Raw genomic sequence first — 72089 nt, forward strand, 5'->3', positions numbered from 1 at the left:
ATGGGATATGTTGGATGGAGGATTCCTCAAACTTCGACATTAATTCCTTGACTTTAGCACCGATTATTTGTGAGACGGCCAATTAGGAATCGCTTCAAATAACTACTTTTTATGTGCCGACCTCCCTGTCCAATTGCAAACCAGTAGTGCATGCTTCATACTCAGCTTGGTTGTTTGAGGTGGCAAAGGTAAATGTCAATGAGTGTTCAATAGTGAAGTCGTGACCATTATCTAGCAAGACTCCAACCCCACTTCCTTTAGGATTGGATGACCCATCTACATAAATTGTCCATGTTTTCCCTGAGCTGTCTAGCTGGGTGGTTAATTCGACAATAAAGTCTGAGAGAACTTGACTTTTGATGGCCGTTCTGGGAACGTATCGGATGTCAAATTGGGACAATTCATTGGACCAGGAAATCATACGGCCAGCTAGTTCCAGTTTGTGTAGGACATGTTGAATAGGTTGGTTAGTTTTGACCATTATCGGATGAGACTGAAAGTATTGTCGCAATCGCATATCCGCCACTAGGAGGGCGTAAGCTACCTTCTATAACTTCTAAGCTTTGTGCCTTGTAATGTCTTTCCTGTAAAATATACTAGGTTTTGGTCCTCATCATTTTCGTGGATTAGAGTAGCTGCCAAGATATCTTCCATTACGGCGAGCTAAAGGAACAATGTTTCGCCGGGCTCCGACTTTGTTTGGACCAGGGGAGTAGCCAGGTATTGTTTGAAAACTTGAAATGCTCTTCCACAGTTATCTAACCATTCAAACTTTTTGCTCTTCTTGAGTAACTAGAAGAGTGGCAACGAATGTTTGCTGATTGGGGGAAGAAAACGAGATAAAGTAGTCAGTCGTCCATTCAGTTGTTGAACCTCCTTTACTGAGCGAGGGTTCCTCATATCTATGACGACCCGACATTTTATAGGTTTTGCCTCTATTACTCAGTCGGTGAGCAAGAAGTCGAGGAATTATTCAGCTTCTACACCAAAGGTACATTTTCTAGGGTTGAGTCACATGTTATATTTGTGTAGTCACCCGGATATGCTTTCAAGAATTGAGACATCGATCTTCCGTGGCTACTCAAATTATTTTAAAATCAATTTTTGGTAGCCCGTCAACCAAATTATTTTTAGATAATTTATCTAGATGCTTTACATGAATATGAGTGACGTACCTATGCCAAAGCCAGATGTCATCCTCTTTAGATATAAAACATTTTAAAAATAGAGTAGTGACATCCTCGAGATTAACCATATAGATATTATTTATATGATATCCAACAAACTTAATGTTATTAGATATATTGTCACGAATTATACAACACTCGGAATCAAAAGATACACTGTTACCTTTATCGCATAGTTGGCTGATACTCAAGAGATTGTGTTCCATTCCTTCAACATATAGCAGATTCTCGATCACTGCCTGATTTGATTTGCCAATCGTTATGGTGCCAAGTATCCTCCCTTTGTTGTTGTCTCCATACATGAAAACCCCTTTTTCTTTCAAGGATAGATCTTTTTGATCTATCACCCGTCATATGTCTCGAGCATCCACTATCAAGATACCAATGTTTCCCATGTGCTCGTAGACACACTTGCAAAACATAGATCACTTGCCTTTTTCAGGTACCCAAGTTATGTTGGGTCCTTTTCTGCTAGTAACTAGGGAGTCATCTCCCTTTTTCAGCCATACATACACGCAACTAGGTATACCATATTTTCTAATGTAACAAGAGTAGGAAGTGTGGCCATGTGTGCCACAATAAAAGCATGTAGGAACCTTTTTATTATTAGGCCGATTAATAGGTCTCCTATATGGTCTTCTCCTACACATAGGGGGAATATATCCTAGTCTGATATGGTCACCAACATTTCTGGTTTGGCTAAGCATAGTGTCTAACATGTTTTGACTCTCTGTGAGTTTTGTGAGTTTTTCATTAAGTCTCAAATTATCATTTTTCAAAGTCTCGCAAGAATCACAGACAGTTGATTGGCAGAAATCATCATTAGAGAAATTGCATGCATTACAAGAATAGATCGGATCTAATGTTTCATTTTCTAGTTTTAGTTCATCTAAGTCTTTCTGTAATGAAACATTTTTTTGTTCATTTAGAAGGATTACTTTTTTTCTATCAGAACTAAACCTCGATAATTTCTTTAATTCATCATGCAATTCGACATAAGCATTATACAAATCTCCATAAGGAGGTGAATCATCAGATGAAGTAGATGAGTTGTCAGAATATACCTCATTGTTTACCTTTTTTGAATTTGAGCAACAAGCATCATCTGTTCTGGTCATTAAGCATAGCTTGGTTGTCTCCTCTTCATCTGAGGTGCTCGATGTCGTGTCATCCTCTAGTACGTCCCATACTATATAGGTTTTCTTTGACTTGAAGTCCCAAGGAGTGCTCTTATTTGAATCAACCTTCTTGAGGTAAGTAGGACATTGGAACCTCATGTGTCCTGGCTTACCACACTCGCGGCAAGTGAAACACTCTTTGTAACCCTTGCCTTTTTTGGTTGACTCGCACGCTTCTTTCTTCGGGAAACGTTTGAAGCCTCTTCTCTTTAGGAATTTCCCGAATTTGCGTACAAGAAGGCTCAAAGTTTCATCATCCATATCTGAATCAGACTCGTCTTCTTCTCTCTCTTTTCTAGATTGAGACGTTGTTGCTTTGAGATATGTACTTTTATTTTTGCGATCTGATTCTTCGTGCATAGTCAGGCATCCAAGCTCCATCTCGTGCTCTTGAAGCTTTCCAAATAATGTCGTCAAAGGCATGAAGTCAGGATCCTTGGATTCCATCATAGGATAAGGCCAATGTCGTCAAGACATCGTAAAACTTTGTTAGTAAGTTCTCCTTTGGTAAAATATTTACCTAGAGCAACTAAATAGTTAACTATATGAGTGAATCGTTTTTGCATGTCACTGATAGATTCACTTGGTAACATATGAAACAACTCATACTCGTGTGTCAGGGTATTCAGCTTGGCACGCTTGACTTTGCTAGTGCTTTCTTGAGTCACTTGTAAAGTGTCCCACATTTCTTTCGCATTTTGGCACTGCGAAACCTGAAAGAACTTATCATAGGATAGGGCCGATGTGATGATTTTTTTAGCATGTAGGTTATATTGAACCTTTTTATGTTCATCATCGGTCGATAGACTTTTCGGTTTCTCTTTCGGTTCATCGTTCACTAAATGTTATGGAACGAAGGGCCCGTTGACTACGGATTCCCAAATATCCGAGGCGATGGCCTCTATAAAGATTTTCATGCGGAATTTCCAGTAGGCATATCCTTCGCCACTGAATACGGGAGGGTGGTTAATGGATGCGCCATCACCGCCAAAGAAGTTGATGGAGCCCATTTATTTTCCCTTAAGGATCACGCGTATATGGTTGAGCTAGCACGACGTACTAGCTCTGATACCACGTTTTAGGTATCACTGATGAAATACACCTAGAAGGGGGGTTGAATAGGTGTCGCGGTTCCAAATACTGCTATTCGCACCAAAGCCCCATTCTGGATAATCACCCAGTTAATCGATTAAAGGACTACCTTAATCGATTATACATAAATGATACAACATATATATTTGAACAGAAATGATCTTTATATGGCAGAGTTACTATATTCAAATTATCAGCTAAAATAGACAATTAAAAACAACTTAAAACAGTAAAGAGTTAAGGGTAAGAAACTACCTACAACAAGATTTTTATAATGGATCGTTTTGCGGTCTACTGCAAAACTATACCTAGTCCTCCCTTTCCGATCTTGGGAGAGTTTCTTCACTAAAACTGAAGCCAATGTATATTACATACACACTTTCAATTACAAGACCTTAAACGCCACCTTCTTGAATTCTCAGAACCCCTACCTTGGTTTGACCACACTTATCGCCTAGGAAAACCTTTCCTACGATCCAGCCCCAACCAAGAGTATGTTCTAAACTCAAGACCTCCAAGTCTTGGTGAAGACCCTCTGTATCTTGTTGGTGGTACGACACCAAGAGACGACTTTCCTTCTTACAAAAATACAACAAAAACAGACTAATGTGAAGCCCAAAATAGCTCAAATATTACAATTAAGAACAAGCTATAAACCCTATACAAATATCACAAATTATTATGAATATGTATAAGATTAGAATCATGAAGAACATGTATTTTCTACCCTAAGAAATCTCTAAAAGAAATTAAAGAATCATGCAAGATAAGATAGAATGATGAACACATGTAATCACATGCAATGGATGACATTTTAATCCCTAAGCATGATACTATCTCTCACTATTCTCAGATCCAATTCTCTCTGCCTATATGACATACAATGAGCACGAAAATATGCAACTTAGCAATTCTAAAAATGAATGTATGAAACATGGTATAAAAACACAGTTTATATAGAAAAGTTGTTTTATGCCCAGTTAATCGATTAAGTGCCCTTTTAATCGATTAATGGGATGTTTAGAATAACTGAATTGTGTTTTTCAGTTATCTGTTGAAACTGATTAAAACTGTTTTCACGTTAATCGATTAAAGCCTTACTTATTCGATTAACTAGCATATTTTCAGTTAAGATATTAGAAGGTAAACTACCTATATGTTATGCTTATCAACTATACATGTTTTACCATTATGTTATACCAAAAATGCACAAATAACGTGTATGATTAATGCATGAACATATAATAAACTAGATAGCATGTCTCATGTAAATGATATGATAGTTTTTAGAACTTGTGAGATTTACATCTAGGTTTACCTAACCTAGACTCAATAATTAAGACACATATCAAAGACTCTAGTTTAGACATGAAGCTCTTGAATCTTTGGCATGTTGATTTGTTGAGTTATCTTTAAGCTTTCACTAAATCCTTTGTCTTCATCAAAACATAAGCAAACTAAGTACTATCTTGACACTTTGCACTTGGACAGAGACCACTACTTCATGCCGATTCAACGTTGGTCGGCCAAGAATTGAATTGTAAGCAAACCTACAATCAATGACTAGGAACATAGCCTGTATTGTGTGTGTCAAAGTTTGTTCGCTGATTGTCAGCCAAACATCCACGTATCCACACAGAGTAATTCCCTGACCAATGAAGCCTACCAATTGGACATTGTATGGTAATAGGTCGTGGCGACTATGCTCCATTTTTTCAAACAAATCTTGAAACATGATATTTGTTGAACTGCCCTGGTCGATGAATAGTCTTTCAACTTTCTTGTTATTAATCTTAGCTATAATGTCCAGGGGGTCTTCGTGACCTCTCATGACGCCAACGTAATCATGGTCGTCAAATGATATGTTGGGTGCAAACCTATTTTTTTCTTGTTGGCTGGTATTTTTCTGGTGTTAGCATGCATTATTTATCGGACATATTTATTTTGGGCCACCCTCGACGTGTCCCATGCGGCAAAGCCTCCAGAAATGGTATTAATATAAATCGGGCACCTCTATCGTTGGTTGTTGGATCGGTACGTGTCTACCTTGTCCATATTTAGAGGGTGTTCTCGTTGATTACATGGAGGGGAGCGCCTCCTAGAGGGGCTGGGTCGACATGGTGGCGAATTTCGTCCTTGCCAAGTTACCCTAGTGATGAAATGTTGCAAATGACCAACTTATATACAATCCTCCATTTTGTCATGGAGCTGGGGTACAGTCTCAGTTATGTGTCCAAATAGACAGTGGAAGTCATAGTATTTAGACTAGTCCTGGGTCCCTGCTTCCCTGCCTAGATTAGATTTGGGGAGTTAGACGAGATGGGTGGCCATGACTTCTTGCAAGATTTGGGAACAACTGGCGTTAAGGGGAATTTAGGTAGTGTATTTTTGTTTTTTGGGTGGTCGAGTTGGTTCATCTTTGGAATGTTCATGGAATTCTGGTCTGTTGGCTTCCCGTGGGGGTGATGATAGATTGTATGGTCAGGGATAGGTCGAGCGAGATGGGGTTCTTCCAAGTTAATGAATCGTTGGGCCTTTGATTGGAGATCCTCCATTGTAAGGTCGGAATATTTGGCTAATTCTTGCCTAAAGAGACCATCATGTAGTCATGTAACCAAGATGTGCACCGCCACATCGAGACTTAAGGTGTGAACTTTCATGGCTTATGTATTAAACCGATCTAAGTAGGCCCAGAGGATTTCGTGTTGCCCTTGTCGAATACCGGACAAGGCATATGATGATCTTGGTTGTTCCTTGCTGGTCGTAAACCGAACATTAAATCTGTTGGCCAAAATTGTCCATCGGTTTATGGTGTTTCTTGGTAACCGGGTGAACTACTATAGGGCAACGCGTTTTAGAGTGAAGGGAAATGCTCGACACTTAACATTGTCGGTTATCCCATGAAAGAGTATAGTTGGCTCAAAGGCTTCCAAATGGTCCCGTGGGTCGGATGTGCCATTATATTGGTTAGTGTTGCTTGGGCGGGTCAAGTGTTTGGGTAAGGGTGAGGACATAATTGTCACGGTAAAGGGGTGTGTGGCCCCCCGAGGCATTATAGTCGGATGGATGGTTTGTGTGTGTAATTTTGGTATTCTTGGGGGTTGTGGGTATGGGTTGAGATTCTTCAGCGGAGTCGGCGTATTGCTCCTCGACAATTGGCTACAGGGCCTGTTGCTAGATTCGGGCTTCTGTTGACTGAGATAATCTAGGAGTTGAGCTTGTTGTTGGATGATTTGGCCTTGAGTTTGGATCATGTGGAGGAGTTGTTGGATAGTGGGTAGTTCTTGGACAGGGTTGTGAGGTTAGCTTTGGTTAACTTGTTGAGATGGTTGTATTTGTGTTAGAGGATCGATGGATGGAGTGTGGTGGTTAGGAGGCATATTGGTGGTAACTAGTTCTGCTTGGCTGATGGGTTGTGCTTGATTTCGAGTGGTCACCATGGTGTAGGTAAGCCATAGACGACGCCAATGTTCTTTTCTGTAGATCGGCTATGGCCGGAGTTGGATTCCGGTTGAGTAGCTCGCTTCTAGAGGCTGAATGGGATGAGGCTTGGTCCCGTTGGTGGAGATAAATGAAAAGGTTATTCGACGCTCAAGTCAATATGATTTTAAGGAGAGTTAATGGAGAATTAATGAGGGTAGATGGAAGTAAATGCTAGTAATGAATGTGAGAGTTAAGATGCTTATGAGTGTAAGTGGATATTTATGATGCATGAGAATATGGGATAGATGAATATTTCCTGTAAGGGGATATCCCCTATTTATAGTAAATTTTACGGTGACGTGTTACCCATCCAATGGTTGATGGTGACTTCGCAGTGTGTATCATAGGGGCGTAGCAGGTCTATCCTTGCTGCATGGTAGGTTTTTGATCATGTTTGTCAGAGGGGGCAGGTTGGAGTTTCTAGACAGCATGGTAGAACCCAATCGGGGGAGCATTTAATGGTGTCTCAGGAAATAATGGTACTTTCACGTGAGGTGATGCAAGCCTCCAAGTTGGACATGTTTGACCCTGGGAGATAGATATTTCCTTTCAGGAGGCGTGGAAGAGCCCAATTGGGGGACGCATTAAATGAGGTGTCAATGGTATTTATTAGGCTTATGCAAGGATGACACAAGAGGCTGGTTCACGCCTATTCGCACCTGTTTTGGTCAGGTGGGTCCCATCCTGGTCGGGTTATGTACCCGGTTTGACTAAGATGGAACATAAGGCAGACATGACTATATGACAAAGACATGCATGAGTATATGACAAAGGAAAGGGTGGATGTGTAAAATGAAGACAATGGAACAAAATTATACATGCAGGGCTTGGGAAACCCATCAAATTCCAATGGATGAAAGCATCTCATGGATTTATGTATATGTAGGGTTTGAATGTAAGGATTGAATTCATTTGCCTTTGAAACCCTAACCTCAAGATGCCTTACATATTCATTTTCCCTAGCTACTGAAGATGCCTTGCACATTCATTTGCCTTACTGAAGATGTCTTACACATTGAAGACCACTTAACTTGAATAACATAGCTCTAAGACTCGTTATTACCATGAACGAGTACTTTTAAAAAAATCCAAACCTTAAGTGATAGGACCTCTACAACGATTGCCTGGAAAAGTGTTGTTACATATCCAGTGTGAACTGCTTGTTTTCATGAACACATCAACTATATTGTTGAATACAATCTAATTGACAACATTTTCTAAACTTTGCGCTGTTAAACTGAACTCATTCAAGCCAACGCATAACACAATATTCAATTTAACAATGTTTTCCTAAATATATGTTGTTAATGGATTTAAATTAACAACGTTTTATTATATTTGTGTTGTTAAATTAAAATATTATATTAAAAGTTAAAATACAACATGAAAATAAGTTAATTAACGTGAAGTTGCCAAAATGCAACATGAAAATAAATTATTTTAACATGAAGTTGCGCATTATATGTTTTTAATATGTTAACTAACATAGTTCCCAAAATACAATGTTAATTTAATTTGTGTTTATTAATATGGAAGTGCAAAAATATTAAACATTAAGTTTTGTTAATTTTTTATTATGTTTATTAAGTTTTGATAATTTGTTTAATTTTTTTATTAATATGGAACTGCAAAAATATTAAACATTAACAACCATTCAACTAAATAACAAAAAAATAGAAATTAACATCCAAAATAATTATTCATTCTTCATTCAAAGTGCCAAAACACATTAATTGTTGCGTGACGTGACAACGAACTAAATGATTTGGTAGATAACAATGAACTAAATGATTTGGTAGATGACAATGAACTAAATGATTTGCTAGATGACAATGAACTAAATGTTTTGGTAGATGACAATGAACTAAATGATTTGTAGATTAATTCTTCATCTCACACAAATCTTGTATAACAATCACTTTCCCTTTGATATATGGATACTTTTGCCAAATCAAAAGATGTTAAAGACCTCCTTGACGAAATTCTAATAATGAACTAAATGATTTGGTAGATGACAATGAACTAAATGAGTTACAGATTAATTCTCCATCTCACGTAAATCTTGTATAACAGTCACTTTCATTCCGATATTTGGGTTAATTTGCCTAATCAAAAGATGTTAAAGACCTCATTGACATGATTTTGATATAGGATTCCTGATAGTACAACTTTAGCACTTTTAACACTTAGAGTTGTTGAGATCTATTGTTTACCTTTTTTTCTATTCCTTTCAACAAAACTTCTCTTTTATCTTTTTTACTTGTATTTCTCTTTTTTTGTTACTTTGTATTTTCTTCCTCCTATCTTCTTCTCCTTGGATGTCATGACTAATTATAAAAGGAGACAATGACGAAGACAAAAAAATATACAAAGTAATATATAGAAATACATACATTTTACTGATAAATTAGAACATGAAGTGAACCATACCATTTATAGATTCAAATGGAAAGAGAGTCGTTATTGTCGTCCATGGAAGATGTGAAACCAATTAATTTTTCGATGAAAACAAAGAATTTTCATAGAAACGGAGAGACGCATAAGCACTCAACCATTAATTTTTCTCATATGTAAAATGTCGAATACAAGCAACAGCGCAAACTTAAGAAAGAGCTGTTAATATGTCATCTTCAACATCTCTTATTTAATGTTGAATATATGTACATTAATAATGCTTCCTATAAAATATGTTGTTAAACAGAACTCATTCAAGGTAGCGTTAATGTCACTAATATTCAATAGTGCTTTTTCCACAATTCGTTGTTAATGTTTTCAAATTGACAACGCTTGATTTAATGTGTGTTGTTGATGTTCTTCCGCTTCATATTTAACAGTGTCGTTCAAGAAAGTGTTGTTGAATGACCATTATTAATTACGATATATGGCGTAGTGATTAAATAATTCCTACATAAGTAATAAATATCTAAATTTTAATCATTTCAAATATCTATTTCAGATCTGATGCAGAGCGGGCATTAGTTTCTATTGCTTCATCTATCTCGCAAACAATTAAATTTTAACTATTTCAAATATATATTTGAGATTTGATACGATGCGGACATTAGTTTCCGCTGCTTCATCTATCTCGAAAACGATTAAATTTTGACCATTTAAAAAACTCTTTAAGATTTAATATGATGCGGACATTTGTTATTGTTGCTTCATCTATTTTAATGAGAATAATATTTCAATTACTATTTAAAAAATCTCTTTAAGATTTGATGCGGTGCAGACATTAGTTTATGCTGTTTCATCTATCTTAGAGAGAATAATATTTCAATTATAACTTTCTAGACCCTGTTCCTGATGTGATTTCAATTATAAATATTCAGACCCAGAGCTTTATGTAAATTCTTGAGTTCTGACAGTACCCGACCTGCGTTTTCGAATTTAATTTTGATTGTCTCGAATTCCATATGTATCCATTTGTTTTCCTTTCTAAAGTTGCATTGCGACCATTGTCTCGCCATAACAAAATTAATGTTCAATTCTTTACTGATTACTTAGTATTATAACACTCAACCATCGGTTTACTTGTTGTCCAATATGCAACAAGTAAAAATGGACAACTGTGAACATTCAATTTTATCTATCTCATATATACAAAAACTAAAAATACAAAAAATTTGAGAAAACCCAAAACAATGATAAAAGGTTTAAATGAGCATCCTAGTTATTTTGGAAGGAAAATTGGTAAAAGTTTTTTGTAGTGTTTTCTCTTTGCAATAACAGTGTGTTCTCACTCAAAATAGATGTGTGTAATATATTGTAGAAAAAATTGAACGACCTTCATTCTAATATAATTGTAGGGTGCTGTTTTTTTTATTTTCTTTAATAAAAATAGTTGTAACACCGAAAGCTTAGAAGATATATACTATATATGTTATGCTAAGGACTAATCAAATTCTATGCTCAGTTTCACATTTGGATATTTAAATAGTATATAATGCTGTAATGAATGGATTAAATTTTCAACAGCTTCTTCACCTTCTTTTAAATATAAAACGCTTCTTCGTCACTTAAATATGAATAAAGAATGCAATTTGATATGCCTTGGGGAGTTTTTTTTCCTTTTAATTAACTTAACTCCAAGTCATACGGGGGAGATGGGTGGTAGTGGCTCAAGATATTCCATAGACTTTCTTAGTAGAGAAATACATACACGAGTTGCCAAAAGCTAGGGGAAGGACTAATTAAGAAAAACATCTATGAAGAATTCCACCGTAAGGACATACAATGAACAAAATTCTCAAAGGAAGATTGCTCCTTATAGTTCTCCTTTTGTAGTTTTCACAAGTATACTAAATGATGATGAAGCTTCTATACCCACTTATGTGAGATCTTGCTGTATGTAGAAAATCTTGGGCTTGTACTTCTGAAAGCCATTTCATCTGAAACCTTTGGAGGGAAGATCTTTTAGGACTTTCCTTTTCAACATAAAAACATTGACATGTTTAAAATCTCTTTCTCAGAGGTATGGAACTTAATCATTAACTACTCATATTTTATGTTGCATCTACTCAATGAGAAGAACACTATATGAATGGATATTGATCAAAGAAATGATTACGCTCAATTCAAAGTAAATCTATTTACCTTTAAATTTTACTATTTCAATTGTAGGGGATGGAGTATCTCCTGGTGTGAGGAGATAATTTCTCTTCTTACACCAATTAGGCAATGACACATGATTATTTTTTACCTATTTTAAAAATAAATCAAAAAATAAAAAATAAAATAATACAAGTGTCTATTAATGAATGTGTGTGAGGAGATAAGTTCTCTCCTCACATCAGGACCTACATTATTCTCTTCAATTGTATTTGTCATCCTAACAAAATTTTAAATCTAGATGTTTGTTTAGTATACAACAGTGTTAGTGAAGCTTGATATATATATTGTTGTATGTTGGCCACAAATATTTAATCCTTATTGCAATATAATTTGTTTGACGAAGAGATGAAGTTAGCATAAATAAACCCAAAATTTGAACATCATGAATTGTTCCCAACCCTTGGTCTTTACAAATTCCATTCATGGGTAAATCCTTTTTTCCCATTTTTATTTATCTTATTAGTATGTTCCTTACAATTTTATAATAAACAAATACTACTTTTTACAATAATAGTTAAATTAAATAATTCCTACATAAGTAATTATAATATCTAAATTTTAATCATTTCAAATATAAATTTGAGATTTGATGCGGTGCAAGCATTAGTTTCTGCTACATTATCTATTTCGCAAACGATTAAATTTTAACTATTTCAAATATCTATTTGAGATTTGATGCAATGTAGATATTAGTTTCTCTACTTCATTTATCTTAAAGACAATAAATTTTTACTATTTCAAATATCTATTTGAGATTTGATGCGGTGCGGACATTAGTTCTGTTGCTTCATCTATCTCAAAACGATTAAATTTTGACAATTTAAAAAACTAAGATTTAATGCGATGTGGACATTAGTTTCTGCTGCTTCATCTATCTTAATGAGAATAATATTTCAATTACTATTTATAAAATCTCTTTAACATTTGATGTGGTGCAGACATTAGTTTCTACTACTTCATCTATCTTGGAGAAAATAACATTTCAATTACCTTTAAAAAATCTATTTGAGATTTGATGCAGTACGGACATTAGTTTATGATGCTTCATCTATCTTGGAGAGAATAATATTTCAATTACTTTTAAAAATCTATTTAAGATATGGTGCGGTGCAGACATTAGTTTCTAATGTTTCACCTATCTTGAAGACGATAATATTCAAATTATACATCGACCAACCTATTTTCAAACTCGAACTATGTAGTCTTGATTTCCCTATTGCGCCTAGGGATACATATGAGCAAGATGAACTCTTGTCAGACATAGAGACAAAAATAAAAATATTTTGTTTTAGTAATTGAATTTTAAATAAATAATTTTTAAGGGTATAAAAGTTCATGTAATTAGAGAGAGTATCATTTCAGTATGGGCGGACAAAATGTTAATACCTTCCTCGATCTGTAATCGACTCCCGAGCTCAGAATCTTTGTTTAAAGACTAAATTATCCAAATTGGACATAATAGAGTTTTCTACGTTTTAACCGCAAAAAACATAGTGGCGACTCCAAATCAAATGAGAGAGGTAGAAATCAAGTTCATATCTTTCTAAGTCACATAGTCGGTCTTCCAATGGAAAATCGGGTCACGACCACTAGTGACTCTACTAGGGACACCCATAAGAGAGTCAAACCTAGAACTGCTAACTATATGGACTTAAATACCCAATTTTTGTTGTTGTTGTTTTATTGTTATATGCTTTATTTTCATCTTTAATTTATTAACTATAAATTGTCATCTTAATTATTTTTGCATCTTTGAGGGGTGACAATTTATTTTCAATAAAAAGGCTTGCACGCTTCCTCACACACCGGGATAGCACACTCAAGTAAACACACATATGACTCATACCCGGGTATTAGAGATTAAGTTTGATATAGAAGGGACATCCACTTTTTCTGGTGTTAGATTCAATCTCACTGGTATAGGCATGATGGACCACCCAAATTGTTATCAGGTATTGTGAGTTAGACGCTTGAGGGGCCATACTTCTCTTGTTTCTAACCTAAGATATTTTGGGTTTCCTTTCTTCCAAGATTGGATGCGATCTGGTGACCTAGAAGTAGAGATGGAAAAACGGGTCGCCCAACCCATTTTGCTCATGCCCGCAAATGCCTGCAAAATTTAAGCGGGCACGGGCATGCCCGCATTGTCTTAACGGACAAAAGTTGCATGCCTTGCCGGTTTCAAAATAGGCTAACGGCTATGTGGGTGGCTCGCGAGCATTAATAAATAAATAAAAATAAAAAAATTCATAGAATAAAGTAAAAATAATTTAATAAAGTGATTGAAGAGATTTTTTTTTAAAATACTTTGATGTTTTATATGAAGTTGAACAAATCATATCACATCACAATTTTATTATGCATTAAATCACATTATATCATAATTTTTTGATTTTTTCTTATTTTCCCCTCTTATGTAATGCCCTCGTGCCGCCTGCATTGCCCAATAGAAATATCAGCGGGCATGGCGAGCAAACGGCCAAGGCTAAATGGGCTAATGTTCAAAATTTGTATGCCATGCCTGCAAAATTTTGCGGGCTATGCGGGTGGGCCTGCGGGCTTTTCCTGTTTTGACATCTCTACCTAAAAGTCTAAAGCTCTTATCAGGTCCACTTTAATCAAGACCTAGTCTCCCGCCATAGGGTTGTAATCTTTAGACTATTACAAACCTTGTATGTATACCTTAAGACATAGGAAGTATAACTTAAGTTTTGTTCATCATCATTCATAAATTGGGACTTTTGTCCCTAAAAATGTTCATGCTTGAGTGTTATGAAGATGCCATTTCACTTTGGTGTTCATGTACCATAAGGATGTCTATATAATTTCCATTCCTTACCATGGGCCAAGCGCCCTAGGGATGTCTATATAATTTCCATTCATTCTAGACCCTCACAAATACATTTATTCCAGACCCAAACATTCATTCCAAATACAAACTCTAACCTTTCTTCCTAATCTTTCATTCTAAATACAAAACCTAACATCCTTTCTTCCTACTATTTTAATTAATTCTTGAAAATTGAGCATGTTGGTCCAGACCCAAATGATACTTATTTATTAGGACTTCAAAAAACCATATATCAAATAACATATGGAATGAGGTTGAGTGTAATTTATGGGCTAGATACAATTTCTGACAATCACAACCTTCCGAACCAGTGTTGCAAGTTATTCACAATACTGTTTTCACAAAAAATTTGGTAGTTGGAACAACTTAAATCAACTACCATTTGCTACTAGCATGGGTTGAGATATGGCAGCCAGAAATATATACTTTCCCTTTCCGAAATGGAGATTGCACCATCACTCTTGAGGATGCTGGTTATCAACTTGACATTCACATTGATGGAGAAGTTGTTACGCGAATGACGAGTATGCATTGGGACGAACTTTGCCTCTGTTTGTTAGGTGTTGTTCCAATAAACCGGGAAATAATGAGACAAATGGTTCAACTCACTTGGCTTGAGAACAAATTTCGTGTACTCTCCGATAATGCTAGTCAAGTTGTTATTCAACAACATACTAGAAAAATTATATTGAGAATGATTGGGGGAATTCTCATACTAGATATATCAGGGTCCCAATTCCACCTGATGTATATGCATTTGCTCGAGACTTACCATGGAAATTTCAATACAATTGAGGCTCAACTGTGTTAACTCGTCTTTATCAGGGACTTTGTCGTGCGTCAACAATTAGTGACCAAATAGAGATTGGAGGATGCTTGTTACTACTTTGGTCATGAGCATATGACCATATTTGGAACCTTGTGCCAAGGTTGCACGGCAACACTTTAGCATTTTTTCTATTGGTCAGAAGGTATACATTTAGGGTTTTGCTAACCTAGGTAAAGTGACTTTTTAGTTTGAGTAGGTTAATATTGTGTACCAAAAGTTTTGGACAATGTTAACCTTCATATTTTATTTATACTAGAAATTGTTTAGGGGTAGTTTTATAATTTCCATTTCATAAAAAATCTACCCCTCATTCATAATCTTCTTTCCCCTCTCTCATTAACCTAATCATCCCAAAACACCAAAAACTTATTCACCATCATAACATCCGCACACTAACTACCACCACACACCACCGCACCTCCCCCAATAGCAACATAAAATGGGGGTTGTTTGGGGTCTACTTTGGGGGCTATTTAGGATCTGTTTGGGGGTTGTTTGGGCACTACTTAGGGGCTGACATGGTGCAGGTTTTATTGTTGTTTGGGGGTGGTGCAGCAATTCAGTGTTGCGGTGGTGAAGGAGTTTTGGGTGTTTTAGGATGAGCAGGTTAACAGGGGAGGGGAAAGAAGGTTAGGGATGAGGGGTTAGAGAATAGTTTGGGAAAACTTGTGAGTGAATGTGGATGTAGGAAGATGTGTGACTGTGACTGCATTTTTTCTAGGGCTCTTTCCTCACTCTGCAATTGCACTTGTATAATGAAGAGTTTCTGTGTTTTCATTAGATAAGAAAAAAGCTAAACCCCACCATTCACCGACCACTTAATTGCTTATTTCTTTGCTACCAAGTATCTAATCTATCAAACAATTAATTTAATTTATCATGTAATCTACCAAGCTCAAATAATGTTGTTTGGGGGTGGTGCGGTGGTACACGGTAATGGCATTTGGTGTGCACATGTTATGGTGGTGAAGGAGTTTTTAGTATTTTGTGATGAGTAGATTAATGGGGAAGGGAAAGAGGATTAGAGATGAGGGGTAGATTTTTTTTTAAATGAAAATTATAAGACTACTCCTAACAATAATTCTCTGAGAATTAAAATATGATGGTTAACTTTGTCTAGAACTTATGGTGCATAATGCTAACCTACTCCAACTAAAAATCTCTTTTGCCTAAGTTAGAAAAACCCATATATTTATTTACTATTGCAACATGTAACTATTTAATTATAAATAGTTAGTCAAATATATTTATTAACTTAGATGAATTGTAACAAGTTGCCACAACATTTGATCACGACAAACATTCTTAGCAACTAATATTATATGCACAATTTTAGAGTGTTTGTGCATGGATCAAGTAAATTTTAATTATAACATCATAATTTATTCATTTTTAAATTTCTTATCAAATTTATTAACTTCATTTATCAGTTTGTTTGGACCCCATAAAACACCATGAACATCATGGGACAAGTCCCAAATATTTGTTGATCTTGTGTGCCATTGATTTGTTTCGTAATTGTGGAATGACATGCTCCTGATCGAGTTATGAGACAATTTGGCATGCAATAACCAATTCCAGAAAATTCATCGAACTTCGATAAACTCCATAAGGGAGACTTCCGTGCAGGTACTCGCTGTATATATAATGGTACTTACAAAGGACAAGAAGATATATCTCTCCAAATGGAGCAAACTCTACTAGAACAGTAAGGTTTTATTTTCTTAATAATTAAAATTTTATGTTTAATTATATTATTTATCCCTAATTTTGTCTTACATTTTTTCAGTTCAATTTTATAAGAAGAATTTGTGATCTTAGTGCTTCTCCAAGTGCTTTAGTAAATCATGTACAATCAATATTTGACGTTTATTCCTCTACTCGTGAAATAATGAGTGCATTGGCTGGACTAAACTCTAAAACATTCTCTACCAACTATTTTGAAGATCCTCATTCTCATCATTTTTATATGCCTGGAAATGAGTCTCTGCAACAAAGTCAAGGAGGTACTCATCCTCCGGTATATACTTCATCAACTATTCCTCAACAAAAACATCCATGTGGACTAGAAAGTTTGTCACAGTTTCATAATTATTCCTTCACCCATTTGGCATCAAATTCTCATCAATGTTTACTTCTACTTCAAATATACAATTGTTGACATATGATTGTCAACAGTATTATAATTCTACTATGCTGCCATGCAACATTTTTCGTAGACAAAGTAATGATGATGACAGGGTTGAGGTAGAGGATGATGACAGGGTTGAGGTAGAGGATGATGACGGAGATGAAGAGGAGGAGGAACCACAATTGACAACACGGGATAGAGGAAGAATGTAACAAATGTCATGACGGAATGAACAACAATTAATAGTTCAATGATAAAGAAGGAGAAAGTCATCTCCATGTGGCACTTCCTCACACATACATCATTAAAAATTCGGGAATGCAATAAATTAGGAATGTGTAATATTTTTTGTTTTTTAGTAATCTTTTTATTTAACTAAATCAAAATGGAGTGATATTTTGAATATTTTTTGAATACCTTCACGTATGATTTTTTATTCACCTATGTATGATTTTAAGGGTCTTAGGACATAAATAAACTCGTCAATAAAATGAAAGTATACATTCAACTTATCAACCCTAATCATTATTCTCATTTCATTTAAATTACCCACAATTTAACTTGTCAATGCCATTTAGGAGATTGAAAAAAATATATTATATTGAAGCCGACATTCCCTATGTCGATTTCTGTATCGGAAAAAAATGAAATTCGGCAACCCTAATGTGAATTTCTCATAAATCGCCAAAGACATTGACGATTCCAAAAAACTACACTAGTTTGGTAATTGATTTAAAAGTACATCAAAACTGTAATATTTCAATCAAAATGCATCTATGACCTTTTGCTTAGAAAGAACAAATACTGCATCATTCTACCTCTTCAACAATTTCATGTGATAGCAAACCGCTTCAGTACATGAATTGACGATTGCCACATATTTTATTCGATATCAACTCATTTATAACCTTCCTTATTTATGGGTTTCGAACATCTTCTGAACCTCAAATATAGTTTAAATAGAAAAAACTATATTATTAAACCAATCTAAACTAATTTTCATCTCGAAGTTCTCATTCTTCAGCTTTGACTACTTCTCCATCCAAGGGTATATCTACGGTTACCTACTTTAAAGGAACTCCTTTTGAAAATTAATATAAATAAGCCCAGAAACCTATGCTCAATTCACCATCTCTCAACAAACAGAAAAAGATAAAAAAGAATATAGGAAAATGGCACGCTTGGCATATTGCTTGATCTTGATCTTTTTGTGCTTATGCCTTGTCCTTGAGCCTACTCTTGCAACCAAGAAAAGATTTAATATTATTGCCCCATCATAATATGTTATGGCCAAGCAGTTATGCCAGGACACAAGGAAACCCGAATTGTGCAATAAAATTATCCAAGGTGGTAAGATTGATCCGGTCACTGAGGCCAAGCTTACCATTGAGTTAACCTCATCCATGGCATTAAGGGCGAATGCATATATGTCAAAGATATCAACCCGTAAGGATCTTGCATCGGGTGCCTTGGATAGTTGCATGTTGAGTTATCAGAAAGCTATTACTGCCTTGAACCTTTCATATATTAACATTCAAAGCAACTCCAACAATGTCATTCAGAGTCTCAGAAAAGCTGATTATCATGTTGGATTTTGTACTACTTCTTTAGGTCAAAAAAATGATATTCCTCCTATTCTAAAGGCTAGGAATGGCAACGGGGCGGGTCGGGGTCGGGTTTGCACATATCCAAACCCGAACCCGAAATTCAAAACCCGAACCCGAACCCAAACTCAACGGGGTTGAAAATAAAAATACCATCCCCAAACCCGAAAAAAAAAACCCGAAAATGATAAAGTGTTAAGGAAAATATGATATTATTTTCGTGTAATTTTACTCTGACATTTCTATTTTCTCTTGTATTGTTTCATTTCTTTTATGTTTGAAGATCCAATAGTATATAAAGTAACTTTAGAAATTAAAAACAATTGGCAAATGATAGAAATTTTAATTTTAAATTGAATTACCTTACTTCGGGGCGGGTTCGGGTTAGGGTCTTTACTATACCAAACCCAAACCCAAAATTTAAACCCGGGTAAAACCCGAACCCAATCACATCGGGTTTTCCCCATTAAATTCGGGTTCGGTTTGAACGGGTACCCATGGGTTCGGTTTTTATTGCCATCCCTACTAAAGGCCAATAAAGCAATGCAGGGTATGATCCAAGCAATAAGATCTGTTGCTAAGAAACAAGCAAACTAAGTAACATATGGTCAGGTTGTGTCCATTTAGCCTTGTTTTTGAGAGATGGGAAAATGGGATAATATACTTATGTGTTTGTACTATTTTCTCTGAATAGAGATTAAACAAATGGAAATGAAAAATATTATATAAACAACCATCATTATTTCGGGTCCCTAACTTAGTTTTTCTTCTTCTTAAATTCGGTCACTTTACGGTTATGATACTATTGTGTAAAATAGTTGGATAATACGATCGATGCAGTCACAACAATAATCATGATGTCATTGTGGAGACTTTTGAAACCCCTCAATACTACGTGGCTGGTGCAATTTATAATATACTAACTTTCCTTTTTGCTTCTCTGTCATGCGTGTCTCTAAGTGATTCACATGTCTCTTTCTAATTGTGTCAAGTTAACAAAAGTTACACTCATGAACTGACATGTGATCGGAAACAAAGTTGGGAACCAAGTTAAAAAAGGAACCAAATTAACAAAAATGTAAGTTAAAGAACCAAAAATGTCTTTTCTCTAAGAAAATATAAGTTAAAGAACCAAAAAAATAAGTTAGAGACCCAAATTAACAATATATTTTTGGGTATCAAATAAAAAATAATTACTCAATAGGGTAAAAGTAGACAACTAAGAAAAAAATGATTATCTAAATATTGATGGCAGAAAAATAATCATAAACACCACTGTCATATTAAGTACTTAAACAATTTCAATCATAAAACTGTCACATGTTAAGTTCTAGAGTACAAAATCCACAAACTCACTCAAATAAAAAAGAGGTTGCATTTATGAGTACAATACATACTATTTTTAGGCTCAAAATCTCGCTTTTGTAGTTCAACATTAATGAGATATTATCACAATTTATGGTTTCAGGAGAGGTTACCAAAACCTATGGCCTATCATGCATTTTTTACAAGGATTGTCAATAGGGGTTCCAAATCAATCTTTACTTAATCACATAAATATAGGGCACATAACACAAAATTGGGAAAATAATTATGTGAAATAAATAATGTTGGAATACTGATTAAAATATCATAAAATAGTAAACTATCTTAGTATGTTTTTTAGATTAGGACAACCCCACTTCAACATAGTAGAACTACCTTATATATATGAATATTCAAGGGACAAAAGGAATAATATAGTTGATATCATGTCCCAATGCTCTCTTGCTACTTGGAATATTCTACAAAACATTACTTACTTGAAAAGCCAGCAATAGTCAAATATCATAATTTATTGATACTTCTATTCAATGAACTTTGTTGTTTGAGGTTTATATATACATAATAATAATAATAATAAATCACTTAGAAGTTTATATCTTGACTATAATATTTCTATTTATTTTTGTGGAGAGAAAAAATATTAACTAATTAAAAATATTATAGGTATAATTATTGAATGATAACAGAATTTGAACAAAAATATTGGGATATTTAAAATAATTATTGTATGAAGTCCTACATTAGTACAAAAGAAAAAAATGTTATATATTAGGATGAAGTTCCTTGTTATAATGTGTACCAATTAGAAGCACTAATTAGAAACACTCTATGGTCACCTCGTTAACAAATCTTTTTGTTTCTTCTCTTATATTTGTTATGTATGCCTTAATTCATTGCTTTTGACCAACATTGTGCAATGATTGTTTCCGTTGCACCAACAATTAATATCATAGTCAATTGTTAGATGACTCATAGCCGAGACGCAAGATTCATAATGGAGATGTTCAATGGAATAGTAACTTTGGATTGTGGCAAAGAAGAATGAAGAATGTGTAGGTTGTGCAAGATTTAACGAAGACAATATGTGACGATAAACCAGATGAGTTGAACGTGAAAGAAACATGGTGAAAGTATGGTGGGGACCATAGTTGTGTTGGATCCTGAACCAAAAGTCCATGTATTGGATTGAGGCTAAGATGAAGATAGGAACTCTCAAGTGTTTAGTCAGACTCTAAGACATGTGCTGACAATATCTCTATTGATGTTGGAAATGATGATCTTATTGAAGATGAGAAATGAAATATCTTTATGGTTTGATCACGACATCATGTGAATGATATTATTAGTGGGTCCATAAGAGCGTCAAGGTGCTGAATGGCTAATTCAATATGTAACATGTGCATGGGCTTAGATGCAAGGTGTAACATTTGCTTTGTTAAGGACACAGTGTGTAACATAGGCATTGACTTGGATATATGGATGTAACATTGGGATTGATGCAAGGTGTGTAATATGGGTATACTCCTTATTGTGGAGTATGATAGTTCTTTTGAATAATGATTGTCAGAATAGACAATGGTGGTAGTGGTTGATAATTTCTAAGGAAGCTCCACAGTTTATTTGGCTGAGTATTGAAGAGATCGGTTGTTGGTGAACTTTGGGGTAGATGTTCTATAATTTCGAAACACTTCTTAGCAATAAAGAGTTAGGCGACGTGTTATCTTGGATGAAAGTACGAGAAGTTGCACTATAAGTTTGGAGAGTTGAGCTCTCAGTAACATTATCAAGGATGCTCAAAATATCTTGTGTAGAATGGAGCATGCTCTTATGTTGAAGAGTCATAAATGATATTTAACAACACCCATTCAACAACGCTTATATGTTGAATACTATTAAATGTAAGGCGGGAAAGAATTAACAACGCTTATTGAAGCAATCAACGTTAAATGTGTTATCTTTAACAATGTTTATTGAAGAAAGCGTTGTTAAATGTCATACTTCATATATTTAACAACACTTCTTCAATGAGCGCGATTAAAGGTGTTATCTTTAACAACAATTATTGAAGAAAGTGTTGTTAAATGTGTTATCTTTAACAGGGCTTATTGAAGAAAGCGTTGTTAAATGTCATACTTCATATATTTAAAAACACTTCATCAATAAGTATTGTTAAATTTCATACATTCATTTATATATTTAACAACACTTCTTTAGTGAATGCTGTTAAACGCTTGTTTTAGTGAGCGATAATCTTTTCAAATTCAAAAACAAAACCTCGCACACAATAATATACATATCACTCAGTTTATTATTTCTCTTACATTTCTTCTTCTCCATGAGTTACATTTTTTTCCTCTTTTGTTTTTAGTTTCTCTCTTCAAGCAAGTTATTATTTTTTTGGTTTTTGTCTTCAAGCATAAGGTAAATCGTTATCTTATTTTAGCTCATTTATTTCTTTTTGATTCAATCTTGATTCTTGCATTTAAACTAGAAATAATAAGTCTTTGATGCATTTGAATCGTTATTTTTTAAATAATTAGTTTTTATGATCAATTTGGTGGAAACATATTTCACTAATAGTGTGATCTTTATTTGTTGTGAAGTTATGCAACTATGATGTTCTAGGTTTTTGGCTATGGTTCACTGGTTTAGAACACACGATTTGAGTATAATGGTAAATGTTCTTTCTCAATTGCTGCTAATTTTGTATTTTTTAATAACTTTTTCAATTTGTTTAGAGATGCCATTTTTATTTGTATTTGCATCTTGCATTGATCATTGAGGAACACATGAACACTCTGTAAGGACTTGCACATTGGAGGAGAAAGAATGAACAATTTTCATAAGATCTCATTACTCATATGTTATTTTATAATATTGGAATATCTTAAGGTTGAATGTAGCTGAAGTCGTTGATGATTTAAAAAATCTATTGTAAATGTGGTGGAGTTGGACATGCTTATCATGTATTTGATAGAATGTTTGGGAGAGATATTGTCTTATTTAGAAAGTAGACATTTAATAGAGCTTGCTTCAGTGAGCGCTGTTAAATGTCTACTTTCTATAGCGCTTCAAAAAACGCTGTTAAATATAACCTTATGTACTATTACAAACACATAGAAAGCATCCCAAAAACGCTGTTAAATGACAATTTTAAGCGATGTTGTTTTACTATTCTTGCGTAGTGTAGGCATTGAACAAGGTTGAACCAAATATTCGCTAAGGTAGAGATTGTTTTGAAGATTTCCAAAGGAGTGAGGTACTCATCTATTTCAATCAAGGTAGAGATTAAAAATGATGCTTGAAGTACATTATTATTTGAAGCCTCATATTACCTAATATTTGAATAGAGGGGAGAAAACAATGTTATATATCTGGTTCAAGTTTATTATTATGATTGCACCAATTAGAAGCATTAAGTATAAACGCTTCACGGGCTTTGGGCCCATGGGTTTTCTAAAATTTATATTCTAATTCTCAGACAATATATTAGTACATGCTCAACGTTCGTGGGATATAGCCATTATTGACTGAACCTCATTAATGAAATTCTTATCTTACATTTCTTTCTCACCATATCTTATTCAGTGGTTGTTTATAGTAAACACAATGCAACGATGGCTTTGGTCGGATGAACCAAAAGTGTGTAGAAATCTGTAAAAGTGTTGAAGAAACAAACTAAGGATCTGAGTGTACATCATGATATAACAACATATAGTGTATAATGCATATATGCAATGGCAAGCTACTAAACACATTAGGAAAATGATTGGATTCGATGATTTATAAGGAATTTACACATCATTTCATTCTACTAATTAAAATGATAGAGTATTTAATTATCATTATGCCAGAATTCGTATTTAACAATAGTCATTCAACAATGCTTGTTAGTAAAATATTATTAAATATTGTAATAATGAGATGGCAACTAAGAATGGAGTGAATTAGTTGTCTTAAATCTATGATAGATTTTTATACAAATTTCAGAGTTAGTAGCAGCAGAAAAGTTACAAATAAAAATATCAAGTAAATTTAAGAAGATAAGGGAGAAGAAAGTATTCAGAGAGTTTTATATTGGTTCACCTTCTTGTGCACCGATGGTTACATCCAGTACTCTTGCAGCACAAAAGATTTCTTCACTAGATATTAAGAGTAGTAATTACAAATTCTCACCCCGAGACTTTCTTGTATCTTACTCACTCTCTAATACCTATGTACTCTTTGGAAAATAAACTTTCCAAGTGACTTTATCCCATTTCTTATCACACCCTTGTGATAGAAAGCATTTCAGCAAATTGAATGAAGAAGACTTTAATAATGGCAAGGATTGCCTTTATAAGATTTGAACACTATGATCTCTTGCAATCCGGTAACTCTTTATACACTTAGTTATAATACTCACAAGGTTTGCAAATCTTTGAAACCACACTTAAAGCAACTTTAAAAAATTTAATCTGAAAGTTAAGAACAAGTTGCAAAAAGTGCAGAAAAAGTGTTTCGGAAAAATTCAGATTGTATATGCGAGTTGTGTGTTTAAATTATGACTTTCAATGCCTTTAAATAGGCTTTCCAACCAGCCATAACACCTCTATGAAAAGGTAGGATTCGATTGGAATGAAACCATTACATTTGGGGTGAAAGTTGTTCAGATTGAATCTGAAAATCTGGTGTAACATCTCTCAGTAATCGATTACAGCATCGACATAATCGATTATCCAAACATTCTATCCAACTGATTTATCGATTACCACACTGTGTAATTAGTTACTCTCATATACTGTAATCGTGTAATCAATTACTCAAAGGGAGTAATCGATTACCATGTTCAATTTTTGTTGGGTAACTAGTTTCTCAATCATGTAACATGTTACTCAGTTCTAGTAACTCGTTACTTAGTCATAGTAACCTATTGCTTAGTCAAAGTAAATTGTTGAGCATATAAAATAGATTTTGTTGGGTAACTAGTAACTTGCTTAGTCAGTTCTCAATCATGTAACCTGTTACTCAGTTCTAGTAACTCATTACTTAGTCATAGTAACCTATTGCTTAGTCAATTTTTGTTGGGTAACTAGTTTCTCAATCATGTAACCTGTTACTCAGTTCTAGTAACTTGTTACTCAGTTCTTATAAAATATTGTTGAGCATTACTATTAATTATATATTATAGATCTAGTATAAGGATAGAAGTACCTATAGACTTAGACTCTAAATTCCTTCAAGCTTTTATCTTCATAAATATTCTTCATTTTCTTCTTTATGTGATGTTGGTGTCTTCATCAAAACTGTGCCATGAAATGGCAAATAGTCAAATGATGCCATTATAACCGACCTACGAAGTTTTGATGAAGACAAGGTCTTATATGGAAGCTTAAAGACTTGGACATCTCAACAAACAACATATCAAGAACTCAAGGTCGACGTCATAGAATCTAGGATTGCTTTTTACATTCTAGAGTACTAAGATGATTGCCTAGTATTGAGTCTTAGGATAGGTAAACCCAAGATGGAAGTGTCTCACAAAGACTCTAAAATAAAAATCATATAAAATGACGCATAACATCTATATAAATATATATGATAAGTAACACTCATGCATTTGCATTTAGCATACATGGTTTTGTGCATAAAGATTTTAATCATTTCTAAAATCGTGATTGCATGATCATTCATCATATAGGGTGTTTACTATATAATTAGAAATCCTTAATCAATTAAGGAAAGTCGAAATCGATTAAATGGAGTTACATAAGCTAACCTCCCAGGAATTCTACTTATTAATCGATTAAGCAAGTTTTTAATCGATTAAGCCATAACTGAAAATCTATTTTCAAGAAACCTGTTTATCGATTAACTTGGCAATTTAATTGATTAATATCAGTTGAGTAAGTTATGAACTAATTCTATTATTTTGAAACAAAATCAAATCATTTTTTAAAACTAAGCTTTTCACACTTTCATTGATAATCGAAAATATACTGAGAGAAAAGAAAAACAAAGATTCATGCTTCTTAAGTTTTCAAAGCTATTTGGTTGATTCTTTGAAATTTTTCTTGCATACTTTTTCGAGAGTGAGAATTACCTTACTGGATTTCTATACTTAGTTCTTAGGGCTATTCGTGAGATCATTCTGTCAAGGGTTATAGAATAGCCAATTTCATTGTCGTTATCTTCACAATCTTGTGTGCAAAGTAACTCGACAAAATTCAGTATAATCGATTAACGAATTACGAATCTTGTGTGCAAATTAACTTGATTTGTCTAGGATTATTGAGAGTGTATTTGTAACTGAATTATATTTCTAATCGTGAAGAAAAATCTCCTAGATCAACTAGGAAGCCTGGATGTAGTTTTCAAGTGGACCCGCATACGAACCACGATAAAAATCCTCGAGCACATTTTCTCTTTCCCTATCCCTTTACATTTCTGTCTTTACTGCATTCTGTTGTGAAATTGCATTCTCCGATTAATTTCTAATTGGTGTTAATCTGTTGATAATCATGAATCAATATTGAGTTAGTAAAGATCTAGGTTAATCATTGTTTTACAAAGCAAGAAAACTGTTTTTCAAAGAGAAATCAACCAATATAATCGATTAACGTACTGACCATAATCGATTAACAGAACTATCCTTAATCGAATAACCCTATTGATAATCGATTAACTGAAGCAACTTTGTATTCTGCATAAATTTCGGAAAAGTGAGATTAGTGATCTGCTACAAAAAGTGTTATCAGAGCTAGTACAATGTTTCTAGCTAGGCCGCTAAATTCATTAATCTAAGGGATTAATCACCATGGGTTCCACTAACCCTTTCGGCGGTGATGGCACATCCATCAACCACCATCCGATCTTCAGTGGCGAGGGGATTGTGGACTGACAAAGAAAGATGTAAAGTCCAACGCAATCTCAAGGCAAAGAACATAATAACCTCTACCTTATCATACGATGAATTCTTTCGGGTGTCACAATGCCTAAATGCAAAGGAAATGTGGGATACTTTGCAAGTAACCCACGAAGGCACAAGTGAGGTTAAGCGCGCAAGATTGAATGCATTAACGCATGAATATGAGTTGTTTCATATGTTACCAAATGAGTCGATTAAAGAAAGACAGAAAAGATTCACTCATATTGATAATCATTTAATTACTTTAGATAAGAGTGTTGCTATTGGTGAGCTTACTAACAAAGTGTTGTGTTGTCTTGATAGGAAATGGCAGCCCAAGGTAACAACAATTATGGAGTCGAAAGACTTAGACACAATGTCGCTAATAACTCTCTTTGGAAAACTCCAGGAACACGAAATGTAGTTAAGACGCTTAACAATGCATCAAGATTCAGACCGAAAGAAAAAAGGAATCTCTCTAAAAGCTTAATCTTCAGAACTACAAGAAGAGAGAGACGATGATGATTCATGGTCTTAACTAGATGATGAAACCTTAACCCTGTTGGTTAGAATTTTTGGCAAGTTTCTCAAGAAGAAAGGAGGATTTAAGCACTTTCAAAAGAAAAAGGAAACTGATTCAACCATATGAGGCAAAGCTCCCAAAGATTGCCTCATTTGCCATGAGTGTGGCAAGTCATGCCATATGAAATTCTAATGTCCGAGTCACCTCAAGAAGGTTGAACATGATAAAAGAAACCCTCGGGACTTTAAATCCAAGAAGGCCTACATAGTATGGGATGTTTCGGAGGACGAGACAACAAGTAGCATATCCGATGAAGAGGAGAGCGTCAAATTGTGTTTAATGGCAAACACTAAAAAATTGGCAGCACAAGCCATCCGGATAACACGAGTGAGGTACATTTTTATGACTCTTCTTCGTGTTCTGATGAGTCTCCACTTGCGATGAATTGTATAGTGCATTTGTTGAGTTGTATGAGGATCTTAAGAAAGTAGCAAAAGTAAATGTAGATAGAAAACGAGTCATCATGTTGCATAAAAGTAAGATAACTAAAATACAAGAGGAATTAAATGAATTAAACTAGAAAATGAGACTCTAGATCTTATTTACTCTTCTGCCTTATGTAGTTGCGCCACTAAATTAATTGAACCCCCTATATGTGATCAATCTTATATATTAAATGCTGAAATTTCTGATTTAAAGGTTAAATTAGCAAAGTTCACATATAGTAATTATAACCTGAACAACCTACTTGCTACATCTAGAAATGTAGGTAGTCATGAAGGTCTTGGCTATAAACCAAAGAAAAATAGAAGACCATATAGGAGGCAAGTAGATTATATGTATAATAGGACTAATCATAAAATGCCTAGTTGTTTTATTGTGGTAAACATGGTCATACATCTATATCATGCTACATTAGGAAATATGGAGTACCTAGTGGTAAATATGTATGGATGCAAAAAGGGCAAAAATCTTTGATTACTAACAAGAAAGGACCCAATCTAACTTGGGTACCTAAACAATGCAAGTAAAATTGTTCTACAGGTATGCCTTCAGACTCAGAGACAACACTGGTACTTGGATGGTGGATGTTAGAAGAATATGACAGGTGATAGATCAAAGTTCCTAGATCTCTCACTAAACGGTAAAGGTTATGTCACATATGGAGATAACAATAGAGGAAAGATACTAGGTGTTGGAAGAATTGGAAATGTTTCACAAGCCATAATAGAAAACATGTTATATATCAAAGGACTAGAGCACAACCTACTAAGCATTGGCCAACTGTGTGACAAAGGTAATAAGGTATCTTTTGACTCAAACTGTTGCATCATTCGTGATGGGGTAAATAATAATGTTAAGTTCATAGGGAAGCTAATAAATAACATTTATATGATCGATTTGGATGATGTCACCAATCTGTTTTCTAAATGTTTTTTTCACTAAAGAGAGTGACATTTGGTAATGGCATACATGAGTAGCACACGTCCATTTAAAACGTCTAGCTAAGTTATCATCACATGATTTAGTAGTAGGATTACCAAAGCTTGATTTCAAATCAAAAGACTCTTGTGACACTTGTCAAAAGTGTAAACAAGTGAAGAGTTAATTTTCAACTAAGAACGTGATATCCACAACAAAGCCTTTCGAATTACTCCATATGGACTTGTTTGGACCATCACAAATTATGAGCTTTGGTGGTAGCTACTATGCTTTGGTAATTGTTGATGATTTCTCTTGATATACATGGACTTTGTTTCTTGCTCTAAAAAGTGATGATTTCAAATCTTTTAAAAATCTGGCCAAACAACTTCAAAACCAATTTGATCATAACATAGTGTATATTCGCAGTGGCGATCATGGTGGAGAATTTGAAAAGCACCTATTTGACAAGTTTTGCGAAAAGCATGTGATCCTACATCAGTATTCGGCTCCTCGAACCCTTCAACAAAATAGATTTGTTGAGAGGAAAAATCGAGTATTAGAGGAACTAGCTAGGACAATGCAAAATGAAAGCAAGGCCCCTAAGTATTTTTAGGCTGATGCGGTGCATACTGCTTGCTATGTAATTAATCGAGTACTACTTAGGCCCACACTCTTAAAAATGGCATATGAATTGCTAAAAGGCCGAAAACCAAATATTTCACACTTGCATGCTTTTGGATGTAAATGCTTCATATTGAATAATGGTGGAGAATTTGAAAACCACCTATTTGACAAGTTTTGTGAAAAGCATGTGATCCTACATCAGTATTCAGCTCCTCGAACCCTTCAACAAAATGGATTTGTTGAGAAGAAAAATCGAGTATTAGAGGAGCTAGCTAGGACAATGCAAAATGAAAGCAAGGTCCCTAAGTATTTTTAGGCCGATGTGGTGCATACTGCTTGCTATGTAATTAATCGAGTACTACTTAGGCCCACACTCTTAAAAATGGCATATGAATTGCTAAAAGGCCGAAAACCAAATATTTCACACTTGCATGCTTTTGGATGTAAATGCTTCATATTGAATAATGGCAAAAGATTACTAGGAAAAAATGATTCGAAAGTTGACGAAGGAATATTTTTGGGGTACTTTGTTCATAGTAAAGCATATCGAGTCTTTAATAAATATACTATGCATGTTGAAGATTTTGTCTATGTAAAATTTGATAAATCTTCTCCGAAATAGAAGAGGAAGGTTGTGTGTGATGATGTTTCAGGTGCGCTAGAAAATGCATACACAAAGAACATGGATCTTGAAAACGAGGTTCAGGATGATCAAGAGATAAACGCAAATCATGAAGAAATGCCTATGGTGTGGAAGACAAAGAAAGATCATCCGCTCGACAAGGTTATAGGTGATATCTCAACGGGAGTGGTAACTAGAAAGTCTCTGCAAAACTTTTGTAATTTTGTAGCGGTGTCTCAAGTCGAGCCTAAGACTATAGACGAGGCCATAGAGGATGAACACTGGGGAATAGCAATGCAAGAAGAGATAAACCAGTTTGAGCATAATAACATATGGGACTTGGTCCCTAAACCGAAAAACTGAAAGATCATCCTGTTATAGGCATAAAATGGGTCTTTAAAAATAAATTAGACGAATCTGGTTTGATTATACGAAATAAGGCACGTCTAGTTTCCAAAGAGTATAATCAAGAAGAAGGCATCGACTATGATGAAACTTACGCCCCTATTGCAAGGTTGCAGGCTATTCGAATGTTACTAGCCTTTGCATTGATTATGAACTTCAAACTCTTTCAAATGAATGTAAAGTGTGCCTTCTTAAATGGATATATTCAAGAAGAAGTGTATGTAAATCAACCACTCGGTTTTGAAAATCATAAATTTCCTAATCATGTTTATAAACTCAAAAAGGCTTTATATGGTTTAAAGCAAGCTCATAGAGCTTGGTATGATAGATTGAGTATTTTCCTATTAGAAAAGGGATTTGAGAGGGGCAAAGTTGATACAAATCTCTTTATACAAAAGTCATAAAATAATGTGTTACTAGTACAAATTTATGTAGATAATATAATATTTCGTGCTCCTATCGATTTGCTTTGTAAGGAATTTTCTGATCTTATAAAAGGGGAGTTTGAAATGTTGATGATGGGTGAGTTGACATTCTTCCTAGGACTAAAAATAAAACAAATGAGCAGCAAGATATTCATTCACCAAATAAAATATTGCAAGGAACTATTGCAAGGATTCGAGATGGATAAATGTAAAGAAGCGACAACACCCATGGCATCATCCTGCTATATCGACAAAGACAAAAAAAGTAAAGCAATGGAGGTCACAAACAATTGTGGCATAATTGGTTCTTTATCGTATCTAACTGCTAGTCGCCCCGATATAATGTTCAGTATATGTATATGTGCAAGATATCAAGGCTTACCTAAGGAATTTCATTTTAGTGCTGTAAAACGTGTTATGAAATATCTTAACAGAACAATATATATGGGTTTATGGTATCCTAGGGATGCTTCGTTATCCCTAATAGGATATTCCGATTCTAACTTTGCGGGATGCAAGTTAGACCAGAAGAGTATTAGCGGGACTTTCCACCTTTTGGGCAGCTAGTATCATGGCATAGTAAGAAGCATGTTTGTGTTGCTTGTCTACCGCCAATGCGGAATATATTGCCGTAGGTGTGTGTTGCACTTATATTCTATGGACTAAGCAACAACTATCAGACTTTGGCTTAAAACTGGTAAATATTCCTATAAAATGCGATAACACTAGTGCCATAAATCTATTGAAGAACCCTATTCTGCATTCTAGAACTAAGCATATAGAGATTAGACATCAGTTTTTAAGAGATCATGTACAAAAATGTGACTGCATACTTGAATTTGTTGACACCTCGAAGAAATTAGCAGAAATATTCACCAAGCCCCTTCCACGGGATACATTCTTTGTGTTACGCAGAGAACTTGGCCTACTTGATGAAAAATATCTAAACTAATTTTCCTAGGGTAATTATGTTCCTTTGCTTGATCTTGATTATATGCTTATGAATGATATATGATATAAATGTATGCTTCCTTGTTTAGATAAACTTCATAAATGTTTTTATGCTTTCTTTAGTATGTCATATACCTTTTAGGTTACTATCTTAGCAACAACACTCTTGCATAGTCTAGAAATCTTTAAAATGCATTGATATTTGTGCTAAGCTCTGCCAATAATTGATTGTTTTGTGCCTTAATCGATTAATTTGAGTTACAATAGCCAAAAGAAAATTTCATTTTGCGATTTAATCAATTAACACTCGTTTTAATCGATTACCTAGGATACAAAATTTCAAATTTTGAAAAACTTAAGTCAGTTAAAAGATTAAACTACTACAGATAATCGATTAACGATAGTGCTATATCAGATTCAAGTGACGTTTTTGGGTCATTCTTCACTTAGAACCCTAATCCTCTTTGCTTCCCCCTTCTAAATCCTTTCCCTAAATTGAGTGTTCCTATAGAAATCAATAGGAATTTTGATTCCTATCTCATAGTTCCATCTCTCTACAACCCTAAATCTCTACCAATCTGTATCTTCACCATCCTTCCCTCTTTAGAAACACTAAACCCCAAATTCTAAAAATTGATTAGTGTTATACCTGCCAATATGAGTGAACCAAGGAGCATGAGAGTGAAATACAGTGCCAAGCATGCGAGATGAGGAGAAAAAGGTTCTTCCTCGACTCAAGGAGGACCAAAGAACCGTGGACACCCTTACTACTCCCCCATTCTTCAAGTAGCTAGATTGGCTAAGTTTCAAGGCCGTAAGCAAACTTACATCTGATATGCAGATGCATAATGGCTAGTTGCTCAAGGATTCTAATTCCCACATGGGTTAGAGACCCAAGGAGTGAACAAATTCATGGAATTGAAAGGTAGGTTGTATCTTTCACTCATTAGAGAATTTTATAGCAAATTTAGGTATAAAGATGAGGTGTATTCATCAATGATAATGGGGAAGATGATTATTATGGATGAAGAGTTGTTTTTGGATGTTGGTGGTCTTGAATGTGATGGAGTGCGGCTAGGTGACTGTAACAATGAGTCATGGGACTCATTTGATGCTATTTAATTGTACAAGTCTTGTATAAGAGGACCTCACCTATTTGTGCTAGGGGAATTGACCAAAGCAGGATCATTGTCTGTAGAAAACCGACTCTTACACTATCTGATTGCATATATATTAGTTCAAAGGAACACCAACCACGCTAAACCCATCATCAATGATCTGAAGCTTATGTTCACCATACGGGAAAGAAATGTGGTGAATTGGGCTTAAGATATTTTGAAAGTTATATAGGGCATAGCTTCATCTTCATTGAGACTGCTCGCATATGGGATACTCATCTCTCGTATCATTGACTATTATGAGATAGACACCACATGTCTGGACACTATCATGACAAACTCCTGAGAGTATCTTGTTGGTGATAATCTGATTCGCAAAATGGGCATTTACAAATACATTAATGAGTGGAAATATCAAGAAGATCATACTTTTAGAGTGAATGAGGATATGCCAAATGAAGATAATGCTACAATTTCTAGTGAGCCTATCCCTGAGCAACCACCTACCAAGGAATTTGTTGAGCCTCAAGAACCATCATTTGGGCTTGATCACCTAGATGATATGGAATAACTCCTCAATGCATGTATTGATGGACATTTTCAGACTATGAGGGATTCCATTGCCGCTCAGCAGCAGAAACTATCCGAAGATCTGGAACACATCATTTTTATTGTGCGTGCTACACATGGCTCATCCCAACCACCAGCTCCACAAGATTATCCTAGATAGGAATGTATGGTGTGTCTAGGGTGTGTGTGTGTTATGCTTTGGAGATTATGTTTTGGTGTTGTTTATGTTGTGGTTGTATTTTGTTGTTCTTTCTATTGAACTTTATGTACTCGTTTGTTGCACTTACTCGTATGTTATGTAAAACTTTGTTGCTAATTTGGATTATGGTTTCAATTATTGTGTTATCCTTTGATTTTATCTACATGTGTATATGTAATATGGAATGATTGATTTGTTCTGAATACTACTTAATCATTATCATTGATCATTCTATGAAATAAATATTGAAATTACACGACTAGATATATCTCACAACCAATTCTATCATAATCTGTTTTATTATTAAATAATCGATTAACTCCATATAATAATCGATTAATGCTAAACTCTGTGCACATGTTCAAGTAATTTTTATGTTGCTTAATCGGTTATCCTTGATTAATTAATTGATTAAGACCAGTAAAATGTGTATATCTTTCCTTACTTATGACTTTTAATATCATAATTTGCCATAGTTTTTTATCATGCCAAAAGGGGGAGAAAGGTGTTGTTTGAGCTGTTTTCCTAGTTGAATTGAGCTTCCGCAAGTAATCATGTTGCTACCCTAGCATTATCTCTTACATGGTTTGAGGGGGAGAACAAATGAGGGGGAGCAGTCCATATTGATTCAACCTTAGGCAAACATATCATGTCTAGCTTCAAGTCATCAAACAAAGGAATTGTTTCAGTGTTTGTCATCATCAAAAAGGGGAGATTGAAATGGCAAATAATCAAAGGATGCCATTATAACCGACTATAAAGTTTTGATGAAGACAAGGTCTTATATGGAAGCTTGAAGACTTGGACATCTCAACAAACAACATACCAATAACTCAAGGTCAACATCATAGAATCTAGGATTGCTTTTTACATTCTAGAGTCCTAAAATGATAGCCTAGTATTGAGCCTTAGGGTAGGTAAATCCAAGATGGAAGTGTCTCACAAAGAGGCTAAAATAAAAATCACACAAAATGAGGCATAACATCTACATACATATATATGATAAGTAACACTCATGTATTTGCATTTAACATACATGGTTTTGTGCATAAAGGTTTTAATCATTTCTAACATCATGATTGCATGATCATTCATCATATAGGGTGTTTACCACATAATTAGAAAAACCATTTTTAAACGATTTTCATCGATTAACCCATTTGGTAATCGACTAAGTCCTGGTGAAATCCTTAATTAATTAAGGAAAGTTGTAATCGATTAAATGGAGTTACAAAAGCTAACCTCATAGGATTTCTGCTTATTAATCGATTAAGTAAGTTTTTAATCGATTAAGCCATAACTGAAAATTTGTTTTCAAGAAATTCGTTAATCGATTAACATGGCAATTTAATCGATTAATATTAGTTGAGTCAGTTATGAACTAATTCTGTTATTTTGAAATAAAATCAAATCATTTTTTAAAACTAAGTTTTTCACATTTTCATTGATAATCGAAAATATACTGAGAGAAAAGAAAAACAAAGATTCATGGTGCATAAGTTTTCAAAGCTTTTTGGTTGATTCTTTGAAGTTTTTCTTGCATTCTTTTTCAAGAGTGAAAAGAGAAAAAAGAGAGAGAGTCTTTTCATTCAGCTGAAATACCTTGCAGTATTTCTATACTTAGTTCTTAGGGATATTTGTGAGATCATTCTATCAAGGGTTATAGAAAAGCCGATTTTATTATCGTTATCCGCACAATCTTGTGTGCAAAGTAACTAAGCAAAATTCAGTAAATTTGAGGATAATTCTCGTGGTGTGTGGTATCGTTACAAGTTGAGAATCGGTAGTCTTCATAAGACAGGGAGTCATGGTTCGAGCAAGAGTTTCGGCTGGGGCCAAATTGCACAAACAGTGTGGTATCCAAGTAGGCGTAGATAGAGGTCAAACCGAGTTTGGTGGCTCAATGGTTTCAAGAAGGAAGTTTCTGTCTAGGATTATTGAAAGTGTGTTTGTAACTGAATTACATTTCTAATAGTGAAGAAAAATCTCCTAGATCAATCGGGAGGCCTCGATATAGTTTGCAAGTGGACCCGCAAACGAACCAGGATAAAAATCCTCGAGCACATTTTCTTTGTTCCTATCTCTTTACATTTATGCCTTTACTGCATTCTGTTGTGAAATTGCATTCTGTGATTAATTGCTAATTGGTGTTAATCTCTTGATAATCACGAATCAATATTGTAGTAAAGATCTAGATTCATCACTATTTTACAAAGCAAGAAAATTGATTTTTAAAGAGTAATCAACCAGTATAACCGATTAACGTACTGACCATAATTGATTAAAAGAAATGTACTTAGTCAATTACCCATTTTGATAATTGATTAACTACAACAACTTTGTATTCTGCGCAAATATCGGAAAAGCGGGATTAGTAATCTGCTACACCTATTCACCCCCTCTAGGTGTAATATTACCTCACTAGTACCCAACATGCCAAGATCAGGAACAAGATCTTCTTTACAATCTCCCCCTTTTTGATGATGACAAATGAATATCTTCTTGACAATGTAGTTTTCTGAGAGTAGCATAATTTGTGATATTTTGACATGACTGGAGTATCTTCCCTCTATTTTGTATGCTCCCCTTTGATTTGGAGTTATGTGCCTAAAATAATTTTAAACAGAAAATACACTCTCCCAACTTTTCTGCTCCTTTTGACTTCATCAAAAAGAAGAAAAACCAAGAGTCTAGCACACACGATATGTATATAACAAAAAAAAATTTAACATAGCATATCATAAAACTAAAAATATGTTCATACAATGTTCAAACAACCAGAAAACATAAATAATGTCAACAATCACGCAATATTACAAAGAGAAACATAGAAATCAATTATTCTAAGACTCAGGCTCAGTACTATCGTCATCAAGATCCATGTTGTTGATCTTATAGGATAGACGTTGAAGTTCAACTTGGACTTTGTTGACTCTGAGCATCAAGAGCATCCATCTGATTAGAGATGTAGCATCGAAGAGAGAATAATTCATCCATGACCATCTGACTGGTAGGCATGGAAGCAGATGAATATGACTCAGCATGAAATTCAGAAGGTTGAGGTTTAGGAGGGTTAACAAAGACATTTGCAGCTGGATCAGCAGGTGCATTTTGTTTATCACTTTAATGCTTATAAATTCCACCCATTTGGTCTCGAAAGAAACCCATTTTATGGATCACATCCACATCGATCTTACTATCACGTGCATCGAGTGTGATTTTGGACTCACTAGTAGTGGATACACCAAAATGGTCAAGTATGTTGGTGATGATGATTGCATAAGGCAAGAAGCTGTGAGTTTCTCGCACAGACCACATTTGTCTCATTATTGTCAAATCCCAGTTGATTTGAAGGTTGTGCATAAGAGCATACATCAATTATAGTTCCATGTCATTAATTTGAGAATGATTTGAGAGTTTTGGAACTATGATATAGCTAAGAAAGTAGTGAAGCAAGCAATCTTCGAGATTGAGATTTCCTACAGCAAGGATATCTCTACTCTTTACAGTTTCACCTAAAGCTTGTTCCTTACACATTTCGATTTCCCATTTAGAGAATCTACACATAGAGTAGTAGAACTCTTTTCTATCATAATTATCCCATTCACAAACAGGACCGAAATCTTTTATGCTACCTTGATAGGGTATATTACAACATATTGAACTGAAAGTCTTTACATATGAAGTAATTTCTTTTCCTTTCGCTGAGGATGTTAAATGGTTTTTCCTCAAGTTCAAATTGCATTAAAATACTCAAACAAGTTCGCGGTAGGATGCATTTGATGCCTCATAAAAATCAAAAAGATTTTGTTGCCTAAGTAGAATAGGGAAATTGAAATCAACAAACTCAAAATTATATATCTTACCATACTTAGGAGCAAAGATTAGTCGTCTAAGAAAATTCTTTGAGAAGACTTTGCATTATTCATCATTAGCGAGAATTCGTGCCAAATCCAGAGGATTAGCCTCATAACATGAAGCGCCTAGCTTCTTTTGAGACATACTGGTACATTTCTTCTTAGCTTTTGATGATGACGTTATAGATTGAAGTTTTGAAATAATTAGGTTTTGAGTGTTTGAGAGATTTGGGGATTTTTTATTTTGGTGACTAAACATGAAATTTATGGAATAGAAGTGTTTAGAATTGAAAATGTAATATGAAATAACTCAAAAATCATTCAAATCGGATCAAAAACGAAGTTTTTAGAGGCAAAATAGGGTAGACGTGAAAGAGGGGTTTGAGGAAGAAGATGAAATGTCTAAAAAATGAAGAAGAAAACTTATATACTAGTTTGAGTATTCGATTACTCAAGGTGGGTAATCGGTTACTCAACATGAAATTTATGGAATAGAAGTGTTTAGAATTGAAAATGTAATATGAAATAACTCAAAAATCATTCAAATCGGATCAAAAACGAAGTTTTTAGAGGCAAAATAGGGTAGACGTGAAAGAGGGGTTTGAGGAAGAAGATGAAATGTCTAAAAAATGAAGAAGAAAACTTATATACTAGTTTGAGTATTCGATTACTCAAGGTGGGTAATCGGTTACTCAACATAAAAATTCCCAGAATTCAAACAACAAGTTTAGGTAATCGATTACATAGATGGGTAATTGATTATTAAAGGTTTCTGCTATATTCAATAATCGGTTTACTCTCCAAAGTAATCAGTTACTAACCCCATAATTTCGAATCTTCAGGAATACTAATGTCGGGTAATCGATTATTGACCCTATGTAATCGATTATATACCCAAAAATATAATCACAATGAAGCAAACATATAATCATGTATAAGCATTTAAGACATGTGAGCTTCATCAAGTATGCCTAATTCTTGTCTAATTTTATAGAAAGGTTCTTTTGCCAAAGGTTTAGTAAATACATCTCCTTGTTGGTCATGAGTATCAACAAATTCTAAAGTCACATCTTTCGTTTGGACATGGCCCCTAAGGAAGTGATGTCTTATATCAATGTGTTTGGTTCTTGAATGCATTAATGAATTCTTTCTGAGATTTATAGCACTAGTATTGTCAAATTTTAGGGGAATGTAGCCTAAGTCTAAGCTATAATCTCGTAATTGTTGTTTAAGCCACAACACTTGGACACAACAACTACATGTTGATTATTATTAGCAACTAAACATTTTATTTGTAAAGAAGAATCTAAGTCAATCATATATATATTATTTATCATTTTACCAATTAGTTTAGAGTTTTTAGAATCCTTACTTTCGATGATGCACTTATCATGGTAGAATGCCACATGGAATTCTTTGTCATGTACTTGACTTATGTTCAACAAGTTGCGCTTGAAGTCATCAACATACAATACTCCTTCTATAGTTGTTGAAGGTCGCTTACTGATTCTAACAAATCCAAGAATTTTTCATTTGTTATTGTCACCATATGTAACATAGCCTTTTTCTCTTGGAGTAAGGACAAAGAACTTATCTTTGTCGCATGTCATGTGCTTTGAGCAGCCGCTGTCCAAGTACCATAGATTGCAGACAACTCTTAAATTATCCTGCAAAACAGGTTAAGTAGTATTAGGTACCCAATTCTCCTTGGGTCCTACATGGTTAGCACCTTTCTTAACCCATCTATAGTGACCTAAGGGCACACCATATTTTCTAATCATGCAAGTATTTGATGTATGCTCATGGTTCTTACAATAAGTACATATGGGATAATGCTTATGTATCCTAGTTCTATTGTTCCTACAATTAAATACATGGATACTTTGTTTCTGAAAGTTTATTTTCGTTGAGACATTTTGTTTCATAGAAACTTCGTTGTTAGAATAGCCAAGATCTCTTCGGTCTGTAGAATGTCTCTGATCTTTAATCATTTTGTTCAAATTTTTGCTACTCTTGTTTAATTTATTAAGTTCAAGACTTAATGTTGAAACTTTCTTTTCAAGAGTAATGAAGTTTTGACATGAAGAAGATGGTGATTTATTTCTGAATACTTTTAACTCAATTTTCTGTTTTAAAAACAATTTAGTGAGTTTGGAATATTCATCATGTAAGTCATTCAATGCAAGTAGTAATTCAGATAAAGAAAATAGTTTAGTTTCATTTACCTCTTCATCATCAGAGTGATGAGATGCCATTAGTGAGAGATGAGCTTGTTCTTCATTTGTTGGTTTAGAGCAGAATTGGTATCATTGTCTTCCCAAGCTATGTAGGTTCTTCGTCTAGTCCTCAATTCATTTTTCTCTTTGAAGGAATTCTTTTTCAGGTTTGGACATTCCATCTTCATGTGATCAGGCTTACCACATTCAAAACATGTGAAATTTTGGTTTGAAGTGGAGGCGTCATTATTCTTGGAGAATTTCTTCATTTGTCTAGTTTTAGCGCCTTTGTTCCTTTTAAGGAACTTGATGAACTCTGATGAATCATATCTATCTGTCTTTTCTTTGAGAGAGATATTTTTCTTCTTCTTTTCTTGCTCTTCATATGGGTCAAGTTGGTTGAGTTTCAATTTGGTACTTGCAATTTACCAAATAAAGCAGCCAAGGATATTTTTGATAAACATTTCTTTTCAAAAATGGCTGTTACTTTTGGTTGCATGTTCCGGTGAGTGATCTCAGAACTTTTAAGTTCAATTCACTATTTGATATTATTTTTCCAAGTACAATAAGATGATTTTTAAGGTGAGTAAATCTCTTTCTGAGATCTAGTATTTTCTCTCTAGGCTTCATACGAAACATTTCATATTCCTAGGAGAGAGTATTGAGTCTCGACCTTTTGACTTCATTAGTTCCTTCGTGTGTAGTCTCTAGAGTATCCCACATTTCTTTAGCAGATTTGCAGTTTGATACTCCAAAGAATTAATCAATGCCAAGTGCTAAAGTGAGGATGTTCTTTGCTTTGAGATTGTATTGCATCTTCTTTTTGTCTTCATCATTCCATGAGGATTTTGGCTTTACTTCCCTTACACCATAACAATGGTGAAAGGTTCATAAGGTCCTTCCTCAATCACATTCCAAATATCCATATCTTGAGATTCTTTAAAGATTATAATCCTGATTTTCCAGAAGTCATAGCAATCTCCAACAAAACTTGGAGGGCGATTGATGTTGGAACCTTCCCCTAGAAATGATCTCGAGGCCATCTTAGATGCAGGATCAGATTTGTGAATAATTTACTCAAAATAAGCTCTGATGCCAATTGTAAGACTGAGATGGCAACTAAGAGAGGGATGAATTAGTTGTCTTAAATCTATGATATATTTTTCTACAAATTTCAGAGTTAGTAGCAGCAGAAAAGTTACGCAGAAAAATAGCAAGTAAATTTAAGGAGATAAGGGAGAAGAGAGTACTCAGAGAGTTTTATACTAGTTCACCTTCTTGTCCACCAAATGTTACATCTAGTACTCGTGCAGCACAAGAGATTTCCTTACTAGATATTGAGAGTAGTAATTACAAATTCTCACCCCAGGACTTTCTTGTACCTTACTCACTCTCTAATACATATGTCACTCTTTGAAAAATAACATTTCCAAGTGACTCTATCCCCTTTCTTATCACACCCTTGTCTTAGAAAGTATTTTAGCAAATTGAATGAAGAAAACTTTAACAGTGGCAAGGATTGCCTTTACAAGATTTGAACACTATGATGTCTTACAATATGGTAACTCTTTATACACTTAGTTATAATGCTAAGAAGGTTTGAAAATCTTTGAAAACACACTTAAAGCAACTTAAGAAAATTTAATCTAAAAGTTAAGAAGAAGTTGGAGAAAGTGAAGCAAAAGTGTTTCAGAATAATTCAGATTGTGTATGTGAGTTGTGTGTTTGAATTATGAGTTTCAATGCCTTTAAATAGACTTTCTAATCAGCCATAACACTTATATGAAAATGTAGGAGTCGATTGGAATGAAACCATTAAGTTTGGGGTGAAAGTTGTTCAGTTTGAACCTGAAAATCTGGTGTAACAACTCTTAATAATCGATTATAGCATCGACGTAATCGATTACCCAAACATTTTCTCCAACTGAGTAATCGATTACCACATTGTGTAATCGGTTACTCTCATATATTGTAACCGTGTAATCGGTTACTCAAATGGAATAATCGATTACTTTGTTCAGTTTTTTGTTGGGTAACTCGTTTCTCACTCATGTAACCTATTACTTAGTTATGGTAACTTGTTACTTAGATCCAGTAACCTATCACAGAGTATTTTGAAAATTGTTTTCATTTATAATTGTAGTTTTCAACTTTCTTTTAAAATATTTTTGAGCAATACTACTAATTGTATATTATAGAGTATAAGGATAGAAGTACCTATAGACTTAGACTCTAAATTTCTTTAAGCTTTATCTTCATTGTCTTTATAAGTATTCTTCATTTTCTTCTTTATGTGATGTTGATGTCTTCATCAAAACCGTGTCAAGATCAGGAGCAAGATCTTCTTCACAAATATAAGGTGCAAGAAAATCAACAGCATTCGTTGAAGCAAATGCTGAGTTGATATACATTTAACATTGATTACTTCAATAAGCATTGTTGAATGTATGCCTAAAAAATTCAACAGTGTTTCCTCTAGCCAACACAATTATATGTGTCATACATATAAGAGCACTCACTATATAAAGTGTTGTTATATGTTAAATATACAACAGTCTTGCGAATGCTTATTGAATCTTACCCAACATTTTACCATGATTATATAGACAAGGCACATAAGTGCTATTTAATTGCAAAATTGAACATTGTTGAATAGTAGTTTGTGTAGTGCATACATATAATATTCATTTCATTTTTTTCTAAGCACATGTGTCCTATGTTAATCAGAGGTCATTCATCTTGAATCTCATAGAGAAAAATCATGCGTGAAGACATATACACATATTATATTTAGAGATAAATGTATTTACGTTTTTTATTTTATCATTTATGACTAAATTTTAATTAGAATTAAATTTTTAATATATTATACAAATTTTATTGGCTATCTTAACATACATTCGTCTCCCTATCTAATATTTATTATAATCAAAATTTAATGCATTAAAATATTGAGGAAGTATAGTTTTACCGTTATTATATTTGACCACATATGTTAAATATATTTTATTATAAAAGAAAAGCTTAAATATTATTGAAAGGGCACTTATTAATGATCAAGAAATTAAAAGAGATAAATTGTTACGGGACAATATTTCAATTAATTTTTGGAAAAGTGTATAAAAGCATCATAAATTTTATCTCATTTGTAAGAAGATATCATAAACTATGTTTTTTTCCTAATTACACCTTAAACTTTAACTATTGGTGAAATCAGTCTCGACATAAAAATAATGTTAAATTAATAGCAATGAAAATTTATTATTTGTGTATTTCCTTTTAATCTTGATTGTTAGATATTTGTTTTTTATTTTATTTTTTATATATGTAAAAATATTATTGTATTAATCACTTTAATTCTAAAATTTATTTATCTTCTTAAACAATTTTGTATTTTGAAGACGATTTCGTCCAAATATCAATGCTTATTAGCCTATACTCTTGTATAACTATTGTTATGAATCTAATTGTTGTGATTTTCTTATTTATTCATTAGTAATTTAATAATATCTTTATACATTGATTAATTTTACAAACTGATAAAATTTAAGGTTAATTAGGAAAAAAAATAGTTCATATTGGCTACTTAATAATGTAATTAGAGGGGCTGGCTTTATGCAACTTTCCCTTAATTTTTGAACAATAGTATAATTATGTTGTTAAGGGAAAATAACGTAATTAGTTTTGGTAAATAATTCTTTGACTCTATTCTAATTAATTAATACATATTTTAAGCGCACTGAGCAAAAAGTTTTGATTTCTTAGATATTATGTTAAGTTCAATATATACCATCTGCATGGGAAAACAATTTTTTGACATAAAATGCATTTTTTATAATCCCTAGATATTGCAACGAATAAGGCTTCGACATCATATCTATTATCCTTTAAAATATGTCATTTCATGTACCATAACTAATTAATTACAAGTAATGATACATTAAGTATTACATTTTTTTGGGACCATCTGGAATATACTTAGTGCAGACCAAAAACATATGGTCTACAATTTTTTTTTTGTTATTTACCATATTTCACGAAACAGAGGATTACAGAAAGGAAAATACTGTATCCTTGTACGTCTTCAACAATTTCATGTGGTAGCAAAGCGCTCCATTACATGAATTGATGATTGCCACTCATTTTCATTGATATCAACTCATTTGTGACCATCCTTATTTATGGGTTTTGAACATCTTGTGAACCTCAAATATAGTTTATTCAAGTCAACTTCCAGGAGGAGTTTTAGCCATATGTGTTACATGAACAATTCATATAAATAAATAAATAAATAGAGAAAACCATATAATTAGTAAACAATTCTGAACTAGTTTTCTGCTCCAAATTCGAAGCTCCTATTCTTCAGCTTTGACCACTCCTCCTTCCAAGGATATATCTATTTTAGGGTTACTTGTCCTACTTTAAAGGAACCCCTTTTGAGAATTAATATAAATAAGCCAAGAAACCTATGCTCAATTCACCATCTCTCAATAAACAAAAAATAATAAAGATTAAAGGAAGATGGCGCACCTGGCATGTTGTTTGGTCTTGATCTCTTTGTGTTTATGCCTTGTCCTTGAGCCTGCTCTTGCAGGCAGGAAAGGACTTAATAAGATCAAATCCACCGAGCACATTATTGCCCCATCAGAAGCCCCATTACAGTACACTGTACTTCCTCCTGCAAGTACATCACAGTACGTTTTACTTCCTCCTGCAAGTGCATCACAGTATGCTGTACTTCCTCCTGCAAGTGCAACTTTTCCTATTATTGTTCCATCAGAATATGTTATGGCCAAGCAGCTATGCCAGGACTCAAGGCAACCCGAATTGTGCCGCAAAATTATTCAAGGTGGTAAGATTGATCCAGTCACTGAGGCCAAGATTACCATTGAGATAGCCTCATCCATGGCATTAAGGGCAAGTGCATACATGTCAAAGATATCAACACGTAAGGATCTTGCATCAGGTGCCTTGAATAGTTGCATGTTGAGTTATGAGAAAGCAATTATTGCCTTGAACCTTTCATATATCAACTTTGAAACCAACCCCAAGAATGCCATTCAGAGTCTCGGTAAAGCTGATTATCATGTCGGATTCTGTACTGCTTCTTTGGGTCAGGAAAATGATATTCCTCCTGTTCTAAAGGCCAATAAATCGATGCAAGGTATGATCAAAGCAGCAACATCTGTTGTTGCTGAGAAGCAAGCACACTAAGCAACATATATCCAGGTTGTGGCCATTTAGCCTTGTTTTTGAGAGATGGGGAACATGATTCTCTTTTTCTAAAAGAGTAACTAGTTCTTTTTTCTATTCTTATTTATTTGTACTATTTTCTCCCAAGAGAGATTTTAAACAAATGGAAATAAGATAATATTATCTAACCAATACCTATTTTGTGTCTTACTTTATTTTCTTAAATTTTGTTATATGTTTATCATAATTGCGAAAATTTGTGAAAAAATACAATTAAAATTATGTGCAATATAAAATATTGATTTTGAATATTACTTTTGTGTGAGGTGTCTCTCCAAGTGTGTCACATACGCCATGTTAGCAAAATTGCACACATAGAGTAACATGAGATGGAAGAGAAATAAAATTAAGGGACCAAGTTTAAAATAAAAGCTGAACAAAATTGACAAAAAATTAAGTTAATGAACCAAAATTGAGTTTTTTTCTCTATATTTAAATAAATATAACTATTTGTCTGCATGTTTAATTTGACAATTTTTTTTCTTTATTAAGGGATCAAAAGTACACAAAAACCTTTGCCTCTTTTGTGCACTTTTTTTGTTTTCTTTTATTTTCCAAACGAGAAGATGAATAAATTTTCCACTTCATAGCAATTTTTGAAATTCCAATAGATTTTTTTTCCAGTTGCATATAAGAGTACAAAATAAAAGAACAAATGAATTTTCGGTACCAAAGAAAAGATACTTATTCAATAGGCTCATAGTGGACAATTAAGGAACAATTTTTATCTAAATGTTGGTGAGAAAAATAATCCTAAATATCTTTATCATATTCAAGCATTTAAACAATGTCAATCATAAAACAATTCAAGTTCTAGCATACAACATCCAAGAAAAATATCACTCAATTAAAAAAGAGGGTTTATTATTTATGAATGTATAATACAATGCATACAATTTTTAGGCTCAAAATCACATTTGTGGTAAAAACATTAATTATGTTAACGAGAGATTGTCACACTTTATGGCTTCAAAAGAGGTTACCACAGCCTATGGTCTATCATGCAATTTTTTCATAGAGGTTTCAAACCAATCATTATTTAATCACATGAAAACAGGGCACAAATATAGCATAAAGTTAGGAAAAAATAATTATGTGAAATTTGTAATGCTATAATGGAAGTTAAAATATCATTAAATAGTACTATCTTATCTTATTCTAAATATATGTAGTATACATGCAATAATAAAGTCTGTAAAAACCCCTCAAATTTCTAAATATACTTGGTAAGACACTTAAACCAACACAAAGAAAAACTAAAACTAACCTCACTACAAACTCGGGGAGAGAAAGGTATTTTATAACTTTTGAGTTGCCTCTCAAGTAGAGCTCTTTAAAAGCGTTAGCTTGACTCTATTCACTTGCTAATTTGGTGTTAGCTTGACTCTATTCACTTGCTAATTTGGTATTGGGTGAGGAGAATGATCACATGTCTCATAATTTTTTATTCCCATGTTCCAAATCAATCAAACTTCGCGAAATAATATAAAAATATTACTTTATGTTTTTGTAATTTTTCTTTATAAATGAATGAAGTTTTCTCATTGGCTTGAGACACCAAATGGAATATGAATGGAGACATGTGATCCACATATGACTCAGAAGCTCTTCTGTTTTTATTCATTAGGTAATAAAGAGCCAATATATTATGTTCCTATTCATTAGACAATCAAAAATCAATATGAATGTTAGGAATATTTCACCTACTATGTTATGACACTTATGTGCCTCATTATGTTATTCATGTAGGAATTTATTTTTTCTACATCAGTTTTCTTTTTTATGTTGTATAAATTATGTACTTTGTTGATGAATAAAATCAAGTCTTCTGCATAACACATTTCCTCTTTGCACTTTTGCTTGCTACATAACCAACAAATTAGTATCTAGAGCTATATCTTGAGGGATCTGTGAGAACAAACACAAACCAAAACAAACACAACCCAAACACTTCCTATTAAACTCTATTGTCTGAAATTGTCAAAATGAACTCAGAAATAGTGTTTGCTGCATTTGCACAGCCAGTGTTCAATGGAAAAAATTGTCATGTATGGGTTGTTAGAAAGGAAGTTTTCTTGGACGCTAATGATCTTTGTGATGTCATTAGATAAGATTATGTCATTTCAACTCTTCTATACAATCCAACTATTGCACAAATTAAAAATGAGAAGGAGATGAAGCAAAGAAAGTTCAATGTAAGAGTATGTCTATATGCAGTTGTTTCACCCACCATTTTTAACATAATAATGGCACTGAAAATAGTCTATGAAATCTAGAACTTTTTGAAGCAAGAATATGAGGAAGATGAAAGATGAGCAAGCTACAGTACACAAAGAAAACATAGAAAAAAGTATCCTACATATATTGCCTGATGATATGAGAAGAGGCTTTTTTTTTTCTTTCAAAAACGAACATGGAAGGCTAATGTAAATAAATATTACCTTCCCACTTTTTCTTTGATAAGGACTTTTAGACTTACTAAAAAACCTATCTTCCGTATTGTCATCATCGGAGATTGTGACAACATTTTACAGGGTGCTACAATGATTTTTTATTTTTCACATTTGTCGTTTTAATGACCAACATTTCATCCTTAAGTTTTCCAAACTCTTGCTCCAACCATTCCACACGTTCTATGAGAAGCTGTAATATCATTTTTGTATAATATGATGTGAAATTATTTTTTAATCCATCTACGTGTTTAAAATATCTAATCCAAATATTTTAAGATTAATAGACATATTTAGTTAACTCTATTTTCACATAATATACCATTTCCTATCAAATATATTCGTACATCAGTGGCGTCATGTTTACATGAAATTTTCCTATGCATTTGATCTAAAACTTTATAATAAAATTAATTTCAATGATATTTAACAGGTTGAAGGTACAGCTTATCTCTTAAATGATATTCCTATGAATAGTGGTGATGTGGTTTTGAAACCGAGTGAGGTCATTTTTAAATATTTTTTATAGAATGCAAATTAGCAATCTACCAAGAACACTATGGAAATTAATCCACTCCTAAGAAGTTATAAACTAAGAAGATATAAAAGAGTAAATTCTTTATATTTCATTTATTTTCTTATGGATGAACAATAGGATATTTAAAGAGAATGAAGAAAGCATAATATGATAATGACCCTACAAGTATCATCATCTTACAACACTAGAACATTCAGGAAATATTAATGTCAGATCAATTATTTAATTAAATCTAATTAATCAACTATCATATTCTACCTTATTCCTTTTCTACTGAATTTCATAACAATTATCATAATAAATATTCTATCATTACCGACCCCTTTAAAACCAACCTTATCCTCAAGGTTGAATAATAGCTTAAGAAATCCATTGAATTGACCAATTAAATTTGAAGGCATTTTCTCATCTACCTCATTAAAATGTTCTTTATCCTTACACACTAAGGTGCCATCATTTATTATTAATGACTGGAATTGTGCCAAATTATAAAAGCGCACAAATTGTGCCTTCTTTAATGAGTAATATCTAAACATGTGGCATTGCGTGAGAGGTGGAAAATGATGCATATGCATTTGTGTGTGAATGGCCACCTTGGATTTAAATTATTCTCTTCTTCCACAAAATTTTTCGCAGAACCAATATACTTCCTTCTTTTCTCTTCACTAGTTCTTTTATGTTCAAAGTTTCAAATGCAAAAATACCACCCACTTCCTTTGGTTCTTTATCGGTCACCTTCTCACCAAGATTTTGTCAAAATATGGTAAAGCTGTGTGGTAAAAATAGAATCACTCACACCCTTAGTGATCTCACCATCAATGAGTTGGTGAGTGTTTTTTTTTTCTGGAATGCCTCATGCGTAGAGGCTTTAATAGCATAGATGTCATCTGGTGTTACTTTCAATGATTGGGATCTAATTATTTCATTGTTTTTTGATTCCCCATTGGATTTGCTATCATCTTCATCCTTATGTTTAGTCACTAAATCTTCTTGTAACTTTAGTAGTAACTCTCTTATTTCATTGATGATATCTGTAACTGGATGATAAACAATTGTGGTTTTTAGGGTTTGAAAATGTAGAGGGTTAGAGGTTGTTGGTTTAGGAATTTCCCATGTATACTCTTTGTTGACATTATTATAATAATACTTCCTTCCATTGGTGTTGGTATACTCTATCTAAGCATGAGAGTGTTGGTAATAGGTCTGATGAGACAAATAATATGGTTGTGGTGGTGGTTGTGGTGTTGGCCATTGTGGAAATGAAGGAAAATGAGAATTAGGTTGTGAGTTAGGTTGAGAATGGTGAAAGTAGTGTGGATTTGATAGTGTGGGTTGATCGTGATTATAATATGTAGAATACATGGTTATGGAGGGATGAGTAAAAGGATGAAAGCACCAATTGATAGAATGCAAATTAGCAATCTACCAAGAACACTATGAAAATTAATCTACTCCTAAGAAGTTATAAACTAAGAAGATAATAAAAGAGTAAATTCTTCATATTTCATTTATTTTCTTATGGATGAACAATAACATATTTAAAGAGAATGAAGAAAGCATAATATGATGATAACCCTACAAGTGTCATTATCTTACAACACTAGAACATTCTAGAAATATTAATGTAACATCAATTATTTAATTAAATCTAAATAACCACCTATCATTCTACCTTATTCCTTTTCTATTGAATTTCATAACAATTATCATAATAAATATTGTATCAATTTTCCTATGCATTTCACTCTAAAACTTCATAATAAAATTATTTTCAATGTAAGTGAACAAGTTGAAGGAGCAGATCATTCGGTAAATGTTATTCCTTAAATTCGTAGTCTCATAGGTTTTAACCCAAGTGATGTCACTTTTAAATATTTTCAGATGCATTTCACTGTAAACTTTATTAGATGTCAACTTTTCATTCATTTTTTCCCACCAAGATGGTTTTACCTCCTTCATGACATCACATGCTATATATTTCATTTCCTTATTATATCTTAAATTCATTATTACATTTCCTAATGATTTCAAAACAAAAAACTTGACATTGAGCCTTTATCTATGATGGCAACACTATATATTCTTTTTCCTTAATATAATAATTTAAATCCATTATTGCATTTCTTAATAATTTTAAAACAAAAAACATGACATTAGATCTTTATCTCTGATGCCTACATGTCACACTAAATCTATTTACTATGTACTAAAAAACTCATGATGATATCATTATTGGACACGTATAAGATGTTGGTGAAATTGTTTTCTCCCAAACAGCTCCACACACTTATAATGTTCGACCCACACTTTATGCACTTCTCATAAAAAATATTTTGTTTTAAACTTCTTTCACATCATCATTTCCTCCTTAATTTGTTTCCCTCCTAAAAGGGTTCCATTGTACTACTATGTACCTACCCACACTCTATTCACTTTTGTTTCCCTCCTAAACACAATATATAATAATAAAAACGTACATAGAGTATGTAATGTGTTATGTTGCTGATAATGATATAAAATAATTACTGCAACACTCAATCCTTTTAAAGTTTTAATTAGTATAATTTTGGGATAGATACTGAATACTATTTTATATTGTTATTAATGATAAATAGCTAAAGTTTTGAAGAAAAATTATATCATGTATTATTTTCCTTTTAAAATTTTAATTATGGGAGATTTGATGAATACTATTCTATATTCTTATTAATGATAATTAGTGAATAATATATCATCATATAACTAACTATTTGACCAATTAGTATTTTCATTATCAGATATTATGATCCCATATTTGGTAACAAAACCTTAATATAATCTTCCACATTCCCTTATGTAATTATTTAATTTAAATTGAATAACTATATATTTTCACTTCATCAAAGCTTTGTGGTATTTTTTCCACTCAATTTTAATATTACTCTTTAGATTCTTTGGATTTTAATTTTTCCCTATTATAGTTGAAAAAATCAAATTCGAAAATGAAGTTTTTTGTATATTTTTTTAATAAAAATACTATCACGATTTGATTTCCATATTCTCATTAAAAAAATCAAATTCGAAATTGAAAAAATCATTTCATTTTCTACAATTTTAAAATATTTATTTAAAAAAATCATACAATATCATGTTTAGGTTTTCTATTTTTATTAGAAAATTCAAATTTAAAATGTCATTTATTTTCCTTATGTGTTTGAACAAACAAATACATGAATAATAAATGTGTTCTTAACAATGCATATATATGGTTAATGATGTAGGAGCATTTTAATATTTTTAGCAATTATCTTTTCATTATCTTACCAATGCAAACTTGTGTTTAACAAAATTGTCCTTTATTTTCCTTATGTGTTTGAACAAATAAATACATGAGTAAGAGCAACCAAAGTGGTTGTTCCTAAGGTTGTTTTTAATGAAATAAGAACATTCTTACTCTGTTCTCCACTATGTCATTCTTATTTCTTGACTTTTGTTCTTAAATAAGAACATGGTTGTTCTTAACCAAAGGAAAGTGATAAGACAAGTAGATGGGGTGGAAAAAGGCATATGTTGTGGGACCCAAATAAGAATATAAATGATGTTTGTCATTATGATTGTGAGAAAAAGGTATATGTTGTTCTTATTTCATGGGGAGTGGTAATAAATTATAAAATAATGTGTGGAACCCAAATAAAAATTAAAATGTTGTTCTCTATTGAAGATACTCTAACACATCTATTATTAACAATGCAAATGTATGAGTAACATGTATGTTTTAACTATGAAAATGCACATGTAACATGTGTGTTCACTACGCTAGATTTGATATACAACAACACCTATTTAACAACGAATTCTAGAATAACACCGTTAATAAAAAAAAGACCGAAGCTAAACAAGAATGCATACTAAAGCACGCGCTGTTAAACTGGATCCACAAATAACACTTCAATAATGCATGCGTTTATACGTGTTGTTAATGAATGATGTATTATAAGAGTGATCTTTAACAACGAACATTTAAGATTGCGCTATTAGTTAACATATCATCAATAACACCTTCTCAAGATAGCGTTGTTAGTTAACATATCAGCAATAACGCATTCTTAAATATGCGTTGCTGATGAGTTCCAAAATTAATTGATAGTTACGTTGTCTCTTTTATTTTAATTTGGAGGCTCTTTAACATCGCTATTTCAAGATTGTGATGTTATTTAACATATCATTAACAATGCTTGTTGAAGTTGGCGTTGTTGATGAGTACCATAAAAAGGTGTTGTTGATGAGTACTTGATCGAGGCCGTACCCGATACAAATAATATAACAATTAAATCTGCAGTACTAGGAAGTGACTCCTAGGTCGTTTCTCAAGGATTATCTTTCAAGCAAAGCTTCAAACACCTTATACTCACACACACACAAGGGGGGTTTTGTTGTTGGATAGTATGAACATAAATCAAATTCAGAAACAATAGTAAAACAGTGTAATAAAACGACTAAATCCCTTTGGTTCGTTTGTTCACAACTCAATACTCGGTTTCAAAATATTATTTTCAGATTCCAACCATTAACTTCCGAATTTGTTAAGAATCAATTAACTAAGTGATAATCAATTCAAAGTTCCATAACCTAAACATCAAACTAAGCGAAATCAGTAAAAGTATGAAACGATTAACAAATTCACACGAACTAAGCATTCATGCACTATAGAGAGTAAATCAACTAAGTGAAGATAAACTCAACCAACCAGTTTCTAAGCAATGGCATTAAGCAAACCATATTCAGAAAAGATAGAAGAAATCAACAATAAAGAAACCGAAAATGCAATAATAACAGAACCTCAAGAGTTGTGATACATTACCAAAGGAACATAGTCCATAAATTTAGCCTTTCATGGCAATGGAAGAGCAAACCGAAAATTGAAAATAAGAAAATGAAGAAGGAAGTAAACCCTAGCAGAGCACAAAGAGAGAAAACGGAAAAATCTGTTTTTGTTTTGTGAGGCAAAGTAAAAGTGTGTGTGTTTGGAGTGGGGAATCCGAATTTAACCCCTCCAACACACATAAACCGAATTGGGCCTAAACAATGGACCCAAAGCCAAATTACAATAAAAACAACTCCTAAATTAAAAATACAATCTTCACTTCAACACATATCATCGACTTCCAAAATGCCATTGGTGCCAAATGTGATCTAAAAATGATAATAGATTTAATCAGGCCAAATAATCTCAAATTAACTCATTTTAGGAATATTAGTCCAATAAAGTCTAAAACACTAAACCATGTGAAACATAGTCAACTAGGCACCAAGAATCATCAATCATGCTAAATTAAGGTTATGAATAGTGTGTAATATATTGCTCATCAGTACTCATTAATAGCGCTTTCTTAAATAAGCGATGTTGATGGGTTGCGATGTTTTAAATATCAGAAGTTGAAACACTTACCTCTACATTCTTAAAACTTTTACGTTCAAAAACTCTCAAACCCTCGAACTTTCAAACATTCAGAACTCAGAAACACGTAAATAAAACTTCACAAACTTCATCAATGGCTTCTCACGGTGATGATTTTCACAGTGGTGATGATGCAACAGTACCTACTACTCCTTTCAAACGTCCTCCTCGTGGAATGACTTGCATGACGAAGGTGCTTCATGCAAGAAGTAAGAACGTGAAGATACTAGTTGAATGGAACACAAAAGGTCAACCAGTAAACAAGAAAGGCGGCAACACTTTGGTAAGCTTCATCGAGGTCACTGTTAGACAAAATGTGCCTATCACATTCAGCTATTGAACTGATGTTCGGTTGAATCCCGTGAAGGAGCGTATTTGGAATGAGATTACAGTAAGTTTCCATTTACATTTTTGTATATTTGTATTTCCATGCAATGTATATGTATTTTCATGTAATGTGTACGTGTTTTCATGCAATGTATATGTATTTACGTGTTGTATAGTAAAAGTGTACTTTGGTATATATGTATATGTAGAGTAAATGCAATGTATATGTATTTACAATAAGTAATGTTTTACAATAAGATTGCATGTATTGTTTTCATGCAAGTAATGTATATATGTATATGTATAGTAAATGCAATTTATATGTATTTACAATAAGAATGCATGTATTGTTTTGGTGAGGAGCACAAGGATTACATCCTTAAATCGGCAAGAAAGGCTCTCCGACAATTCAGAACCGATGTCGGAAAGCTTGTTAGAGATGTCGATGACAAACCCAACTTTCAAATTCCAACCAGATATGTAAATCATATTAGAGAGGAGGATTGGAAGACTTTTGTCACTCTACGCATACAAGACGAGTCTTTCATGGTAAAATCATATTCTTTTTTGTATATGGACTGTGTACTTATGCTTTTGTATATATATATATATATATATGATTGTTGATGTTACTGTTGTTTGTTTTTGCAGAAAGTAAGCAATGAAAACTGCAAAAGGGCATTTAAATCTCTGTATCCATATAGAGCTTCCCGAGCAGGGTATAGAGGAGTTGAAGAAAAAATTGTAAGTATTGTTAATTTTCAAGTACACTATTAGTTATGTTTTGTATCCATAATCAATTACATTATTAATTATTATGTTTTTGCATATTGAGCAAACGGATACTCCTTCGAGTTCACACACAGTAGATCTCGATGTTCTATGGCTGGATGCCCGTAAGAATAAGCAAGGCATAATTGACAATGAAAAACTTCAAGAAGTGGCAAAACATGCTGTAAGTGCTTAACATTTAGTTAAACTTGATTTCCATATTTTATTTATCAATGTGATCGATTAATTAACACTATGTGTTTTCTTGATGTGTAGGTTGCCCTAAAATAATATGAAGAGCTAAATTCTCCGGACAGTCAACACAAGATACTTGATGAGGCTGTAGGACTACGTCAATACCCAGGCCATCTGGGGGGCAGGTTTTGGGGTGACCGAGAAGTCATTTGTAATCCAAAAGAACTGTGTTACCCGATCCGAATTGGATCGGATGCAAAAAAAATTGGACTTTCTTATGAAATGCTACAGTCCATTTGAACATCTACTTCAACTAAAGGATGATGAGGTGCGTCAAGCTGACGATGTCCTATGTAGCATCAACGAGAGTTGCTCAAAGGCTATCATCAAAACATTACCATTCCTGAGGTATTTAGCATTAACTAATTTTCATTTGTTAGCCCTTTAGTTTAATAATGGTCGTAAACTAATTAATTATATATTTTAACTAACATTTAGGAAATCAGTAAATGCAAATTGTTCTTGGAAATTCCATCGAGGCGATTAGTGGATGTTGGTAAAGTGCACAACTCATCCGATGTGATGCTACACAATGCACCTGTCCCGCCCAATATGTGAAGGTCGTGATTGAGGTTGCAATCGATGATGACGCATTGTTGTCAATTCCTCTCGATGAGGATATCTTGACAGTTGAAGGGGCTATAGGCACTTTTGTGGCTTGGCCAATAGACCTTGTGCATGTAGTGCCGAATAAGGTATGATTTTGACCTAATGCTCATTAATTCTTAATTATTAAATGTTTTGATCTGTAACTGATATGTTTTGCATTAAATATTTCAGGGTAGTGAAGTTTCCGCACCATAATCCGCAACCCATGAAAAGGAGTCAATGACATCCCCTGCTCCTCAACAAGTATCGAAAAAGGCAAAACATGGGACTTCCAAGCATCGCATGAAAAAGTTGACGAAGAAGCAAAATTCATCGGGGATGTGAGCTCCAAAGAACCGCATATACCCTTATGCACTCGATTGTTCAGGCATGTACAAAGTTTGGGTACGGATGGACTAATCATCGTACCATTTCCTTTTGAGGTATTCAGGCTTGAATTATAAGAATACATTGGCATAAATGAAGTCAATGATTTCTATGAATATGTCTGGATAGGTGCAAGTGTTGTATGTGTATATGTGAGGTAAATTATGTATTCTTAACATTTTACTTTTGCATTTAATCACTATTAACGTTATAATTAACTAACATTTATGTTATATATATATTAGGTACTTACATGACAACCTTATCAAGAAAGATAAGAAGAAGGTGAAATTCTTATCCCCACATTCCACTGTGGCGCCAAGCAATGCCACCACTAAAAACGTAGGGGATTAGACAAATTATGTTGTATATATTATGATCCAATATAAAGATTCTGCAGATTTATTCCTAACACTTTTTAATCTCGGGTGAGCATTTTCTATATGTTTGTCTTTGTATTATGTGCTTAACATTTCATAACCGTATGCATATCCTTTTTTAGGCCACATTACCTTCTGGTTGTCATTAATCGGATCGAGGAGCAAATATAATATTTTGACTCATTGAAACATGTCTATTCGACATAGTACACCGTTATGAAAGAAATTTTCACTAAGTGAGTGGACTATTCATTTAGTTGTTTAGTATTTAAGTATAATTTCTATTGTTTAGTAATTAAGTACATTTTTTGTTGTTTAGGGGGCTGCAAATTTCGAGAGCCCATAACGTTCGTCATAAATATTCATCAAACATCAAATGGATTCATGTAAAGTTATTGACACAAATCATCTCAAACAATTATATAAATATTTATTAATTATATTTTAGTGAAGGTTTTACTTATATGCTTACTTGATTATAATTATAGGCCCCCTGCCAAACCAACAACAAAGATTACGACTATTATACGTTGAACTACATGAAGGAGATTATTCAGCCGTGGCCAGCTCCAGTCCAATTTGATGCAGATCTAGAGACATACCCAGAAGATCAAGTCACCCAAATTAGGGAAGAATAGTCAAAATATGTACTTACTTTTAAAGAGTAGTATAGGGAAATCAATGTATAGATTAGGTTGTAGCATAGGAGTTTGATGTATAGCCACATAGATATACAGTGTTATGTTTTTTTCTGTTCTGTTCTGGTGTATATGTAGTTGTTGAGAATTTTGATCTGTTCTGGTGTTCAATATATGTATTTGTTTTGTAGCATAATCTGTTTTGTAGCTTGATGTATGTATTTGTTCAATATATACTTGGTGTTCTATGTTTTGGTTTTGTGCTACATGTTTATGCTCAACTATGTAGAGTTAGGAATCAGTATATACAACAACGTATATTTAAGTAGGCGTTGTTGAAGTGGCATATACAACAACGTGTATTTAAGGTGACACTATTAATGACATCTCTTCAACAGCGCACATTTAAGGTTAAGCTGTTAATGACATCTCCTCAACAACGCAACCTTAAATATGTGATGTTGTATACCTAATGTTCATGACAATTTTGCATCGATTATACAACAGCGCCGCCTTAAATGTGCGTTGTTGAATACTATATCACCACCAGGTTTGAACTAGTTGTCATTATTTCCTCTAAATTAATGTCATTAAAAATCACATACTTAATTATTTTGTATATGTATTTGGTTAGTATCTTCAACATCGCACATTTAAGGTTGCGCTGTTAATTAAATCTCTTCAACAGTGCCACCTTAAAGATGCGTTGTGTTATAGCTATATCACTACAGGTTTAATTAGTCTCATCAACAGCGCATTCTTATGGTTAAGCTGTTAATTTCATCTCTTCAAAAACGCAATCTTAAATATGTGTTGTTATAGACTCCGACTAGACCCTAAAAACATAAAACTTTCCTGCACTCACACACATTCTCTGCAATACTCACACTCACTTACCTAGCAGCGAAACTCATTCAACACCGAAAATAATTTTCTCTCAAAAGTATTCAACACTGAAAATCATTTACTCTCGTAATCATTCTAGCTCAAAATCATTCAACACCGAAAATTATCACTCATTCAACACCGAAAATCATCTCTAGTTCAACACCGAAAATCATCTCTTGTTCAACACCGAAAATCATCACTCACTCAACACTGAAAATCATCACTCGTTCAACATAGAAAGTGAGTTTTCTTTATAAATATTTTGCCTTATTTCATATATTGAGTTTGATTTCACCTTATTACATGATATTTTCTTAATGTCCAAATTGATTTCACCTTATTTCACTCATTTAGCTTGTATTGAGTTAGGGTTTCCTCTTTCAACTTATTACATGAGTTAAAATCCAATGTATCCCTTGGTTACCATTTACCTAAGAATACATAAGAACTATAGATTAACTCATTAATATTTTTTGTCAATTCCTTTTTAGAAAATGGATCAAAATTGGCCGAGGGCCAATTGATTGACAAAGGAGTATGAGGATGTAGTCAAATATTTTGTTAGGTTTTCTGTTGAGTTAAAAGTTCATCTAGTGTGTCACGGTATCGATCAGAGTTACACATGTTGGGTAAGGCATGGTGAGAAAATAAATGATATGGGTTGTCCTGGGACAAATTAAATGCATACGAAGGGGATCGTTTTGAGGAAATGGCAAACGTTGTCGAAGAGGATCTTCAGGATTGTCCTGAGATGTTTCAGTTGTTAATAAGTGATGCTGAGAAACCATTACATGATGGTTGTACTAAATCCACTAGATTAGCAACGGTGGCAAGGTTGTATAAGTTGAAATCAGTTAATGGATGGAGTGATAAGAGTTTCAAAGACCTACTTGCACTTCTGAAGGATATATTAATGGAGGATAATGTGCTCCCTTCTCGAACCTATGATGCTAAACAAATGTTACGCTCCATTGGCATGGACTACAATAGGATACATGCTTGTGAAAATGTCTGCATCTTATTTCTTAACGAGTATGCTTCGTTGAAGTTTTGTCCCAAATGTAATGCAGCGCGTTATAAGAAGGAAGACTCAATTCCCAAAAAGGTGGTATGGTATTTCCCATCAAATCAAGATTTAAGCGTATGTTCAACAATGCTAAAGATACAAAGAACTTGACATGGCATGCTGATGAAAGGACTAAATATGGCAAGCTTCGCCATCCTGCAGATTTTCCTCAATGGAAAAAAATTGATCATGACTATCCTAGTTTTGGTCAAGAATCAAGAAATCTACGCCTTGCATTGTCAACTGATGGAATTAATCCACATAGTGTTCGAAGTTGCTCACATAGTACATGGCCAACTATGTTGGTGATATACAACCTACTTCCTTCTCTATGCATGAAACGCAAATATGTGATGTTATCTATGTTAATTTCTGGACCTAAACAACCAAGAAATGACATAGACATATACTTGGCTCCATTAATTGATGACTTGAAGCAAATGTGGGAGACAAGTATAAATGTATATGTTGCACATATAGAGGAAAGATTTAACATAAGGGTTATGTTGTTCGGCACAATCAGCGATTTCCCTGCATATGACAATCTGTCAGGATATAGTACAAATGGGCATTTTGCATGTCTAGTGTGTGAAGACAATACTCATTCAACGAGGTCGGAACACTATAAGAAGAATGTCTTCCTTGGGCATCATAGATTTCTACGTTCTGACCATCACTATCGACGATGGAGAAAAGCATTTGATGGGAACAATGAAGAAGGTCGTGCTCCTTTGTCGTTAATGGGTGACCAATTATTCCAAAAGGTAAAGGGTTTGAATAATAACTTTGGTAAACCTTTTGCAAAAGAAGTTGTCACAAATAGGTGGAAGAAAAGGTCAATCTTCTTTGAATTGCGATATTGGAGTTCATTATATGTAAGACATGTCTTCGATGTTATGCATATTGAAAAAAATGTATTTGAAAGTCTCATTGGTACCTTACTCAATGTCCTTGGTAAGACCAAAGATGGTTTAAATGCAAGATTGAACTTGGTTAGCATGGGAATAAGAAAGGAATTGGGATCGATAATGAAGGGAAAATGTACATATCTACCTCCAGCAGCTTATACATTGTCGAGGTAGGAGAAAATATAATTTTGTAAGTTTCTCGACGGTGTTAAAGTTCCAAGGGGATACTCTTCCAACATTCGGAACCTCGTATCAATGAAAGACCAAAAGTTGAAAGGTCTTAAGTCTCATGATTTTCATGTACTCATGGAGCATTTCTTGCCTATAGGCATATGGTCAATTCTACCTAAAAAAGTGTAATGAACCTTAACTAAGTTATACTTATTCTTCAAGGCAACTTGTAGCAAAGTGATTGACCCCGAGAAATTACCTGCATTGCAAAGACAAATTGTTTTGACTTTGTGTGAGCTTGAGATATATTTCCCACCGTCTTTTTTGACATAATGGTTCATCTAAGCATTCATCTTATTCGAGAGACACAACTATGTGGCCCTTCCTATATGAGATGGATGTACCCTTTTGAGCCTTACATGAAGACATTAAAAGGCTATATGAAGAACCAATCAAGACTAGAGGGTTTTACTGTTGAGCGATATATTGTTGAAGAAGCTCTTGACTTTTGTACCAGATACCTTGCTGATGGTGATTTCATAGGCATTCAAAATCCTCGCTATACGAAAAGGACATTAGGTGAAAGGATTACTGGGAATCAAATTCTCACAATCTCAAGAACCGAATTGGACCAAGCACACTTATATGTTTTACATAATGCCGACGAGGTTGAGTCATATGTTGAAAGACACAAGGAGATGCTTAGGAAGTCTAACCCAAGTAAGAATGAAAATTGGATTTCCAAAGAGCATAATCAGTGTTACATAAAGTGGCTAAAAAATTACATTGATGAGGAGTTGAATACAAATACACATTCGATTTCCGAAAGATTGAAATGGTTATGCAATGGTCCAAGTATTCATGTCTTATCCTGTACAGGTTACCTAATTAATGGGTTCACATTTTATACGAAAAAACAAGATGATCAAAGTAAAATGCAAAATAGTGGTGTGACTATTGTTGCTCGTACTTTGCATATGTCAAGTGCCAAAGATAGAAACCAAATATATGTGAGTATGTCATACTTTGGCGTCATTGAACGAATATGGAATTGGATTACACAATGTTTCGATTGTCAGTTTTTTGTTGTATGTGGGTTGATAACGACAATGACTTTCGAGTTGATGAGTCAGGGTTCATGCAGTTGGATCTTAATCGGCCAGAATATAAAGATGAGTCATTTATTCTAGTATCACAAGCTCAACAAATATTTTATGTTAGTGACCCAACTGATAAGAAATGGTCTATTATTCTTTTGACAAACAAAATAATCGTCAATAATATTGATGACCAAGAAAATGAAGATATTGATACCAAAGATGGTCCTTTTTTGGGACGTCACAATTGCGTGAGAGTGGACCAACTATGGTTGATGATTTATATACAAGAGATGATCACAACGAGGGGCTTTGAGTGAATCAATATATTCCTCCAAACAACATTATTACAAGCCAAAAAAGATCAAAGAAAAGGAAAAGTAGATGCACGTCTTTGTATGTAATTTTATGTATTTTGCCAAAAATAAATGGTGTGAGAATATTGTTTATAATTTGTATTGTATTGATTTTTAAGTATAATACAAACTATTTGGATATACATTCAGGTATTAATGTGTCTGTGCTTTTGAGAATATATATCTTTGTTGTTGAGTATAAATATATGTCTTGTTGATCAATGTATATACAGATAATAATGTGTCTTGTTGAGAATGTTTGTCCTCTGTGTTTCATAAATGTATATGCAGGTATACAATAATCAACAACATACTACTGGAAGCTCCTCCATGTGATGTTGAATATGAAAGTTAACAACGTATATTGTATGTAGCGTTGTTGTATATGTCATATACAGCAGCACACATTTAAGGTGACGCTGTTATATATATATAGCCTATACAACAATGTTACCTACAATAGGCGTTGTAGTATTTATACAAGACAAGAATGCGTTGTTTACATTACACTGGTGTATTGGTCACATATCTAACAGCAGACATTAGAGGTGTCACTGTTGTATAGTTTACATACAACAACGCCTTTAAATGCGTTGTTAAAGAAGGATATATATAACAGCGCAATAAACAATATGCGTTGTTGTATTGTACATATACAGCAGCGTTACCTACAATATGCGTTGTATTTATACAAGACAACAATGCATTGTTTACATTACGCTGGTGTATTGGTCACATATCTAACAACGCATATTGGAGGTGTCACTGTTGTATAGTTTACATACAACAGCGCCTTTAAATGCGCTATTAAATACCTAAAATACGCGCTGTTAAACTGCATATCTGGCGTGGTGGTTCTTAGCAATGCGAATATGTTGGGGATGCTTGAAATATGTTATTGTGTTAGTCTCACATTGTCTAGTATTGGAATAGAGTAGAGTAACTAATGTTATATATTGGACTCAAGTCCCTTGTTGTAATGTGCACCAGATATAAACACCTAATAGAAACACCCCATGGGCAGGTGGGTCCATGGGTGTGCTAAGGTTTGTAATCCTTATTCTCTAATAATATCTTGGTAGCCGATCAGCGCTCCCGGGGACGCAGACACAATTGGCCGAACCCCGTTAACAAATTCTCTTGTTTCTTCTCTTTTATTTATTCTATGCACATTATTTAATTGATTGTGACCAACGCTGCGCAACGATCGCTTCCACTGTACAAACAGAATATATAGGTAACATGTCATGTGCGAATGCTTGGGTTATATGTGTTCTTAACAATATGTATGCACGGCTAATATGTGCGATTTTCACCATGCGAATGCACAAGTAACATATATGTTTTTAACCATATGAATTTACATGTAATATTTATGTTCTTAATCATGCGACAAAAAAATACCGTCACGTACTAATGACGGTAGCTTGTTAGTTTTCAATATAAATGAACAGATTGAAGGTGCGGTTCATTTGAAAATATTATTCCATAAATTCGCAATGAGAAGGGTTTGAACCCCAGTGGTATTATTTTTAAATATTTTCGTATGCATTTCATTATAAAACTTCATATAAAGTTATTCTCAATGTAAATTAACAGGTTGAAGGTGCAGTTCCTTTGATAAATGTTATTCCTTAAATTTGCAGTGCCATGGCCCATGGGTTTAAACTCCAGTGACGTCATTCTTAAATATTTTTGTATACATTTCACTGTATGCATATCTACTAAGATTATTTTGGATGAAATTTAACATATTGACAATGATGTTCATTTGGAAAATGTTATTCATGTTATTTTTAAATATTTTTGTATTTATTTCACTTATGATTAAGTTTGTAAACATGGATGTTTTTATTGAACACATATAATACAAATTTTCAAGCAAATTTATCCAAACTAATATATATTACAAACTTCCAGAAATAATATATCCAGAAAAATAATAGAAAAAAAAGTTGTTCTAAATCAAAGTCATAATAATAAATAAAAGTAATTGGAATTTGTATATCATAAAGTGTGATTGATTAATCAATAAAAATGAATTAGATTAATGAGTTGATAATATTAATTTGTTAGAGAAAACATGAAAATTAAAAATTTATTGGCTTTTAAAAAGCCTACAACTTTAATCAGTTCCATTTTGTTTTTCTAAGAATCATTATTCAGTTTAATTAGTAGTAGCAGCTAGTAAATATAATTATGAATTATTATTCATCATACAACTTTATTCAATTTCATTTTGTTTTTCTAATCATTTTATCTTCTTGGTATAAACCCATTTAGTTAATCTTTGACTTTTAGGGAGTTCAACTTCATTGTCTTTTTTAAAGCCATTTAAGAAAGTCTTTAGTATGATAATATGATTGTAGAATCAAAAGATTTTTTTTTGATGAACTGTAGAATCAAAAGATGAAGGGATGGTAGCTGCATTGTTTTTCTAATATGAAGAACACAGACGCAGACACAATTGGCCGAACCCCGTTAACAAATTCTCTTGTTTCTTCTCTTTTATTTATTCTATGCACATTATTTAATTGATTGTGACCAACGCTGCGCAACGATCGCTTCCACTGTACAAACAGAATATATAGGTAACATGTCATGTGCGAATGCTTGGGTTATATGTGTTCTTAACAATATGTATGCACGGCTAATATGTGCGATTTTCACCATGCGAATGCACAAGTAACATATATGTTTTTAACCATATGAATTTACATGTAATATTTATGTTCTTAATCATGCGACAAAAAAATACCGTCACGTACTAATGACGGTAGCTTGTTAGTTTTCAATATAAATGAACAGATTGAAGGTGCGGTTCATTTGAAAATATTATTCCATAAATTCGCAATGAGAAGGGTTTGAACCCCAGTGGTATTATTTTTAAATATTTTCGTATGCATTTCATTATAAAACTTCATATAAAGTTATTCTCAATGTAAATTAACAGGTTGAAGGTGCAGTTCCTTTGATAAATGTTATTCCTTAAATTTGCAGTGCCATGGCCCATGGGTTTAAACTCCAGTGACGTCATTCTTAAATATTTTTGTATACATTTCACTGTATGCATATCTACTAAGATTATTTTGGATGAAATTTAACATATTGACAATGATGTTCATTTGGAAAATGTTATTCATGTTATTTTTAAATATTTTTGTATTTATTTCACTTATGATTAAGTTTGTAAACATGGATGTTTTTATTGAACACATATAATACAAATTTTCAAGCAAATTTATCCAAACTAATATATATTACAAACTTCCAGAAATAATATATCCAGAAAAATAATAGAAAAAAAAGTTGTTCTAAATCAAAGTCATAATAATAAATAAAAGTAATTGGAATTTGTATATCATAAAGTGTGATTGATTAATCAATAAAAATGAATTAGATTAATGAGTTGATAATATTAATTTGTTAGAGAAAACATGAAAATTAAAAATTTATTGGCTTTTAAAAAGCCTACAACTTTAATCAGTTCCATTTTGTTTTTCTAAGAATCATTATTCAGTTTAATTAGTAGTAGCAGCTAGTAAATATAATTATGAATTATTATTCATCATACAACTTTATTCAATTTCATTTTGTTTTTCTAATCATTTTATCTTCTTGGTATAAACCCATTTAGTTAATCTTTGACTTTTAGGGAGTTCAACTTCATTGTCTTTTTTAAAGCCATTTAAGAAAGTCTTTAGTATGATAATATGATTGTAGAATCAAAAGATTTTTTTTTGATGAACTGTAGAATCAAAAGATGAAGGGATGGTAGCTGCATTGTTTTTCTAATATGAAGAACACAATAAATTCAAAGATAATAAATGCACGTAAATTCAATGATAATAAATGCACATAAATTCAAAGATGATTAATGCATGTAAATTCAATGATAATAAATGCAAGTTATAATAATTTGAAAGATAATAAATGGAAGTTATAATAATTTGAAAGATAATAAATGTTGTGTTGCACTAATTTGAAGAATACAATATATGCTGGGTTTTACTAAAAAAAATTTATGTCCTACATGTATCATCGCACTTGAGGTAATCCTATCCGAGACGGGAATATTCACAGGTACGTGGGGGCTAACTCTCCCAACGAGCATTTTTTTCATCCAGAAGACTCAAACCCGAGAGGTTCGAGTCTTGAATGTTGAAACCAATATTGATGAATCCTGGCTTTGACACTTAAGGTATGGTCACTTAAACTTCAGAGACCTAAAGATGCTAAACCAGAAAAACTTAGTCACTGGTTTACCTGAAATAAAATCACACTTGCCAATATGTGATAGTTGTATGAACAGTAAACAAACAAGAAATCCCTTCAACAAGAATACTCAAGCCAAAGCCACTAGTTTACTGCATATTGTTTATTCTGATGTGTGTGGACCTTTTGAAGTAAATTCACTAGGTGGGAATAGATACTTTGTATCTTTCATTGATGACTATAGCAAGAAGATGTGGATCTATCTCATCAAGGCCAAAAGTGATGTATTTGAACACTTGAAGAAGTTCAAAGCAGAAGCTGAAAGACAATCAGGAAAACAAATGAAGATATTCAGAACTGATGGAGGAGGGGAATTCACATCAAGGGAGCTTGAGAAATTATGTGTTGATCAAGGCATAATACATGAGGTGACAGCCCCCTACACTTCACAACACAATGGTGTAGCTGAAAGGAGAAATAGGACAGTAATGAATATGGTGAGGTGTATACTAAGGTGCAAAGGTTTGCCACACAACCTATGGGGAGAAGCAGTCACAACAGCCACCTATGTTCTAAATAGATGTCCTACTCAAAGCCTAAAGGATCAAGTCCCTAAGGAAGTATGGACTGGAAGAAGGCCATCAGTAAAGCATCTGAGAATGTTTGGATCACTATGCTTCAAGCACATCCCAGATCAAATAAGAAAAAAAATTGATGATAAGAATGAGTTAATGATCTTTGTTGGCTATCACTCAACAGGATCATACAAGCTACTAAATCCCGTGACAAATCAAGTAGCTTTCAGCACGGACGTGCACATTGATGAGATGAGCACACGGAATGATCTTCATAAGAGAATTGAGAAAAGGTCAACTATGCCTCTTATTCATGTACCAGAAGATCAAGATGAGTATGAAGTTGCAGATGAGAACAACTCAACCTCAAGAACAGATGCTGCAAGAATTGTATCACAACCAACAAGGGTAAGACAACCACCTATGAGGCTCAATGAATATGAGCTATTTCCTGATGATGCAATTACAGATGAAGGTGATCTAATCCATCTTGCACTATTTGGAGAAACAGAACCAATCACTTTCCAAGAAGCTATGAAAGAAAATGTATGGGTCAGTGCTATGGAAGAAGAACTCAAGGCAATTGAAAAGAATAACACCTGGACAAAAGCTAAACTACCTGCAGGAAAAGTTCCTATACCTGTAAAGTGGGTATACAAAGTGAAACTCAGACCAGATGGCAGTGTTTCAAAACACAAGGCAAGGTTGGTTGCCAAAGGGTTCTTGCAGAAGGAAGGTTATGACTACACTGATGTCTTTGCACCCGTGGTAAGGTTTGAGACAGTGAGGTTAATTGTAGCATTAGCAAGCTGGTTTGGGTGGAAGTTATGGCAACTTGATGTCAAGAGTGCCTTCCTAAATGGGCCTCTTGAGGAGGAAGTGTACATAACACAACTTCCAAATTTTTACATAGCTCACAAGGAAACAAGTGTTCTGAAACTGAATAAAGCTCTCTATGGACTTAAGTAAGCTCCATGAGTTTGGAATAAGAGAATAGACTCATTCTTAAGGTCTATTGGCTTCACCAAATGGAAGAAAGAACATGGAGTCTATGTAAACTCATCAAGTGAAGGAGAAACAACCCTGCTCTGCTTATATGTTGATGATCTAGTCATTACTGGTAGCTGTGAATCTGAAGTTCTAAGTATCAAAAGCAAACTGAAGTCTGAATTCGAGATAACTGACTTAGGTGAATTGGCCTACTTCTTGGGAATAGAATTCTTGAAGACTCACAAAGGGGTAATAATGCACCAAAGGAAGTATGTCAAAGATGTTCTAAGCAGATTTCAAATGGTTGACTACAAATTAGTAGCTGTGCTAGTTGAAGGAAAGGTTGGTTTGATTGATAAAGAACCAGATAAACCAGCAGATCCAACTCTCTTCAGGCAAATGGTAGGTTGTCTTCGGTTCATTTGTCACACTAGACCAGAGATAAGCTATGCTGCAGGAGTGATAAGTAGGCACATGGCTAATCCTAAGCAATCTCACTTGATTGCAGCCAAGAGGATAATGAGAAACTTGAGAAGAACTATGAATTATGGAATTATGTTCTCAAACCAGACAGAGATGAATGGATCTTGCTTTGTTGGCTACTCAGATTCAGATTGGTGTGGAGACAAGGAGGATAGAAAAAGTACCTCTGGTTATGTGTTCTCCATATTTGGTGCACCTGTGTCATGGAGTTCCAAGAAGCAAGATGTGGTGGCTCTTTCCACATGCGAGGCTGAGTATATAGCAGCTTGTAGTGCAGCTTGCCAAGGTCTATGGCAGGTATCTTTGATAGCAGAATTGAAGTGTGGTGAGCTTGGCAAATTTGAGCTAATGGTAGACAACAAATCAGCAATTAACTTAGCCAAGAATCCAGTTAGCCATGGAAGGTGCAAACATATTGAAACAAGGTTCCATTTCTTAAGAGATCAAGTTGAAAAGGAGAAGGTGAAGTTGGTTCACTGTCCAACAGAAGAACAAGTTGCTGATGTGCTAACCAAAGGCTTGAAGATTGAAAGATTTCAAAAAATGAGAAACATGTTAAAGGTTCTTTGTTTTGACTAAGACAAGAGGCTATGTACTTGGTTATGTATGTAGTATGAGAACTCTTGATTAAGGAAGGGTATTGGAATGTAATCAATAGTTAGTTGATTTGGTTAAGAAGTTTCTATTTTTAGTTTGGTAGTTATTGTTAGTTAGCCTTATATAGAAACTTGTATAAATAGGATTGATATCTTGTTAATCAAGTAACCATTCATTGGAACTCAAAACTCTCATCTCTTCTCTTTATTCTTCTTCTTCTTCTGTTATTTTCGTTAACAAAAATCAACAACAATACGCAACAAAAACCAATAAATACACTATCTATATGTGGATCACACCACTCCACAGAGATTGGTTCCGTTATAATTTACTTTGATCACGAACCATATGTGTATCCCCATGTAAGCTCATTTTGTTGGTAGTAGTAAGGTGGGTGTGCATATCATTGACCGAATTGCTATTTACAAATTTCTCCCACTCTATATGTGCTACTTCCAAATACTTTAATGACTTAAATAAACTACCACTAAAATTATTCACTTGTTTATTACAATCAACTCATAATTCATAGATTTTTGGAACTCTACCAACGAAGACATGATAATATTTTTTTCTCATGCATTCTACCAACCATAATAGTCAAATGGTACCATATAATTTAAGTTTTATATAAAAAACCCACTACACTACACTACCGGCCAATTTTTGAAACTTGCAAAGACGTTGGACATTAGGAAACCGACGTCAGAAAGGAAGTCGGTTTAGAGTGGAGTCATCATGGCCTCTATGAAACCAACGTCAGTGAACACACATGTCGGTCTGACCCAAATGGACGTCAGTGGTTGGACATGATGTGTTGGCAGGAAGTCGGGCTTGTCCAGGATGATGTCAAAAGATTTAGAAGTACTTCAGGACCAAACCGACTTCAGGCAGTCAAAAGTCGGTCAAAAATTTGGACCGAGGCTAGACTTGATTGGACTAGTCAAAATTCAAGTACCGAGTACATGCCTACTTTAAATGGTCCAATACAACTTCCAAGCTTGCTCTGAATTTGAATAATACTACATTTTTTTCCCATGTATATGTTAGAATTTCTGACAATTTATGGGTCACAATTATAATTCTATGGTTGTGTTATGTTCATTATGTAATTAGCCAAAATATAAAATGATCTTCAGTAATTAATTTGGTGGCTAAGGGCATATGTGTCATGAAATAATATAAGTGTAGATACCTTTAGGCAATTTCGGATTTGATGAAGGGACTGAATCATAATTATTGCAACTAACGTAGTAACCACTATGAGGTTACTTTTATGGGTTATGGTCCTCATTTGTAGAGCAACAGGTTTTCAGGTGTAAAGGTTGAGGAGAATAAGAAAGGATGAGGATAGTGTTATCCATAAGGATATAACACTATCAACTCATCCATTAGGCATATAACATAAGGAAAACCATAAGGCTCCTCTCCTGACACAACACACTCTTAAGAACAAAAGGCATTTTTCTCATTTCCCTCTAGAGAAACTAAGGAAAACCATTCAGCGCTCTATCATCTGGAAGATCATCGCACCCTCATACCTTCGAGATTTCGGAAATGACTCAATAAGATATGTTCTTCATCTTCACCATGAACTCATTTGGGGTTTCTTCGGTCTGGACCATGGTTGTTCCATTTGGGGTTATGTATGGGCATAAACATTAGGTTATGGGAACAAAGCCATGGTCATAAGGACTTCCTCGTTTAATCTATGGATTTCGGATGGAGATATTCTCCAACAAGTGGTATCAGAGCCACCCCAATTTGATTCATGAGTGAAATTAGGGTTCTTGCTTTTCTTCCCCAAATCTGGTTTGATTTAGGGTTTTGATGTGTTTATTTTTGCCATGAAAATGAATACAAAAGGATTTGAAATGAATGAATGTTGTTCTTATACCGTTTTCTTGATTTTTTTGGGTATTTTTTCGAAGAACAGCGATGCAGAAATCGCACTGTTCGTGTTCTGTCGTAGTGCTCTCGCTCAAGCGAGAGTTCTCGCCCAAGTGAGAGTTCTCGCCCAAGCGAGAGTTCTCGCCCAAGCGAGAGTGGCTCGCCCAAGCGAGAGCTAAACAAAATCATTGGCTTCTATTGCGCTTAAGCGAGAAGATCCTCGCCCAAGCGAGTATACAGGCGACATAAGGCTCGCTCAAGCGAGAATGTCTCGCTCAAGCGAGAGACAAACAGAAGCATTGGCTTCTATTGCGCTAAAGCGAGAGTACCTCGCCCAAGCGAGAGAGTACCTCGCCCAAGCGAGAATACGATAAATTTTATGGGGTTTTGGTATCATTGTGCATTGGTTTTAATTGTTATTTGGTTGTCCATTAAGGTTGTCTGTTATTTCAAGTGAGCCAATTGAAGTGAGGTGTCACCAAAGTGACCTCTCTCATGAGGAATATCATATGTAAGTGTGTATGATTATTCATGCGGGTATTAGTTGGCCCAAAGGAGAGTTAATATTTGGCCGAAGATTATACACACTTGTGATGATAAACATGTTATGATTCTAAATTTTATACATGTGACTAATGAATCAATCCAAAGAGGGATTCGTCAGTTGACATGCCTTATTATAAATGTTTGATCATTACAACAAGAGTACCACTTGTAGTTAATATCATTGTCCAAAGACTTGATGTTAATGGTGCACTAGGTATCTTGATTTGGACATACCATTGTTTAAGCACATTGATAATTTTAAGTTGTGAGCATATTTTAATATTTTGTCTCGTCTTTTGTCTGAATAAGCTATGTCAATTGCTTCTATATCTGCGAACTTGAATTCGGTTCCGGTCCTTAATGGTGAAAATTTTAAGGACTGGAAAGAGAACATGGAAATTGTTCTTGGCTGCATGGATCTGGACTATGCATTAAGGGTAGAGCAACCCCCTTCTCCTTTGGAATCCAGTGCCTCTGAAGAGAGGAAGGATTATGAGAAGTGGGATCGCTCTAATCGCATGAGTCTGATGATCATTAAGCGTGGCATTCCAGAAGTCTTTAGGGGTACTATCTCGGATGAGATAAACAATGCCAAAGTTTTCCTTGCTGAGATTGAAAAACGTTTTGCAAAGAGTGATAAGGTGGAAACAAGTACTCTGTTACAGAACTTGATTTCCATGAGGTATCAAGGCAAGGGAAACATAAGGGAATACATTATGGGAATGTCCAACATTGCTTCAAAACTTAAGGCCCTTAAGCTTCAGGTGTCGGAAGACTTACTCATTTATTTGGTCTTGCTTTCACTTTCTGCACAATTCAGTCAGTTTAAGATTTCTTATAACTGTCAAATGGAGAAATGGACTCTAAACGAGCTCATTTCATTTTGTGTGCAAGAAGAGGAAAGGTTGAAGCAAGAAAGGACTGAAAGTGCCCATTATGTTACTACCTCTAAAGACAAGGGAAAAAGGAAAATCACTACAGAGCCCAAGAATGAAGCTTCTAAGAGTCTAGTACAAAAGAAACAGAAGTAGGACGAGGTCTGTTTCTTTTGCAAAGCAACTGGACATCAAAAGAAGAAATGTGTAAAGTATCACGCCTGGTGTGCTAAGAAAGGTACATTTCTTGCTTTGGTTTGTTCTGAGGTCAATTTAACTTCAGTACCTGGAA

General features: G+C 33.8%; 2 protein-coding genes across 3 annotated transcripts; both read left to right on the forward strand.

Annotated features, from left to right (window-relative positions):
- LOC109363281 lies at positions 18501 to 45501 on the forward strand. 2 transcript variants are annotated; one of them, XM_019609494.1, is made up of 2 exons: positions 18501 to 18641; positions 44775 to 45501. In XM_019609494.1, the coding sequence occupies exons 1-2, from the start codon at positions 18538 to 18540 to the stop codon at positions 45328 to 45330; spliced, it is 660 nt and encodes a 219-aa protein (XP_019465039.1). In that variant the 5' UTR covers positions 18501 to 18537; the 3' UTR covers positions 45331 to 45501. The 2 variants fall into 2 exon arrangements, with proteins under 2 accessions (XP_019465039.1, XP_019465040.1); XM_019609495.1 differs by lacking the exon at positions 18501 to 18641 and adding an exon at positions 44585 to 44766 and having other exon boundaries at positions 44812 to 45501.
- On the forward strand, positions 18648 to 19702 carry LOC109363282. Its single transcript, XM_019609496.1, has 2 exons — positions 18648 to 19008; positions 19501 to 19702. The coding sequence occupies exons 1-2, from the start codon at positions 18652 to 18654 to the stop codon at positions 19564 to 19566; spliced, it is 423 nt and encodes a 140-aa protein (XP_019465041.1). The 5' UTR covers positions 18648 to 18651; the 3' UTR covers positions 19567 to 19702.

The sequence above is a fragment of the Lupinus angustifolius genome, chromosome LG13, assembly GCF_001865875.1.
Source record: "Lupinus angustifolius cultivar Tanjil chromosome LG13, LupAngTanjil_v1.0, whole genome shotgun sequence".
In the NCBI taxonomy this organism is placed as follows: Eukaryota; Viridiplantae; Streptophyta; class Magnoliopsida; order Fabales; family Fabaceae; genus Lupinus; species Lupinus angustifolius.

Bases quoted from the DNA above. Each gene is read 5' to 3' on its own strand.
- LOC109363282 (XM_019609496.1), top strand. From the start codon at position 18,652: ATGGCCAAGCAGTTATGCCAGGACACAAGGAAACCCGAATTGTGCAAT. The intron at 19,009-19,500 runs GCTAGGAATGGC...TCCCTACTAAAG, and splicing joins ATATTCCTCCTATTCTAAAG to GCCAATAAAGCAATGCAGGG.
- LOC109363281 (XM_019609494.1), top strand. From the start codon at position 18,538: ATGGCACGCTTGGCATATTGCTTGATCTTGATCTTTTTGTGCTTATGC. The intron at 18,642-44,774 runs ATAATATGTTAT...AGAAGCCCCATT, and splicing joins TTTAATATTATTGCCCCATC to ACAGTACACTGTACTTCCTC.